This window comes from Trachemys scripta, chromosome 5 (genome assembly GCF_013100865.1).
Source record: "Trachemys scripta elegans isolate TJP31775 chromosome 5, CAS_Tse_1.0, whole genome shotgun sequence".
Classification (NCBI taxonomy): domain Eukaryota; kingdom Metazoa; phylum Chordata; order Testudines; family Emydidae; genus Trachemys; species Trachemys scripta.
The window spans coordinates 9,527,743-9,590,647 of NC_048302.1; the positions used below are offsets into that span (position 1 = coordinate 9,527,743).

At 42.3% G+C, this 62,905-nt stretch overlaps 1 protein-coding gene across 3 annotated transcripts; it reads right to left on the reverse strand.

Moving 5' to 3' along the window:
- Positions 1–5,596: 5,596 nt before the first annotated feature.
- Positions 5,597–60,459, reverse strand: USO1 (USO1 vesicle transport factor; the record flags this gene model as incomplete). 3 transcript variants are annotated; one of them, XR_004645814.1, is given in 24 exon segments in its annotated part: positions 5,597–6,036; positions 7,537–7,752; positions 8,982–11,967; positions 13,021–13,104; positions 17,617–17,780; positions 21,680–21,818; positions 22,206–22,327; positions 23,189–23,370; positions 23,950–24,068; positions 25,348–25,458; positions 32,471–32,491; positions 33,546–33,757; positions 36,116–36,270; positions 38,780–38,868; positions 40,146–40,286; positions 42,624–42,802; positions 45,591–45,711; positions 46,341–46,396; positions 46,554–46,656; positions 47,167–47,267; positions 54,370–54,381; positions 57,083–57,162; positions 60,166–60,230; positions 60,373–60,459. XR_004645814.1 is itself a non-coding variant. In XM_034771201.1 (23 exon segments), coding segments are annotated over 23 exon segments (2,796 nt in total), but the record flags the coding sequence as incomplete, so codon positions are not given.
- Between the last annotated feature and the right edge of the window lie 2,446 nt (positions 60,460–62,905).

Sequence of the window (62,905 nt, forward strand, 5' to 3'; positions counted from 1 at the left end):
GCATCACAATGCAGCCAGAATACATGTGGGACTCTGGCCTGGAGATTTAGAACAGGAGACTTATTTGGAGCAGGGGGCGGGGGGGAACCCTTTTTGTATCAGGGGCCACAAGCACTGAGGAGCTCAAATCACTTAAGTCCCATTTTCAAAAGTCTTTTAGGAGCTGATGCCATTCATGTAACTCTGAAGTGGCAGTGGTCTAGAGAGGAATGGGAGGTCCTGAATTATAATCCCTGCTTGACCACTAGGTCCTCTTGGGCAAATCACTGCACCTCTCCCTTCTCCATCTGGGAACTGGGGCTAAACCCCCTCCCTCCGAAAGCTCTCGGCAGAATTAGCTAACCTCTGTAATGGGCGACGGAGTGCTACTTGCTAGTCACTGAAGGCCTAACCCCAGCAGGAATTTGGGTGTATGTGAAATGCAGGAGAAGGCCTGGCTAGCTCCTTCTTGTACTGTACTGCATTGACATAGGAGCATTTTGCAGTACCTTGTTTATACTTTTCTTCATGGGGCTGTTGGCTGGTCTGATGCTGCCACCCACAGACATATCCTGGTAATGGAGTGTGGCCAGCACTCTGAATCACATTAAGGAGTGATCAAAAGTTCTTCCCAGCTCATGGATGTTTGGTGGCTCCCAATGAGATGAATTTGGTGGGTCCCTCCCTCCCCTAGACTGTTAGTGTTCTGGAGCTCTTTGTCTCACTGTGTGTTTGTACAGTGCCTAGCCCCATAGAGTCTTGGTCTCACCTTGGGTGTCCATCCCTCAGCAGGGTCCAAAATTATCTCACTGCTCATGAACTTTCCCCGTCTTGTGCTCTCCCTTGGTCCTATAGAGCGTTGTGTGGGCAAACTTCCCTCAGTTCCTTCTCCACTGCCTTTGGCCTGAGACAGAACCTTAGCAGAGTCAGAGTTCAACGTTCCTTATCTATATCTTTCTTTGTTTCTCCATTAATAGCGTAGGTCATAAAGTTTCCATTAGGGTTAATACTCCCATTCTTTTCTAAATAGAGCTGGAAGGGACCCCAAAAGGTCATTGAGTCCAGCCCCCTGCCTTCACTAACAGGACCAAATACTGATTTTTACCCCAGATCCTTAAGTGGCCCCCTCAAGGATTGAACTCACAACCCAGGGATTAGCAGGCCACTGCTCAAACCACTGAGCTATCCCTCCCCCACAGCATATACTGCAATCTCAGTATTGTTTGTGAAATGGAATTCTTGTTTCCCAGCCAGCCCTACAGGGGACCTGGTTCTTCCCCCCGACGCAGCTTTTGCTAACCTAGCTTTGCAAGCCTTGTGCTTGTGACTGGGAGCTCGGGGCTGCCATGCTCTGGCAGCATACGCAGCCTTCCTCACCAAGGAGTTCCTAGTGTAGCTCAGATGCTGGGATCACTAAAGTCTCAAGCCATTATTAGCCCAGCTCGGCTCTGTGCCCTACAGCCGTCCATAGGAGAACCCTGAACACTTTATTAGCCACCACAAGCAGCATCCCTGGCGGTTATTTGATTATCCAGCAGGTATTTTGATGAGGTCGGGGAGGAAAGGAGAATCAACTTTACAACAGGACTTCGTGAATAGGCAGATGTATGATCACGTGAATTAAATATGTGCTGTTCTCACCCTATGGTTGCTGTGCTGACATAGATTCAGTTCCATAGCAAAACACAAACCGTTCCAAACTGGGGTGTGTGTGATTGACTACAGCGTGCTCAATATGCAGACCAGAATCCTCCTCTTCCTCCACTTCTCTGGTTCAGACATAGTGCTTTACTAGACAGCCGTGGGGTGGTGACGTGGGAGGCTGTGAGAGGAGACAGGAACTCTGCTTTTCCATCATTAATCATGAGCTAGTAAAATGTGACAGTAATCCATTAACGTGGGCTGGTTTAACCTTGTTGTTTCACAGGGCAAAGACACTTGGCGAACACAATTATTAAGGTCTCAGACCAACTGTATTCAGAAGAGAACCTGGTCTCCCATCTCTGCCGGGGGCTATATGTTGAGGTAGGAATGCGATGGTTATGGTGGGTGCCTGTAAGAGTAAATAGGGTGAAACAGCTGTGTGTGTTTCTGTAGTCTACTCTTAGCCACTAATAGTACATAGGCACACTTTGGCCTGAAGCCGCTGTGTTGTGAAGACATACTGAGAGCTCCCAGTCACTGAAGCCAACCAGAGATGTGCAGGAACACACCCAAGTTTTGTTTAGTGCTCACCTCTCGCTGCATATACAAATGAATTCTTCACTTTCTCCTCAAAGCGAGAGTCTTTCACATCCTGCCTCCGGGGCCTGCAGTTAGAGCGTTTGTGGGCTCTCCTTAATGCAAGATCAGCAGATACTCATTGACCTTTGGCGAGTATCTTTCTAAGCAAGCTTCAGCCAACCCTCCCTTAGCAAAGATTAAGCAATGCTTTGTTTTTATTATGCCAACTCTGTCTTATTATTTGAGCTATACCGCTGCTGCCTGTAACTACAGCTTGGGGTTGACCCAGCTCTAGCATCATTAACTAGTGAAGCTGGAATTCTAATACCAATGTTGCTACATAAAAGCTGCCATAGAAAAGCCTAGTTTCCGTGATTTGGCTGGGAAAAGCAAGATCTCATCAATATGGAGCAGACTTAGGCAGGGAAGGCACATGTCCTCCAATCATAGAAATGATATGTGCCTTCTGTGGCTAACTCCATTCCACATGGATGATGATCTCTTGCTTTTCTCAGCTGTGGGGGTGGGAAAATGGAGCAGAAGGATAGAGGTGATGTGAAGGGGCTGGCGGGGTGACACGCCCACCCAGATTTCTGCCTTCCATTTAGCCCAGAGGTTTGCAAACTGTATTTCGTGCCCCTCTAATTTGAAAACCTCTGGGCTACATGGAAGGCAGGATTCTGTGAGGGCGCACCTGTGCGTGCTCGCCCTGGATGCTAAACTGCCTAGTTACGGCTCTGCTGCTGACCAATGTGGGCTCATCAACTCGCCAACACTGTTAGAAAACAAGATATGCTGGTCATTCAGTGCTGATCCGTGTCCAGATATTGTAAATGGGAGACAAGTCAGGAGTAAAAGCTGATCACTGAGGCCTGATCAATTTAGTCAACCACGCAGATGGCAAATAATTGTGGAGTGACTGCTGATGTTTCAGCGCTCATCCGTTTGCAGAGACGGTAAATTGGAATGGAAGTCAGGAATGACAGTTGACCATTGAGGGCTGATCAATTTGCCAACAGTGTTGATGCAAAGAACTGAGACTCACAGCGACCACGTAGCGACGATCAGGTTGCTGAGATCGTGAATGGGAAACAATGATCAGTGGTCGTTCTGGTCCAAATTTGGTTACAATGCCAAAGTACTTGGTACCAAGTCTCTAGATAGTTCAGTCAGTGCCGCTTTAGAGGACTTAGATCACTGTCCACCGCTCCTTTCCCCCGATGGTGCCGATCTTCCCAAGCCTGTGCCCTTCGGCTCTTTAGGTTTACTGGTGGTACTGGTATCTGAGGATCCCGCAGTCTTGGGGGTATCTAGTCGAGGGCGGTGGGTACTGAGGTGGTTGACCTTGTAGGGGACCTCTTTTTCTTGGTTGATTCCCTACTCAGGGGACTTGTAGTCTGTTTTGAGAGGAATCCAAAGTGGGGGGAGGGATAGCTCAGTGGTTTGAGCATTGGCCTGCTAAAACCAAGGTTGAGAGTTCAATCCTTGAGGGGGCCATTTAAGGCTTTGGGGCAAAATCAGTACTTGGGTCCTGCTAGTGAAGGTAGGGGGCTAGACTCAATGACCTTTCGAGGTCCCTTCCAGTTCTAGGAGATAGGATATCTCCATTTATTTTTCCTCTTTGAAGTCACCAGAGAGTGCTGAGCCAAGGACATTGATGGAATCAGCCTCATCAGGGACTGTTATATAGGGGGAGGGGTCCTGAGGGCTGGTTTAAGTGAACTTTTCATCATGAGGAGTTGTAATTTTAGTTCAGTTTTTCCTAGCCCTTGATTTTAGTTTGAGGCAAAAAGTGCATTTTTGAGACACGTGACTCTTTGAGGCAGCGAATGCAGCAGGAAGGTCCATCGCTGACTGGAATGGCTTCTCGGCCAGAGACGCAACTTTTAAACCTGGGGGAGACAGGCATACCTTTTTTGGAGGGCGGGGTTCACTTCCTGAGAGGGAAGAAACAAAGAACTAAAGACAGGGAGTTAGCAAACTGTCAATGGCTGCTCAGTCTCCATACTGTCTTGCACTCCAATATATATGGCACTCAGAACAATGTCAGGACGACTTCTTGAATATGTGCTTGTCCCTTGACTGAGAGAGGCCTGGTTATTTTGCACCACTTAAAGGCAAACCAAGCTGGCTAGTTAAAGTGACAGACCCTCCAAGATATGGTACAGTTCCATTTGTTTTAGTTAAGGATGTGATAGGGTATTATATATTCTGGGTCAATAGGCTGAAGAATTCATAGTGCACCCAAGTGTACTTTAAAATGACTACTCAAACATGCATAAAGCTTCACACAACCTGAAAACCTTTCACAGAAACTCTCCTTTTTGTCAATACGGCCCAGGACTCCACTCTGCCATGGCCTTTGATCCTTACTCCTCTTCCCCAGACTTCAATGAGTTAGAGTATAAAGGGATTGCAGGAGCAAACTCTCTTCCTAACTCCTTATTTTAGGATAGTTTCAACTCAACCCATACATGAACTGTTACCCAGGAGGTCGTAAATACATACAAGAGAATTTTAAAATGTTTATAATATAACCAGCCAACCATCTGCATTCACTTGTCTAAATCTTACTTGTTTGGCTTATGATATACTGCCCTGGGCTATGAAAGCATCTTAGGAGAATCCAAGAGAAACTTCATTCTTACAAACTGCTAAACAGCTCAAAAAACTGAACCTTCACCATCCTCAAGTTAGCTTGATGAGCTACGAAACCAGTACCTTGGAGAGCACCCTTTTAATCTATCCAGCCAGACACGTGTTTTTAAGCCACTCTGCTTCAAATGAGCAGTAAAATACACAATTAAAAACAAGACAAGAGAATGAAGTGAATGAATACTAAATGGACATATCTATTTTTATTACCAAAACATGAAATTTATGCATTGTGTATTAATTTTGCTCGTTTAAAATCTATTCTCTTATCTACTCTGCATAAGAGCCAATAAATTACATAAATCAGTTGTATTTTCATTTCTTTACTCAAGAATACAACGGAATCATTTATGATGATCTGGTAGCACATTTAATCTTTTGGATGAGTGGTGGTTGGTTGTTTTTTTAAAAATATTGAGAAGTTCGGCTTAGAAATGCTACCATATTGCTGCAAGTTTCTATGCAATTCCCTCCTCATTGTTAGCATAATGGTGCAGTTTCCTTGGGTTTCTTCGCTGAGGTACAGACTGTGGTGTAGCCATTTCAGGCGTCAAGGCACACAACACTGTTCAGTTCCATTTGTTTTAGTACACTTGAACCGGAAGCTACTGGGTGTGTACAATCCCCAACTCACCCGCTCCCCCTCCCCCCTCCAACATAGCCACTTATTTTAAAGGAACCTATGAGTTCTGATTAGCTCCATGCTGAATGTAGAAGCAATGATTCCATTCAACAGATGTTAAACCAAATACATATGTATTTAATCACCTTAGAGTTCCAAAGAAACATTAAAATGATAGACAAATGCACAGAACTTCTGTAAACGACAATGAACTAAGGCAGTAGCATTGTCACCCTCATGCTTTAACCAGTGTCTAAAGCGGCTTCTAAACGGTTAGAAGTTGGGATACTTTTGTTTAACTTAACAGTGATTTTTGTTTCACCTATGATGGTTTCCAAACACTTCACTTCAGAAAACCAGAACATTATTTCCCCATTTGCTTCCGTAAGTGGATGTTTTACGTTGTAGGTCAACAGCATTAGTTTAATTTTGTATTACAATGCAACCTCTAATTTTCTCACGGTGACACTAAAGCACTATTAGTCTTCCTCTTCCCCATCCTCTTCTTCATCTTCATCAGCTTGGTCTCCAGATTCAATATCATCCTCATCTTCCACCTGAAATAAAAATCAGGGATTTCTTTTGAGACAAGCAACATTTGAGAGAAGTGTGAGCCAGAGATCAAACCAATTTCAAAGTAATGAAAAACAAGCCTAAAGCAAACCTAAAATTACCATACAAATTGCATTTATATCAATATTTCAACTTCTAGGCACCAACCATCATGGATCACCACACTGCTCCCGACATCAAAGCTAAGATATCAACTCCAGAGATCAGCGGGTTTTATTTGACTCCATCCTGGGAAGAGGAAAACTGTTGTCTGGAGTGAAAGCCAGAGATCTGGACACAGAACTTCTCAGAGTTGTCACTTATTTCCTGTGCCCTGGGGTAAGTCTTCCTCCATGCAGTGGGCTGAGTGGGGCCAGCGGCAGGGACCCCAGCTGGTGGGGGGCCGCCGGATGGAACCCCAGACATGCAACAGGCTGAGCGGCTCATCCCCACTGCCGGCCCAGGGTTCCGTCCGCCGGCCCAGGGGTTCCGTCTATTCAGGCCGGCAGCGGGCTGAGCAGGGCCGGCAGCCGGGAGTCCGGCTGGCAGGGGGCCAGCGGCCAGAACCCTACACCGGCAGCTGGCTGAGCGGGGCCAGAACCCCAGACTGGCGGCCGGCTGAGCGAGCTGACGGTCTGGAGTTCTTGCTGCCGGCTCCTGCCAGCCGGGGTCCTGGCCGTTGGCCCTGCTCAGCCCACTGCCAGCCTAGGATTCCGTTCACCCAGTCAGGCAGCAGGCTGAGCGGGGCCGGCAGCCGGGACCCCGGCTGGCAGAAGCGTGCCAGTAAAAATCAATACCGACCCGTTATAGAACATGCTTGTGAGGAGAAGACAAAAAGATGGGCCTTGCAATGTCTCCAGATGGGTAACAAAATCCAGGCTCTGGAGGACCAAGAAGAGCGCGAGTTTCAAAGCTGAGAGTGTCCCTGTTTATAACTGTGGCGATGTGACAAGCAATCAGGTCCGAAGCCACTGGGCTACGTATGTTAAAACCAACTCATTAAATTCCACATGTAAGATCGCTGGAAGCCAGTGCCAAATGCAGGGCACTTCTACTCCACTTAATAAGCAGGCTGCAGCTTTCTGAGCTGTAGCTTTTTAATGGTCCCAGGGTGGTAGCTCTATGGAGAATGCAATACAGCCAGCAAACCTCAAGGTGAAACAGGCAGGCAGGGTTGTGGCAAGGTCCCTGCATGGAGAGATGGTCACATGTTCATTGTACCAAGTGCATATGGGAGGCATAAACACCTACTTTTGGCCCAGTTGATACCCAGTTTAGCCCACGATCTAACTGCATCCCTAAGCTGTGCACCTGCTTTACTTATGGCAAATAGGGGATACGTCTGTAAGTTCAGCCAACTCTTCTGTCTGCTTCCACAACCACTAGCCTATACAATGTGGACACTGGGAGCGACTGTAGGCAAAGGGAGTAGCTATTGGGCCCTCGGTAACAGCTCACTCCAAGCCCTGGATGTTGTAACTTACTTCACTGAACACTTATCTTACCGGTTGCCCAAGTTCCTTGAGCTTGTTCTTTAGTGCAAATATTTTCTGATCCTGATCGGCGAGAAGTACCAGGAGGTCGTCCTGTTCTTTTTTCGATTCTGCCACTTCTTGTTGGAGTTTGCTCTTCTCATCTTGCAAGACGGCAGCTGTACTGTTGCTTGAGTCCAGATGCTGCTTTAGCAATGCTTTTTCCTCAGAAAGCGCTTTAACTTCACTCTGGCAACAGTCACAAAAATAGGAAAGTCACTAACATCCCACGCAGTCAGTTCATTCAAGTCACTCAAGCGACCATTCGTGACAGCTCAACATTCCTGCCTCTACTTGCCTGGAGCTTCAATTCTACAACCCCCACACTTGCGGTGTCTGTCCCTTGTTAGCGGTCAGGTCATGTGTAGGGGTTTATGAATCTGCTACTGCCTTCAAGCTAAGAGCTGGTCCTTTAGCTAAAGCAGCAGGAGCCCACGTTTTCAGGTCCAGAGAGTGGAGATTAAATAATACTTTGTTTTAAGAAGGCTGCTTGGGTCACAGAACTCACCACTGGTCACAACTCCCAAAAGGAAGAACTGCAGATAGCTGAACCAAGTTGGACCTGCCGCGTTAATCACGGTTGGTACACAACGTACCATGGCCCAGTACCCAGTCTGAGCGGGAGAATTGCAGGATTCCACCCCAACGAGGTAAAGACACGAGGCTTCATACCTGGGGGGTGGGGGTGGTGAACTCTGGAGACTAGAGAAAGGGGTCAAAGGTGCATCTAGCGTTTACGAGTCACACTCAAGTCCTGGCTGCAATCTCCAAGGCAATCCAGGCAGGACTGCTATTACAACTACAACCCCGGCCGTTTAACACAGCTTACAGGTGACCTGGACGACACTTTCAAGTTTGGTTTTGCTTTATGATATTTAAAGAAGACTTGACAGGTACGCACGCACCATTTTATTCTAGAAAGTTCAGGAGCACCAAGCCCCATCTACCCCAATTTTTCTGATTGCCTCAGAAGAAACATTTTAAGCAGACAAGGTTAGTGCTCAAACATTAGAGGCCCAAGAGCGTTAAATCTTCAATAAACGCTTGCTCTCCGCCCATCACTGAAGTTTAAAACTCCCGTTTTCTTAACATGTATTTAACATCAACTAAAAATGCCTTTCCTATCCTCAATTGTTTAACTTTCATTTTGACTCTTGAGATCACTTCTCAAGCTCTCCAGACCAAATCTGTCAGGGCAGACAAGAGCCGGATTTCTAATGTTAAAACTCAACAGGAAAAAAATTAAGATTTTTTGATATAGTAAAAGAAAGTCAATTCCCAAAAACTCGAAGCACCCCCAAAAGTCTTCCCCACCCTTGCAGGTCACTTTTAATACTGAAGCACTTCACGAAATTGTGACCATAACTGAAAACTGTGTATGCAGGTATTTCAGGTTTTGTGTTTCACCAATGACCAACCTTCAATTCTTTTATCTCTTGCAACAATCTGCCCTCCAATTCACTGTTCTTTGTTGCTATTACAGCAACGCTGTCGCCCAGAGCAGGAACTGAAGCTGTAGTCTGTGGAATAGATATTCAATACCAGGAACAGTTAGTGTTTCAATCATACACACAGTGGTCAATGTAATTTTCACTCATCCAATTGTAGACTTCTTCCCACCATATAGCCAACGTGCCGGAACTGTGTGTGCTCAGACAAAATCAAAGACAGGTCCTGCTCTGAGGGGCTCTATACACTGTCAGACAATGGACAGCTCACAAATGGAAACTTGCATATGATAGCACTTAAAACAGCAACAGGTTTCTGTACAGCCACGATAAGGGCTTCTGAGATGCAGGCTGGTTGGCATTCCATAAGCACATCCCACAGAGCAGACAGGCCAGGCAGCCATTTTGTTTCTGGCACCAGGCGCTAGCCAGGGCGCTAGGAAGAGCAGGCATTGTTGACAGGAGTTTTTCAGTTCTGAGCTTTTCCCATATGTATGTCTCTCTTGGGAGGAGAGAAAAGAAAAGCTGTTACTGGGGGAAACAAAGGATAACAACACCTAATCACTCAATGATTCCCTGTTCTGTTAATTCCCTCTGGGGCATCAGGCATTGACCACTGTCAGAAGACAGGATACTGGGCTAGACAGACCATTGCTCTGACCCAGTATGGCCGTTCTTATGTTCTTAAAACTCCTGTATGGTGCTGATGCTGTCAGGTCAGATGTGTACAGGGAGAGCTGTAATGGGCAGTACACTGCCACGGTCACCACTGTGCAGAATGAACAAATGTTGAGTGAGATGAACTAGAGCAGCTGGGATTTTGGTTGCTGAGGAGACGGTTTAAAATTCCCAAACATCCAGCTTCTCTCCCAACAAATTTAAATAAGCCCCAGTTTGGTTACTCCCATAAATGACTCTTCTATTACTCCTTACAATGGCAGAAGTAACAGACACTAGTAAGGCGAAGAACTGCCTGAAAGCAGATTCTTCCTTGAGGAAGCCAACTATCACAAGCCACCTCCAGACCCGATTACTGCAGAAGCATAAGAAAGCCGTTTAAGTGGACACCTATGTTGTGCCCAGGTACTGGATATCATATGATGCAGTTCCTTTAGTTGTAAATTGTCTGGTTAATGCTTCCCTTACAGTAACTGTATAAGCTTTGCCATGAAACTACAGACAATGATAGATTCTTGTATATCAGTGTGATCTCTAAACTCAGGGTCTAAAATTCATCTCTTAAAGTTCTAAGTAACTACATGGTTAATACAACAGCAGGGCAGGCAAAGTGGGAACAGTGGCCCCAATCTGTAAAACCTCCCAACTCTCCTGGAGTTTTGGCAGTTTCACATGTAGAAGATTTGCTGGTGAAGCCCTATATGATGACCAAGCCAATGTAATTACTTTTTCCAAAGCCAACGAATTGCCAGTTAAATGTAAGTATTACACTGTTGTGCCTGCTAGTCTTTTTAAATCTCATTCATAATTACATGTCCACTTTTCTTACACATTTTAAATAATTATTGCCCACTCAATTGTGTAACAAGATTACATCCATTAAACCACACTTAAGTGTCGTATGGTACAGGCAACAGATTCAGGAATAAACACACTGATGACACTTTTTCTGACCTTGTTATGTACAGTATGAGTTTAAAATATTACACCACTTTCCCCTGGCTTCTTAAATGATACAAGTGTGCAATGGTGTAACACATGCACTGGTTCTGTGAAAGCATATTCCTCCAGCTCTTATTAGGTATCAACTGATAACTGACTGGTATTTATCTCATCAGTATATTGACTGAAATGAGAGGAAAATACGGACTCAGCATTTCACTGAAGTTCGTGGAGTTACATCAAGGTAGTGTAAAGAAATATATAATGAATTGTGTCAGATAAATGTATATTAAATAATGTTAGAGAAGTGTGTGTGTGTATTTGCGTGTGTGTATAATCAACAGTCTTAAGAACATGTAAAAGGGAACTTTTCTGCTTTCTGCACGTGTCTTGTTGACACAGCTTTCAAAGGTTGTAAAAAAATCAGAAAGTTGGTTTGTGTCTTATCTACAGTGGATTCTTGGACTGTGTAGATAACAGGGCAAAGCAAACCCGACAAATGTGTGATTTACCAGCCACATGCAAACCTCCCTAGGAAAACCGATTAGAGAGGATGGATATTGACTGAGCAGAACTAGCCAACCCGTAACTCCAAGGCCACAAGAAGCAGATACGTAAGAGTGAGACAGCTGTTGTCAGAAATGAGGGAATACAGGAAAGCAAGGAAAAGACAGCTGGACTGAGTAAGGAGGAAGATAGTGACGGCTAAAAACAGACAGATAAGGAGGTACCAATTAAGAGTTTTAGCAAGAGAAGTAAAAATCTATCAGTTTAAAAGGATTTTGGGTTACTGTGTGAGACATATATTTAGAACAGAATGTTGATAGATATTTAATAATCTGCACCTATGTGATGTTAAGAGACAAGAAATAAAGGAAGTGTGTTTAACAAAAGGGGTTTGACAACTGAGGATTTACACCAGATCAGACCAGTATGGATATGATGCCAGAAACAGTCTACCTGTGCCCCAGGAGTGGGCAGTTCATCATTACACTATTCTACTCTATCTGCTTTACTGATGCTTTAGGCTTGATGAAGGTGGTGCTATATTGTCCTAAAACTCAATATTAAACCTTTAAAATATTTCAGCTTAGTACTTGTGCTTTTCCCCAGCAGTAGGGCTTGGTTCTGAACAGGCCCTTATTGTTATGAATGACGACAAAGTGAAAAGAGTGAAAAACATTTTTCTACAGTTTAATCAATAGGGCCGGGATCAGGAAAGGCTGCAAGAGTCCTACTGAATTACCATTTGTTGTAGCAGCTCCTGTTTCTCAGACTGAAGTTTAGAGATGTCCGAAGACTGTGACTGTATCTGGATCCTCAAGGCTTCTAGTTCCTGTGTCAAAAACACCCAACAGAATACAGCTGCTTTGAACAGTGACGGTTAAGTAAGGACAAAAGTTCAATTTCTCTTCGGAAGTAAAAGCTACAAATTATGTACCACGTTATTTCAAGCTGGTTATGTGAGGAGTGAGAAGTGTAGGTGGTGGAACTAGGGGTGCTGCTGCACCCCCTGGCTTGAAGTGGTTTCCATCATATGCACAGTTTGGTTCAATGGCTCTCACCACCCTCACTATACAAATTGTTCCAGCACCCCTCGTGAGAGGCATATTTGTCCACCAATACCACTCCTCTAGGCGTGCTGACAGAGTCCTCAAGAGTACCACCCCAGCACCAGTAATAACCTCATGGAATTTTTAAGTAGCCAAATGTTTGTATGGAGTGCAAAACTTCTTAGTCATCTATTTGAGACTTGTTACATTTTTTTTAAGCTTATCAGAACACATCTTCATAACTCTCCCGGCTGCTGGCAATTCTACAGGCATCTTAATTTACGTTGCAGAAACCTTCCAATGCAAGTCACCTTAGATAAAGCATTTCTCAATCCAAGACTTGTACCTATTAATGTGCTTTCTAATGGGATAAAATTAATAGTGGGATACTTTTAGGCATCGCAGATTTCTTCATTCGGTCATTTCCTAATATAGGTGCTCTTTTCCCCGGTGGAAAGGGCTCAGAACACTCTATATTTATAATGCATATCGGGATTTAAGTGATGTTTTCTGTTATGCAACTGCAAATAGGCAGTCAGGCATCTTCAGAATTTCTGTGCAAGTTTCTCCAATGCCTTAATTCACCTCAACACAAGTTATTCTGATTCTTTTCAGGATTTATGGTCTCGATGCTCTAGGATTACTAAGAGCAGCTCATAAAGTCACACACTTCAGAACCAATCTTACCAGTCAATGGAAACTTAGCTTACAACCATCTCCCCATCCTCTGTTACTACTAGCCATAACAGGCAGCCTTGCCCAATGGATGACCGCACACAATTACTCCCAAGTTACAAACAAAGGAAGTTTGAACTGTCAAAGCATCAAGAACTCACCCTATGTAGTTCATTAGCATGCTCCAATCCAGCAGTTATCTGTGAGGATTGCTCAGTTGTTCCTGTTTCTGACTGCAAAGACTTCTGCAACACGAGAAAAAGCAACCATGAAACTAGATTTATTAAGTGTTATCTCACAGCTAAAAGGGTTCCTCACGTGTATCTAGAGGAATTCTTTGAGACAGATCTCACACTTTCACACCCACGGTGGATACAGTGACAGCACAGCCTGCATCTGTGGAAACCTCTAGTAAGTAGTACCCATCATAAGGCCCTCTGCCCCTCACTGATCCACACACAGTGTGAAAGCATACCAACCTCCTCCTTTCCTTCCGCAGCCGCCTCCCCAAAGCCCAGCTGGATGACTGGCACTCGGAGGAGAGAGAGAGTGGGTAGGATGTGCAATGTGCATCTCAAATGTGGTTACCACCAAGTGACATGCATTAGTTCTTTGAGTGGTCTCTGCACATGCCCACTCATGGACTTGGGCAAGCAGTGTCCTCTAAGGAAGGTGGATCACGACTACTAGAAATACCACTCTGCTACCCTGGCTGCCTACAGTGACTTAAGAGCGCGAGTTCTAACCTCAGGGCAGACTGTTAGGAAGCCAGGCACAAACCCTAAATTGGTTGTGTGTTCTATACTTCGATCTCACCGACCAGTTATCACGGGTGAACTCCTCAGGCTCTCAATCAGCCTTAACATGGAGTCACACGGCATTTATAATACATTCTTCACTCCCCTCCTCAAACCCACCCCTATATCATTCCCTAGGATGTCCTCCTGCTCCACCACTGCCTCTGGAGCAATGACAGTGGCATTCATTTACCGCCCATTTGGGCCAATTTAGTTCTATATGGCCGGGAGCCCCACCCGCAGCGATGGCAGATCACTGGCCTTTCCTTTTCAGAAAGGGTTTTAAGCCCTAGGCTCCCTTGGCTTTTTTCCTTTTTAATTCAAAGTTGCAGTTAGGTTTATTTCCAATCCCCTCTACCCGCTTAACCTGGGTGAGACGGGGATTTCCCTTCCCCTGCGATTTGCACCCTCCCATGGTCCGTTGATTCAACAGATTAGCAGTTTCTGCAGCCTCTAAGACTGTGGGTTTTTTTTTTAGTCACATGCTGCCTTTACCTCATCTGTAATACCCCTAACCACTGTTCCTGGGCTGTCAGATCAAACCGTTTTCCATAATCACCTTCAACCCGCACCCCGTTATCCATTTTCTCAGAAATGACATTTTATGTACAGATTCAACATAATATTATCAAACATTCTGAGGTTTCTGTACTTTATTCCATTGGTCTCTGGGATAATCTGAAATCTTTAAAATACATTTTCTTTAAATGTCTTGTACACCTTAGCATCTCCCTCCTCCATATTGGTCAAACCTGGTCTCAGATTCCTGGCGCAGACAAGTTCCCAAATGAATTTTACAAAAAGCTCTCTGAAACTTTAACACCTAGCTTACTGAATATGTTCAATGAGGCCAAGAAAAAGCAGACTCTCCCACCTACTCTAGGAAAAGATGTGATTTCAGTTATTCCTAAACCTGGGAAAGACCTTGGACTAAGTAGTAATTACAGGCCAATTTCTTTAATCAATTGTGACGCTAAGATTTTAGCTAAAGCTCTTGCTGTGCGACTGGAAAAAGGTTCTCACACACATTGTGAATTTATTACACAAACAAATCAGATAAGTGTTCTTTATGGCTCAGATAATTTGCGTCAACTAATGGATATTATTTCCGCTTTGAGAGATTCTAAAGAACCCTTTGCTGTCATTTCTTTAGATGCCGAAAGGGCCTTTGACCACATAGCCTGGGACTATCTTTTTCAGGTGTTAGCAAAATTTTTATTTGATAAACAATGTATGGCGCGCATTAAGCTTTTATACACTAATCCAGCTTCCGGGGTAGTTACCAATGGTATTGTTTCTGTCCCTTTTCCATTACCCACTGGTATGCAGCAGGGCTGCCCCTTTCTCCTCTTCTGTTTGATTTACCTCTAGAACCTTTAGCCATCGCTATCCGAGCAAATCAGCATATTCATGGTAGCAAGGTGGGCCAAACAGAGCACAAAAAGTATCCTCTACGCGGATGATGCTCTTGTGTTTGTAGCTAAGCCCAAGGTCAGCATTCCTAACCTTCTATCCACTATTATTAATTTTGGACTCCTCTCAGGACAATTAGTTGGGGGTAAATCAGAAATCTTAGACATTAACAAACACGCCCACAAAGGTCTTTTATCAGACTGGGATTTTTAATGGCATTCTTAAATGAAATATTTAGATATCCCTAAGATAAATATAGAACCAATTATTGCCCAAAGGGCTAACAAATTGTGGAGATGGAGTTTGTTAACCCTCAGTTTGTGGGGTAAAATTAATACACAGAAAATGAACATCCTTCCCAGAATTTTGTATGTCCTGAGGGGGGTCTCTAGTTCTAGTCCTCAAACTTATTTTAAGAAATTCAATAATATTTTCAGAACATTCCTCTGGGGCGTAGGTAAGAAACCTAGACTGGCCCTGAAGAAATTACAGCTCCCCCTATTTCTGGGACGATTCCGTTTTCCCAGCGTGGAAATGATCATATTTCCTTTTTGTTAAACCAGGCACCTTTGTGGCTATTAGGCCCTATACAGACCCTATCTTGGATTCAGATTGAATGAGAACTGGTAAACCACCTCCCCCTTTCAGGCATTGTAGGATCAAATTATTGTAGATTTGATGGCTACAGAGCTCCCCCAATAACGGTTGTGAGGCAAGCTTGGTCAACCTTGGCTAGAAAGTTCTGCTTCCATTCATTCTTCTATGCAGAGGCTGTCCTATGGAGAATTCGTATCCTTAAAACCAGCGGCAAAACCTTGATGAGGAGGGATTGGATGGACAGAGGAATTATGCCCATGTCGCAGCTCATGGAAACTGATAAATTTAAACCATTTGTAGATTTTTAGCAAGAATTTTGCTTGCCCTGCTCTGGAGCACGGAAATATCTCCAGTTAAAAGAATTTACTTACAAATGCATCTGGCCCAAAGGCACTGGGAGCTCCAGAACCTTTAAATCCAGGAAGTTTCCTCCAAAATAATTACTCGGCCAGTGGTAGCCTTTTACCATTTTCTGGCCCCCCAAAACTGCCAAAGATTGATAATTTGAGAGTTGCTTGGAATAGAAATTTGGATATACAACTACCTCCAACCCAATGGAATACAATTAGATCTGTGATAAGGTGTCCCGGGGTACAACCTGGAACTGTGGGACCGCTGTGCCCATATCATATCATAAGGGTAGGTGAGTATCATACCGCGCATCACAATCATATCACAGTGGTGAACACGGGGATCCCAAGGTGCTATTCTGAGATATAGAGTATTACAATCTAATGTTAAAAAACAACTATAGACCTGAGACTACATCTTATTCACCAAAAGACACTTTTTTGAATATATTGGTCCCCACATAGGCTAATGGTAACAGGCCTTATCAATGCTGACCGCTGTTGGAAATGTAGCACCAAGGGAAGTACATTAGCTCGTATGTTTTGGGAGTGCCTCGTATCAAGAGTTTCTGGTATCAGGTGGATCAAAGGACCAATTTGATATTGGATACTAAACGGGAGCCCTTCTGCTTAAGTTTAATTCTTGGATATATTCCTGATACCTGGAGATTACCTGGAAGGACCAGAGGAGGGATTTATCCAGGTGAGTTTGGCTGGAATACACCTAACAACACTGGAAGGGTGATCTTGCCACTGTCAGACTGGGTGGGAGGTTTCCAGGACAACTCGAGAGACTGTTCATTCTCTGCACTAGCTGATGGAATTAGAGGTGGATTGTCTCTCTGGATCCACAATAGCATTTGTACTAATGAGATTATCACCAGGTGCGTCTTCCCCCTCCTTCAGAACTGGGGCACAAGTGGGCTGGAGGGGAGGGGTTTGGTTTCTTTTGAGACTTTCGAGAGTCCGAATCCCTGCTGTCCTTATGAGATCAGGGAGACAGCCAACACTGCCCTGCCAACCAGGGCAGCATGTCACACGCAGGCCAGTAGCCAGAATGGTATCTACATTAGCACAAATAGTGGCAAATTTTATGCGGCTGGATCTGCTCCATATAAGACCACATGTCACCTAGTCTCCATGTAACCAGTTCATACTTTTCTTAGAACGGTTAGGTCCTCCTTATCTGTGTAACCAGTTTAGTGGGTCCTCCACTCCTTCCATCCAGCCCTCTGTCCAGAAGGATGCCCACATTCTGTTGGTACCACACTGCCTGCATGTCCTTGGGGCATTATCTCCACTGTTGAATTAGTACAGAGTAACTGGCTAGATTTTTCCCTTGAGTGCACGGATACAAACCATTTGGCAGTGTGGTAGGTTTGGATACACAAACTCTCACCCCCAGTTTGAGGCAGGAAAGCTCTGTGCAGACAACTCAAGCCATGTTGGCTGTAATCAGAGGTTAACTGGTTATAACAAACCATTGTCTTTCTAGTGTTGACAGGGCTGTAGCGAAGAATTGCTAGCCTCATGAAGGTAATATTTTTAAGTAGCTCTGCAACTGTGAGCTGAAAGCCCTTCCGAAGCAGTCACTTCTTACCATGTTTTCAATCACAGAATCCTTTTCTCTCAGCTGTCCCTGTAACACTTCATGCTTATTTTTCAATTCTTCTATCTCCTGTCGCAATTTGCTGATTTCTTCCGGCTGAATGCCATTCATCTGAAGCATATCGCTGTGGGAACTGTGATGCTGATTGTCCTTTCCTAATGGCCAGATATTTGAAAATTAGTATTAAACTTAAGAATAGCACAGTTTTTGTTTACACATTTACTACATTCACACAAGGTATATTCTACAGGCATTTGCTTTCCCCCATAAAGAAACGGAATTACTAATTATTCAAGATTAAAAGATTATATTCTACTGTGTTCAAAAATCTACCCCCAAACATGTGTATGAACTTCAGAAACGCCATTCCTTAAAAAAAAAAAAAAGCAAGGGTGGTTCTTTCTGCTCATTTAAGTCAACCAATGAAAGAGTGAAGAGTCCAAGTGTAGGACAATAGGTGTAGGTCTACATTTCACCACAAACATCCCAAAGCAGAAAACTATATTCCAGTTCACTCTGTGTTAGGACCTAAACACACAAATTTTAACATTTATTTATATTTCGACAGACATAAGGAATGTGTTATCCTAGGCTCAAGATGCCGTGCCAGGTAACAACACTCACATGAAGAATATGAGCATAAAATTAAACTGCCCCATACATACCTCCAATCCCTTCACAGACCCCCGAGCCTCAGCCTAAATACATGGGACTTGCAGCCTGTCCTTAAGGTTAACAGATATGGGGTATTTTGGATCAATGGAGGGAGAGGCTCTCAGACAGCAGAGGGGCGCTCAGACAGCGTCCATGAGTAGTTCCCTTATAGGCCAAGGAAAACGGCAATGCAGGACCTTGGAACACTGACATGGGCCCTGCGTGGTCTCATCCTTTGCCCTCTTGGTGTGGTGGTGGTAGGGCAGCAGCACACAGCTCCCTTCTCTCCTCAGGTGCGACAGTGGGATCAGGGAAGAGGTCCGCCACTTACCCCCGTAGCTGGAGTTTATCTGCATGTGGCCCAAGCCCACTGCCCTCGATTCTCTGCTGGGATGGCACAGGCAGGGCCTTTATTGTCCCATTAAGACGCATGGGGCAGTTCATACCTTTCAGGGCTGCTGTTTCAAGAGCCGACAGACGCAGGCACACATGGCTGTATGCTCCACGCTCTGCCCACAGTCTTAAGCTTTTCTTCACAACAGTTACTGCTACAAACTTACGTTAATGACGAACGCTTCAGACTCTGATGTGCTCACATAACCACAGGGGCTGGATCCCGAGGCACAGGCCTATTGTGTCTGCCTTACCCTGCATTGCCAAGGAAACTAGCACGTGTGTCTACACTGATCAGAGCTGCAGCACTATGACAGGGAAGAGCTTGAGACCTGCCAGCCCGAGAGTCTGCCACTGTGCAGTCTCGTAGGCCAAAGCCAACACCATAAACTGAAGCTAGACATCCACAGCAACCAATGTAGATTCTGGAGCACTGGTATCATATACTCAGGGCTAACTGTACACAGCAGGTAACCTTTTCTTAAGTGACTTAGGAGCCCAGGTCCCATTGAAAGTCAGTGGTATTTAGGTGCTTACATCACATTGATGAATTTTATAAGCTTCATCTGTATAGAATACATTAGGTCATTCATGGAGCAAATTTTCATTGTGCAACCCAATGATAGAAATGTTTCATCCTGAAACATCTCTAAAATCACAAGTGTGTATTCACAGAAATGTAGGGCTGGAAGGACCTCGAGAGGTCATCTAGTCCAGACCCAAATGCTGAGGCAGGACCAAGAATACCTAGTCCATCCCTGACAGACATTTGTCCAACCTGTTCTTATAAAACTCCAAAGATGGGATTTCACCACCTCCCTTGGAAGCCTATTCCCGAGCTTAACTACTTTTACAGTTAGAAAGTGTTTCCTAATAGCTAAATTAAATCTGCCTCACTGCAGATTAAGCAGAATACTACTTGTCCTACCTTCAGGGGACATGGACGACAATTAATCACCATGATCTTAACAGGCCTCAACATATATGAACACTGTTGACAAGTCCCCCCTTCAGTCTTCTTTTCCCAAGACTAAACATGACCTATTTGTTTATCCTTTCCTCATAGGTCAGATTTTCTGGACCTTTCATAATTTTTCTTGCTCTCCTCTAGACTCTCTCCTGCTTGTCCACATCCTTCTTAAAGTGTGTCCAGTTTTGGACGCCACAATACTCTAGGCAGAGGTGTCACCAGTGCCAAGTATAGGGGAACAATTACCGCCCGGGTCTTACATGTGACACTCCTGTTAATACACCCAAGAATGATATTAGCCTTGTTCGTTGCTATCTCATTCAATTTGTGACCCCCCCCGTCCCCGAGAACCTTTTCTGCAGTACTGCTGCCTAGCCAAATAGTCCCCATTTTGTTGTGCATTTGATTTTTCCTCCCTAAGTGAAGTACTTTGCACTTGTGTTCATTTAATTTCATCTTGTTGCTTTCAGACCAATTATCTAATTTGTCAAGATCACTTTGAATTCTAATCCCGTCCTACAAAGTGCTTGCAATCCCATACAGTTCTGTCACCCTTGTTAATATCTATTGTGTTGAAGCAAAATAGGCATTAAACATCCCAGCCTTCTTGAAGTCATCCATTAGTATTTCTCCTTCCCCATTAAGTAGTGGACCTACACTTTTCTTCATCTTTCTCTTGCTCCTAATGTATTTACAGAACCTCTTCTCAATGACTTATGTTCCTTGCTAGGTGTAACTCATTTTGTGCCTTAGCCTCTGATTTTGTCCCTACCTGCTTGCACTATGCTTTTGTACTCATCCTTACCAATTTTTCCACATTTCCACTTTCTAGAATTCTGATGAAGCCATTAGGCCAGTCTCTAGTAAGAAAAGGTTTGCTGTAGCACTGCAACACCCTCATTTCCCTAACCCATAACCCACTGTCACCCAAAATGGGCTAAGATTTAATACCAGACTGTGGTAACGAGGCCTATAACTAATTTTTTTAACACACAAAATCATTAGAACTCTTTTATACCTCATAACGAACAAGTAAATCTTGCTATGCTTGACGTGGCAAGCAGACAGAATCCATATAGCAGTACAGTATCTTGCTAGTTTGTTAAACTGGGTTAGCTGCTTTGGGTCTCCCTACAGTCATGAGTAAGATTTTACTGTACACAATGCCCCGTTTTTTGCTTTTGTACAGCAGTGACGGCAGAATCCATGCATTGTTGGGCAATTTGGCTGCAAAATGCAACCTTTTGTGTTCTCCAAAAAGTTTCTAGCCTCTGATTGCCAAGGCTGGCTTCCAAACGTGAACCAATGTGGTGTTTTCTTCCTGCAACTCCAAACATCCAGAACGACAGCTCTGACAAGTATGAACTACCCCATTCATTTCAAAGGGACATCATCTGTGAAACCTAAGGACACCTGAAACCGGTGGCACTTCACTGCTGATCATTAAGTAGGAGCCTCCAGTTACTGTAATTTTTCTGAAACCGCATCCAACAGGAATGATAAAGGAGCAGTAAAGCAGCTAGCCGCTGACTCCTCCACCTTTGTTTGACGTGTTCAGACAGTCCAGTGCGGAGAACCAGAGAAGTCACAATTCAATGAACGGCAGGGCGGATCTGAACCTGCTGAGTTCTCACCTCTCAAGCTGCTCTACCTCTTCCCAGACCACTGCAGCTAAAACTGCCAGTTTCCCTTTTTCTAACGCACTTAACAGTTGTCCATACAAAATATTCCATCACCAATAACTGAAAGTTTGGAGGCAGTCTAAAAAAAATGTATACGTCGATATTTTTATCTAATGTAACAAATTTGATACTGGTAGAAATACTGTTCTAGTTGCATTCTTTTTGAAGGCAATGAAGTAAGTTCTGTTTTTTCATTTGTGTGAATTCTAGTGTGCTGCAGAATTTAGGGCAACACGCTGCTGAAACTGGAAAGGATTGGTTTCTGCAGAATTTAGATGGCTTGCCATGGACTACGCAGAGAATTGGACGTATGCTATGAAGCAATGATAGAGTTCAGTGTTTTTGCGAAGTATACCTAGCTGTACTTTAAGGAGATTATACTGGTCCTTGTGCTGCTGGATTTGAGACATTTGCTGCGTAACTGCTGTCTGAAGCTGTTCGTTCTGAGATTTTAAAGTATTAACTTTCTGCTTTAACTCTTCGAGCTGCTGATCCTGTGAAAGAAAAAAAAATTGGAATTCTGCTTAATTACTTGTAGAAAACGAATCAATGGGGAGACATGTTGCAAAGCAATAAAATCAGTGCATTAGAGTCAAGATATTTACTCAACCGACAAAAGATATTTTTCACGTGCAGTGCCTGTATCTTGTGGACTGCTTATCTGCGCAGGTCAGTTTCCAAATTTATTATAGGCAAGGCTGGTAGCTCTGCTTATTATTAAGGTGCCGGACACTTCCCCAAGTTATCTGAGCTGGGAAGCCTCTTCCATGTTTTGTAATATCTGGTTTGGAATTCCATTCCAGCATCCCCAAAAGCCAGTTAATATGATTTCCCCCCAACAGTACATGTGACTGTAGATGTCTGCTACAGCTTGTATTTACCTGCTCTCTAATGACTTTTTTATAGTGGGTCACAATGTTGTCATGCTGTTCCAACGTCTTCTTCACCTCCTCTTCCTGTTTGTCTTCTTCACTGGACTTGTAAATAGCTTTAGTTATGATACCTGTCAAAAAAATAGTGCATTTGTTATTCAGAGCACAGCTCATGCATTCATATTCTCACAGCCTCCTCAGCTTAGATAATCGTGTTGCGCCAGAGAGAATCTATCTGGTTTTTAAACAAGTTATTAGTCACCCATGCTGATTTAAATCACTAGATGTCAAACTAGTTCTTAGAAGCTGACTTCAGGAGGTTGCATCAACAACGGGGAAAAGTTTATCCATTAAAGTTTCAACAGCCTCACTTTTCCATTAAGGACCCATAAAGTTCACCATTCACATTTTTTAAGGCTCTCCAACCTGGCTATTTCTAGTGTAAAAAATAACATTCATGATCACATCTTTTAGAAGTTCTTTAATCATTACAGAAGGGGCACACATCCAGTTCCTTTTCCCTTCATCTATAAGGAAGCTGGAGAAATGATGCACTGTAATCAGAAGTAGAGCTTGTGAAGCGAATTCTTGTATACTATAATTTTTATTTTTGGTTGCCACCTTCTCGTGCATCATCTTCGAGTACAGACCTGATGGCCTATATAAGCACAAGTTCAAAAATTTTCCATTACCAATAGTCTGATCAACAACAACATGCACAAACAGCCAACTGGCTTACCCATGTGAAGAAGCCTGATTAAGTACAAAACCTAACACTGCACGAGGAGCAGTCAGATAAAACATCTGAACTGCAAGCCATGGCGTATTGTAACCCATATCCGTGATTACAGTACAATCCTTCATACCACTTAGAGAATTTTAGGTTTCATTGTACAACCTTTAAAAATCTAAATTCAGAATGGGTTGTAATTCAATCACGGCAATCTGAAGTGTACAGCAAGTGACATTACCAAAAGAGTAATATATCTCACCCTCCAATTCCTTTACCAGTTTAGTAAATTCGTGATCAAACATCATGTGGTCTGCGCTAGAAAAACTAGGCTGAGGTTTCTGAGCAGCTTTGGAATACAGTTCATGTTTGCTAATGAAACCTAGTTTCTCGATGAAGTTCTCCTTGCCAATCCTCTTCTCGATCAGCTGTTTTAGTTTCTCTCTAAAAGAAAAAGATGTAGTTAATATGGCACATCAGGCAAGACTGTGCCTAGAGAAGGAAAACAAAAAAACCCCCAAAAAACGGAGAGCAGTGAAACATCACCCTTTTTACTTCCCCTCCAAAGGGTACTTTTGTTGGTCAGGAAATTATCTGTAACAATTCCTTTTCCCCAGCCAAACAAACAGACTTTTCTTGGCACTACAAAGTTGATTGTTCCCAGTCTGCCACGATCAGCTGTTCACATGTCACAGGTGAAAGGAGACATGAAGAAGGTACTAACTGTATTTCTTGGTAAGAATGGCTCAGCTGCTATGCACTGTGTAAGGGGCTGTATCAATGACTTTTCCCAGCTGATTAGCATGGAGAAACCATCTCACATTTTCTAGCCACATGTATTCCCTCCTGTAAGGAATAAATTAAAAGCAAGGGGCTAGAGGGGTTGTTAAAGTAAGAATATCAATAATATAGGTTGTGTTGTCTTTCATTTAGAAACTTCTTCCTAGTTTAGGGACAGCTAATAACCTGCACACAAACTTTCACCTCCCCTAAAGTCTTCAGTTAGTCCTACACCATACGTACTTCCTACAATTTTCGAGGGAATTGTCATTGTAATAAATGCAAATGCCCAGCAAAAGCGCACACAGGCCTTGAACTAACTGCTCCTCTTCTCCAAGGTTTTCGGCTATCTGCCCAGTGAGCTGGAACATTTGCTAAGGAAGTTTAAACATTTCATGAGCAGAATATACAAAACGTACCTTTCCCTTCCAACACGTAATCTCAGCCTAAACTTATTACATCTTAATTAAACATGTAAAACCAATTTCTTTACCCATTAAAACCGTAAGCTTAATTAGTAATATCAGTATGCTACAGCAAATGAAACTGCTCATACATTTAGTTTGTTTTCAGGGATTTGTACAATGTGTATATATATTGCTATTCAAGATAACTCAATGTAATATTTAAAAGGGTTCTCTTTACCCAAACCCAGTTCTCTTCCATATGTTAATCGTGAAAGTTTTTTGAAGGCACTGTCTACCACTAGCCAGTATATGATGCTTAACTGTCAACTGGATTAAGTTCCTCTTCAGAGAAGTATATTTATCATTGATCAGAGGGGTAGCCGTGTTAGTCTGGATCTGTAAAAAGCAACAGAGAAACAGAGAGTCCTGTGGCACCTTTAAGACTAACAGATGTATTGGGGCATAAGCTTTCGTGGGTGAGTGCCCACTGCGTCTGACAAAGTGGGTATTCACCCATGAAAGCTTATATTCCAATACATCTGTTAGTCTTAAAGGTGCCACAAGACTCTCTATTGCTTTTTATATTTATCATTACAATTCACTGAGATTAAGACATCCCATTTCTGTGAGATTACACATGTGAGATTCTTCATACTGAAACTCCATGAGTTTATCTGCAGCGACACACACTATAGGCATATCCACACTGAAATCAAGGTGTGCTAGCAGCTTGCATAGGCATACCCACAAACAGCTAAAAACAGCATTGAGGACACAGAGGCACGGATCCCAGCACCATCTAGAAATGCAAATATGTACCCAGGGTCCTGGGCAGGCTTGTATAGTGCACACTGAAGTCTGTGCCTCCCCTTCTTCATTGCTATTTTTGGCATACTAGCCAAGTCAAAGCTAATGTGGGTGTTCCTACCCAAGCTGCAATCACACCAATTGCAATGCACGTGTACTCGAAATTTGCAAAACTGCCCAAAAGCTTCTCCAAGCAACAGTTAGCTGTGCTCAGAGGAAATATAAGACGTCTTTTCAAATTCACAGATTTGATTATGCTTTGGTGAGTGTCTACATGTTAACATAAAAGGGACACTACCCCTTTAAGCCCCACACCTACTATCCTTAAATATTCTGCAGCATTCCTGCAAGTTTATCTGCATTTTTAATATTAAAAATATTTTTTTTCTATTTAAACTCCTGTATTCTGTAAACATTTCAAGGATACAAATGGAATATTGGCCGAGTTGTGGAGAAAGTGTGTGACAGCAATTGGACAATCGCTTAACCAGGTACAAAGCAGCATTAATAATCCAACTCTTGTCTGCACTTTGCTGCCCTGAAATGGAAAAGCTGGCATTAATTTCTTCATATACAGCATTCAATGAAGTGCTTTAGAGGCTGTATTTACTTCAGAACCCACCCACTTTCAACTTTAAGGATAAAAAAAGGAAGTCAAGGCTTCCAAAAATACACATTTACTAGCTATACTTAACATAGCTTTAGTGCTTTGATGGAAAGGATTCACAAAAGTCTAGCAGTCTTCAATGCATGTCAAACCAAGACAGATGTAAGGTGTGACTCAACACAAATTAGCATTGGAACAAAATCATGACAAGTTAGTTTGCCTTTATAATTAATGCTGGGACAACAATATTGTTAAGTGGCAAAAAATACATGCAGAACCTTCTGGGGGAAATGCTGCATAAAGTGCTCAGTTACCACAAATCAGCTGCAAACTTTTAAAGTGCCCCAGCACTAAGGCTAGGTCTACACTTGTGGGGGGGGGGAGAGGGGTCGACCTAAGATACGCAACTTCAGCTACGTGAATAGCGTAGCTGAAGTTGCGTATTTTAGGTCGACTTACCTGGCTGTGAGGAGGGCGGCGAGTTGACCGCTGCCGCTCCGCTGTCGACTCCGCTTCCGTCTCTTACCGCGGTGGATTTCTGGAGTCGACGGCAGAGCGATCAGGGATCGATTTTATTGCGTCTTCACTAGACGCGATAAGTCGATCCCCAATAGACTGACTGCTACCCGCCGATCCGGCAGTTAGTGAAGACGTGCCCTAATACGCGGTCTTCATTTGCTGCAAATATAATGTATACCCACTACTGATGTGTTGTGCCACCGGTTAAGATTTTATTTTAAGGTGAAAACGGATTGCTACAGGGCAGTTTTTTTGGTGATACAGTAATACACAAGGTAAACCAGAATATTCTAAATGCAGCCATCTTGTCTTTCAATTTAGTATGCTGGAAAATTAGTTTTCTTCTGAATAGCTTACCAAAAGGTTATTCAAATTAATACACAAGAAATGTGTGAAATAATACTATTCAAGATTTTGTTAAGTAATTTTAAGTGTTTTAAATCCACACAATTAGGCCAGGAGGTACCACTGACAATGGTTTTGAGCTGTTCATTATGTACATTTTGGTCCTTTAAAGCAGATCTTTTGTTTATTTAACTTAAGATTTATCTAGTATTAAGCCTCAGTTTGCATCAACTAGCTGATCCACACATTTTCTAGGCCTATAAAATATAACCGTTTACAGAATTCTCTGGTGTCTACCCCTAGACTGGCTAATTCTCCAGGCCCCTGAAAACGAAAATGCCATGGGAAGTGGCATTAAGCCATGCATGCACCTCTATATGAAAATCAAACGTCCGACACAGCAACCAAGCAAAAGTTCTCCAGCTCCCACAAAAAAGCTTCAAATAAGCATGTAGTACATCAAAGAAAATAACAAAGGGTTAAAAGCCAGAATCTGGAGAGCAAACTGGGGCATATACAAGGGCTTTGATCTACCTAAGAGAGTAAAAGGAGAACATACTCTGGAGGGGATGGTCACAAGAGATTCAAGGCAGTGGAGAAAAGAGTGACATTTGGCCAACCCCAAAGGAGTCCTTCAGCTGCATTTCTACTTTTTAATTCTGTGTTTTAGCCACTTGCTTGACTTTCACTTCACTCCATCCTCCACTCTGATGTTCACTGTGCTTAAATACTGGAGACCGTGTTGCTTTGAGCCCTAAATGAGCACTACAAAAACCAGAAGACCTTAAAGTAAGTCTTTATCTGCCTTTAAGAATCGGAGCAGTCAGAAAGAAGGTGGGAGGGCAGGCTCCCAGCTCCTGCGTCTGCCGCCAGCACCAACGTGGGTCACTAAAGGGGATCTCAAAGTTACCACAGAAAGAAAACTAAGATCAGAATGTGCTGGATACAAGAGCTTTGGCGGGTTGAAGAGCTGCTGGGTGGAGATACCACCACTGAGGGGAACAGCCTCCTCAGGACTAGAAGGTAAAATATCCCATTGCAATTGTAAGGCAGGCTATACACCACGTCATCTGTAAAACCCCACAACAGTCTGCTGCACATTGCCTCTTCACAGCCTTTGTCATCTCCCTCCTCCTTTACTGTGAGCTTTGGGCAAAGAATCAAATCGCCATTACTAGCCTAGCTGGCATTCATGTGTCTCGTTACCCCTTTTCCATGATTTGTATGTACTATACTATGTCAGCTTTCCATTTTGGGTATTCACTCGATAGTCTCAGAACTGCCGAACTGTTTCACTTGTGCCAAACGCTTTTTTGATGGGGAGGGGCAGAAGTTTTGCCCTAATCTTTCCAAAACGCTGCTGCAAACTCCTACTCTTCTTCCACTGCTCAGGCCTTATCATTCTCCTTCACTGGCTTCCACTTGCATCCTATGTATCATGTTCTACTTTTTGGTCCTCATTTCCAAGCCCCTACATAACTACTCCTGCCTCTTTCAGCTCTCATGTCTTCCTACTTCTTCCTCCACTGCTGTTGCTCAAGTCTTTCGCTTGATAGCTCATTCTGTATTCCCACCCCCACTCATCTTTGTGCCCCGCCCTCACACTTAACCAGCTCCTATCCCATATAGGCCAGACCTCCTTAAAAAAAGATCCCTTCTTCCATAAAGCCTTTCAATGAGAACCACAAGTTGTTTAGTAGATGTTCACTAACAAGAAAAACGACGTAATAGCATCCAGAATCGGCACACAGAAAGCTCTGTTCTCCAGAGAAAAGTGGCCTCTGAGTCGTATGGCCCTTCTGAACCCTCAATGGGAGGGGATGACTCATGTCATGTATACTAAACCTCATATTTAGCGGACCTTGAGACAGAAGAGTCATGAATGCACATGAAAGGTATATGCTAATGTTTTCTAAGAACATGTTTATCCCTAGTTGAACTCCAGACTCCTGTGCCCTGAGTCTGGACCCACTGCAACTACTCAATCAGTGCTATTTCCAGATTACTGTGGACAAGAAAAGTCACACGAGCCAGCCAGAAGCTGGTAAATTTTATAAAGGTGTGCAAGTCTACATAAATATTCCTGCTAGAAAAATGGCAGTTCCATGAGTAGAGCCCTCTGGAAAGACACTGATCCTAGCTACATAGGTTATAAGCAAGGCTTCTGATTTCAGGTTTTAACTGATGACCACTGGAAAAAAACCACAGGGAATGGCTACTCAATTCGTGTTGACTTCACCCCTTTCCCAAGGCAGTTTGTTTATATAGGTGACGTCCCTGATCCTTGGCTCATATCTAAGTGCTTGTCTGTATGGAGCAGTATTGCAGACTACAAGGGTGTTAGGAAGGTTTAGAACTCACATGCTGCACATTAAGTGCTCCATACAGACCCTGCTGGGGCACAATGAAGGTTTCCTAGCACACTTTAACACTGGCTGAAACAGTACAACCTGTATGCACAAAGAGTACGCCTCAGAAGACCCACCCAGTTTTGGACATCTACATAAAACTCAAAAATTGCTCAAAATAATCCCCCCGCAAATGAAATTAATCAAGCCACCAAAACGAAGCCCCAGTGATAAGATCGTTGGGGCAGAGATTGTTTTTATTTTGTGTTTGTACAGCTCCTAACACAATGGGGTCCCGGCCCATGACAAGAGCTTAGGCACTAACGTAATACAAAGAATAAAGAACAGCTTACTGCCATCTGTGAAAAGACTAACTCAAAACTTATATCTGACTGGACTTTTACAAGTAGAAATGCTTTTTTCTTTTTAAATGAATTGGCTAGTCGCACCGATTCAAAGGTGTTACCTCCATCTCCAAGGTTAGGAAAGACCCCAGATTGACAGGCACTAAAAACACTCCGAATGGCGACCCGGCTTGGAGTATGTTTGCATGTTTCATTTTTTCCTGTATAGTTTTTACAAATATGCAATTCATTCCATTTTTCTAAGCAAGTACTATCTTGTGCAATCCAGAGTCTAAACCCACCATGGGCTCTGCAAATAGCCACGCTTCATACGTTTGGAGCCAACACCCTGGAACATTCCCACAGTGCAAGTGGGCAGGCTCTTGGAACACGGCTACATCATAGCATGAGCTGCACAGCAATTACAGGGTTAACAGGACTGTATTTTCCCCAGTTACACAGCTGAGCTAAAGTTTCATTACACAAAAACACATTAAAAGAACCACTAAGGCCTAGTCTACACTGGGGGGGCTCGACCTAAGATTCGCAACTTCAGCTACAAGAACAGCGTAGCTCAAGTCGACGTATCTTAAGTCGACTTACCTCGCATCCTCATGGCGCGGGGTCGACTGCCGCCGCTCCCCTGTCGACTCCGCTTCTGCCTCTCGCCACGGTGAAGTACAGGAGTCGATGGCAGAGCGATCGGGGATCGATTTATTGCGTTTACACTAGATGCGATAAATCGATCCCCGATAGAGCGATCACTACCCACCAATCCGGTGAGTAGTGTAGACGTACCCTTAGGTTCATAGATTAGTAGATGCCAAGGCTAAGAGCGGCCACCGTGATCTAGTCTGACAGGCCATAGAACATCCCCAAAATAACTTCTAGAGCTATCTTTTAGAAAAACATCCAATCATGATATTAAAACGTTGCAAAGTCAAGCACCCAAGTCAGGAAATGCCAGAATGAAGGAAGGCCAGGCCACCTTAATTCAGCCTTCTTATGCATATGCATTATGATGCAGACTTATTACATGGTCCTACACTGGTATTTTCCACAGGACCCAGGTCTCATTCAGTGACTGGGTAGTTATCCAATATTTCCTTTTATTGTCCACAGTTGATGTTTGACCTCATACCTTATTTACCACACACCATCCAAACCCTGCACGGATTTCAAAGTTACACACCTTCCACTTTTCCAACAAACGAGGCAGGAGTCCTACTACACAACCCTGACTCATCCCCTGAACGAGGCAGAAGTCCTGTGGGGAAAAACAGTACGTGCTCATGTAATAAGACTATCAGAACGCACTGGTGCACTCGTGCGTATGCTTAAGAGGTCTTCCTCAATTCTGGCATTTCCTAACCTGAACGCTTGACTCTGCAAACTTAATATTCTCGTACAATAGTTAGGATGCAATTTAATACATTTATAAAAGACCTGAGGAAATATAGATTCCTACTGATGCCCAACTTGGTCACCAGCGGAGTTCAAACCTTTAGATCAGCACCGCACAGACCTCTACCACTTGAGCCACAGAGTACCTGGTACCAAAAAGAGGCTGGTCTCCCCTGCGGACCAGTCACTTGCTGACAGAGGAGGAAAGTGGAGACTGTGGACGCTTGGGTTCAATTCTAGGTCCTGAAGAGGAGAGTTCTCTAATGGTTATAAACCCTTCTGCCCCCTGTGCCCTTAGCTTGTCTGTGCCCTTTGGTTCCTATCCAGCCCACCTCTCTTGACTCCTGCCCACCTTCCCCGGCAAAGGCCTTCCCAATGCTCCCTCTGCCGCTATTCACGCCCCCCTCTACTCCTTCCAACTCTCTGGCCACTGCAACCCCCTCTCCTCTATGCTGTTTCTCATCCTCCTCCCTGCTGCCTAGGTGCCAACAGGTGGAGCACTGAGAGCACAGGAGAGTTTCCCTGCTATGTTCCTGTGCCTAGTACCACAGTGGCCTGCAGTAGCAATTGCAGGGGATGTCCTGGCCAGCCCCGGCACCCCTAAACTGGAGCCTGCCCAGGGCAGATAGACTCTCCAGAGAATTTAGCTGCCACACTAACAAATCTGAGCATGTGTAAACAGACTTCTCAGAGGCTCAATTTGGACAATTTCCCCAGACATGGCAAAAGGCTCATCTGACCCCAGGGCAACCCCCTTGCCAAGTTTCAAGACCTTGCTCCAGAGCATGGAGCTACTACAGCTTCTGGGGGGGAAGGCGGGGGAATGGTTACATGGTTTAAAACCCCAAACCAAAGCATTGGCGAGGCAAAACATATTCTTCCTTACTCATTCTGGGAAGCTGCTGAAACATTTAGCTGAAAGTTTCAAAAACAAAACATTTCAGCGTAACAGTTTATTTGGCGTTATAAAGCAACAGTGAACACTTTTAGCACGGGAACGTCTGGCAACCTTAACAACAGGCAGGGCCACCATCTCTGTCGGTGCCAAGAACACAAGCAGACAATACACAGCGGCCACGCTCAGGAAACACGTCGCTATAGGTGATGCCTACCTCAGTAGTGCACTAACGGCGAGTGACTATGGTCTGGTCTACAAGTAAAACTTAGGCTGACACAGCTAGGGCACTTGGGGGTGTGAAAAATCCACCCCCCAGCACCGCAGCTATGCCAGCCTTGCCTCTGGTGTAAACACAGCTGGGTCACCAGAAGAATGCTACTATCAGTTTAGCTGCTCTCGCTCAGGGAGGTGATGGAAAAACCCCTCTGTCACTGTAGGCTGTGTAATATGGACACGGCTTCTGTCTGGCGATAAGCTCCAAATCAGATACCTACAGCTAAGTGCTAGCTTCAGAATTGCTTAGTAAAAAACCCATCCTTAATTACAAATTAAGACAATTGGGGATAAAATTCTGCAAAAGAAATTATCACTGGAAATGTGTAATACGGATTGACTGGAACACAGATAGAGGACACTTGTTGCATTAGCAATTAAGGGCCAAAACAGTATATATCTGCTACAGGTCATGCCCACCTCTTTCTGCTGGGCAGAATGAAGAGTGTTTATAACAGTTCTAAATACTGATTTAAATTTTACTTTTGAGTGAAACTGATTCACACTATGAGGAAGTGTGAACAAAATTTAGTACATTTCAGAGCAGCTGGTGACTGCAATGCTCCATTGGAAAGAAAGCACCCATGGCACCCAAGATCCTCATCCCACAGTTCCCAGGAACACCGTGCCAGAATCCCATGGACACACACAGAGAGAGCTTGTTATGCTAGACATAAAAATTGATTGCAACACAGCACCGTAAGTGGAAACACTTAAAAAAAAAGCAGTTAAAAAAAAATCAGCAAAACCCAAGACAGAAAAGGCCCTGCTTGTGACAAGAAAATGCCTAAGTTATGCCAAGAAATACATACCCGTCTGTCGATCTTATCACCCTGTAAATCATATATTAAAAAATTCACACATATTACTTATGAGTTTTTTGTAGAGAACTTTAGAAAGCTCAAATTTTTCTTTTAAGATCCTAGCAAAATGCAAAACCAAAAATTTAGTGGCTATTTTATTGAAACTATTATGTTGAAATGCATCTCAGTTCAAGGAGTGAGTAAAACAATTTTGAGATTCCAATTCTGGCTATTTTGAGAGAGATGCACGTTTAAAAATAGTGAACTCAACATCTACAAAACCTAAGTTTCTTGTAATCAACTAGCATAATTTCAGACACAAGATCCAAACAATAAAAAAGAAACACTTGAAAAGTTGACGAGTGATGCTTGAATCATGCTTTGGCTTCAAACTACATACTGTACAGTGACTATAACTTTTGAGAGTGGCAACATAATACAAAAGGGTTACCATCAACTTAAATTTTAGTCTTTTAAGAAAGTGAACAAACAATAGTTTCAGGTGATACATCTGCCTTTAAGTCCCCCTGTCTATCAGTAGTTTTATCATCGTTTTCCTTTCCAAATGAAATAACTGTTTCCCTCCACACTGCTGAATGAAAGACCCCCAACAGGTGAAACTGGGCATTTGACAGCACTCTGTCTTGTCTACTTAAATGGAAATAAGTAATATCCTTCAGTTACAGTAATCTTTGGTGTTTCCTGTAACAATTGTAGGCAAATCATTTCCAGATTGTTTTAGTTGGTACACTTTCAATATGTGACTTGCACTCAAAATAATGATGAAATAGGAACAGACTAAAACAATGCCATTTCAAATCTAAGGTGTTTGACTCGTGACAATGGACAAAGCAGTTTCAGATGGCACTTTATGATGGCGGATCTGCTACACTTCCATTTTTACTACAAAGGCACTCCATGCTGTAGTGTTCAGTAACAACTAGCACTAGATCTACTATTGAATCTCGCTTGCACTTAAACTGAGAAAATTAGCATTTTTCTTTGAGCCACTAATAGCAAGGGAACATTTTTCTTCTTAAGCAAACAGAACTGTGGCAATGATACAGTACATTTGACACTCTACCTGTGAAAGAATGTTGGTGCATTGTTGCAGCAAAGACACTGGAGGGTTACCAATACTTGTTGCAAGCTGAACTCTTAGCAGTTGCTCTTTCAGAGTTGCGTTATCTTGTAAAGCATGGGCCAGGGCCACGGCGGCACACCAGTTTGAGAGAGAGTCCGTGGAAAAGAGTCCGCCACAGAGCAGCTGGCCAGCCGACACAGAATTACCTGTAGCTACAATAATGGCAAACAAATGCTGTGGCACAAAAGCAAGCCATGATCAAGACTCGTAAAGTAGTTATGATACAGTAGCACAGAGAGCCCCCAACCAGGATGGGGACCTCAATGTGCTAGGTGCTGTCTCCATCTCAGAGAGGTTACAATTTAAGCTCTACATTCATCCTGAAGACATCTTAAGTTCTATAAAACTTTAGGAATAAAAATATGGCACCTACATAGTCGTCTAGGGGTAGCGCAGTGGAAGATGACTGCCTTTCTCATGCGGCAAAAAGAGAGAGGGTGTCTCATGCCATTGTCAAGCACTCCCAACTAGGCCCTCACCACATCTACAGTCTCAGAGGAGCCCTTGGAAAGATTCAACTTTCAGAGAGAACAACCTGTCTGCTAGTTGGGAGTTCTACACCTCCATTAACAACAAATCCGATCGTAAGGCCAGACTTGATGAAGCCCTGGCTGGGATGATTTAGTTGGGGACTGGTCCTGTTTTGAGCAGGGGGTTGGACTAGATGACCTCCTGAGGTCTCTTCCAACCCTGATATTCTATGATTCTATGTAACATTATGACAGGTTTCAGAGAGGTAGCCGTATTAGTCTGTATCCACAAAAAGAACAGGAGTACTTGTGGCACCTTAGAGACTAACAAATTTATTTGAACATAAGCTTTCGTGGGCTACAGCCCACCACGAAAGCTTATGCTCAAATAAATTTGTTAGTCTCTAAGGTGCCACAAGTACTCCTGTTCTTTATGTAACATTAGACATTTGGAATGTTCTCTCAAATCCTAAACAGCCACACACAGGCGGACAATAGGATGGCCCATCACATTTTTCTATGGTAGGTAGTGTGATCCAGTGAATGGGCCCGGGAATGGAGAGACATGGGTTCTAGTCACAGTTCTACCACTACCGACCTGCAGTCACTCTGCGCAAGTCATTTAACCTCCCAGCATCTGATTCCTCCTGAGTAAATGGGATGGCACTTTTGGAAGGAGCTCTGAACTCCACAGATGAAAAGTACTGACTAAGTAATAAAGTAGGATGACAGATGGAGCTTGCCAGAAAAGCTTTTAAAAATCTTACTGAGTAAAGAATTAACAAGAATGTACTCCCTGAAAGTTTGAATGAGCCTCAATACCCTGACAAGGTTAACAGCCTGAGTTTTGACAGGCAGATAATTAATAAAGGAGTTGGATCAGTTACTTTTAAGTATCCAGCCCAAAATGGATAAGAAAGACATTGTGTGTGTTAACATGGTAAAGCCTTTGTGATTTTTAATGCCTCAAAATACTGGAGTGAATCCATCAAGCACAGTTTGTTTTCACACGTGCATATTCATGTGGTACTAGCCCACGAGAGTTATGGCAGACAAAGGCCTCAAAGTCCAGCTTGTACAACTGGAAGACTGTAGAAAGCTTCTTGGTTTAACTGTAAAACAAATGGAAATTTGACTTTGATCCCCTCGTGTTGTAAGCTGCTTATACTTGGCCCAATATCTATAAATGGGAAGTTATAGAGTGCAGCAGGAGGTGTGAAAGACAGACTCTGTTTTAGAGGGAGGGTTGGATCAGAAAAACACCGTGGCATTAACAAGCAATGTGTTAGACTTCCTTCCCATCATTTTACTAGTAGGTTATATCCCTTTCCTTGGAGGACACCTGCCTTATTCTCTGAGACACACTTAGCAAATTTTGGATGTTTGCTAAATAATGAAAAGAAACGGGGCATGGTCATAATGACTTTTTTCAAGAGTGAATGTCATTTCACATGTCATACTAGGGAATGCAGCTCCAATTTTGCTACTTGATGGCTAAGATTTTGTATCTTATTAAAATACTAGTCTGGTTCTCAGCCTCCTTGGAATTTAACTTGTCAGGAAACATTTTCCCACATATACATCCCTCTACCTACTTGTAAAGTACAAGGCTGAAAGTTATTGCTCAGACTAGAAAGTGAATGTATAAATTATATGCCAAAGAACAAAAAAATTAATGTTTTAGTACAAATTAGCATAGATTCTAATAAATAGAAACAATCCCTCCATGTCAACTCCAAGCACAGTCCTCCAATTTGGTATCAGTCCTTATCCTGCTAGAGCATAAATAATTTTAACCAAATTTTACAGCCTGAATTCTTGTACCTTTAACACCTGAATGTTATGCATTGTCAGTTAAGTTCAAATAGATTTCAAGTCAAAAAATTCTCTCAAATAAAAACACTGTTCACAAGGTGATTTTTACATCTCTTGTTCTTGGCACTTCACTAAAAGGTATGTAATATTTTAGAGGAAACCTTGATGATGCATCCAAATGGATGCTAAAGTGGGATTTGTTTTTGAAATGTTCAAGCCGCATACCATCTATGGTTGACGGGAGAAGTGTTGAAACGATTTCCCCTTGTCCTTTTTGGTTTTTGTATAAGAAACACTGGAAACAGTAAAGGACAGCACAGCGCAGTACAAATGGTTGCCTTTCATTCACCATGGACATCAGAAGTACTACGATTGCAGACCTGTTTTGAAAGAAAAAGAGAGCCAATAAAATAAAAAAGTCACAAAATAAATACAGTTGCTGTTACCGTACAGGGTAGGCTCAGGACTGCGGTAGCAGGAATACTGAAAGCTTAGATGTAGGTGCATCAACTGTAGTGAAACCTCTGTTAGGTCTTGTCTAGACTAACAAAAATCAGACTTAAAATACAGATAAACTCTGCTTTGGTACAGGACAACAACTGATCATGATACAGGACCACAGCCTGAATGCTTTTAGTGGCATGTTTGTATGGAAATGTGTATTAGCGGTCTATAATCCATATTTTATTTTTAAACAAAATCCAATTTAACAAGTACCACTGGAATATACACTTGAGGGGCTGATTTTCTCTAGATATAGAAAATCTCTTAAAAGGATGGCCTAAGAAACAAAAGCAATGTCAAGCTTTTAGTATGAAAAGTAAAATCTATATTTTTAAAACTATGTTGTGGGGGTAATTGGTGCAAAGAACATTGTTGCACTCAATGTTATGATTGAGGTAAGCCGACGTGTACCATCAGATGTATTTTTACAACTGAAATGGAAGGTTCTGCATCTAAGAAGCTGCAGGAGACCGACCTGCTAGGTCAGTTAGGAGAGAAAGTTTTGCGCATGTTAAGAGAACGTCACAGCCACTCTTTCAGGTGCTGCTTCTACTTCAATATAACTTGCCCAAGGAACTCAGGTATTATCAGCTTTAGTTCTAAGTAAGGTTTACCATATATTTGGATATTTATCTTTAGGGGTAACTGGATTTTCAGGTTTAACCCTAAAATATTCTCTCTCAATATAGTACATTTTGTTCCTTATGTTTATCATGGAGCAAGACCGAAGAGGCCTGTTGGATCATCCACTCCATCTCCTTGCCAATACATGACTGTTTCTTACAGGACTTTTCTATAGTGTTTAGTCCTGTCTAGTATCGAAAGCTTGAACAATGAGTCTTTTCCACTGCCTAACAGATCTTGCTATAAGGAAATTCTTCTCATCCATTACTCTGACTACTTGTACCTTCAGGTACAACACTGGATTCCTCTCCCTCCTTGGTGTTTCCATCATTCAAATAATTGGTAGACTTATTTTTCCCCTTCCTAATCACTTAGTCAAGTTATTCATATTATTCCATTTTCATGTTTTACTTGAGATCAGTCTGTTCTGCTCTGATAGCTTGTTATTGTTCTCCAACATGTCAACGTCTTTACAGTAGGATGTGTTGACAGCTGAATACAATACTCATGTGCAGTCACATCAGAGCTGGATAGAAAATCTTACTTCTCGACTCTAGGTCATGAAGCCTTGCCACAGGTAGCCCATAACGGTACTGGATTTAAAAACCTGCTGTATCATGTTGCAAAATCAGGTCCAGTTTACTGCTGTTGCTCATCTCGGGTTTTGCAGCACTACGGTTTTACAAGTTCTCCTCTCATTGAGCATGTGCAGTGCAGACTAGAGAAATTTCTTCTAAATATATTAGCTTTCCTCCTCCAGCCCACCTGAATCAGGGTCATTTTCTGTCTATTTTTCCAGTGTCTGCACTGCAATTAAAAACTGGTGGCTGGCCCGGATCAGCTGATTCAGGCTCGCAGGGCTCTAAGGGTCTGTTTCATTGTGGAGTAGACATTCAGGCTCTGGCTGGAGCCCGAGCTCCAGGATCCTGCACGGGGGGGATAGGCCCCAGAGCGTGGGCTCCAGTCAGATCCTGAACATCTACACCAGTGGTTCTCAAAGCTGGTCCGCCGCTTGTTCAGGGAAAGCCCCTGGCGGGCCGGGCCGGTTTGTTTACCTGCCGCGTCTGCAGGTTCAGCCAATCACGGCTCCCACTGGCCGCAGTTCGCCACTCCAGGCCAATGGGGGCTGCAGGAAGCGGCGCGGGCCGAGGGACGTGCTGGCCGCCTTTCCCACAGCCCCCATTGGCCTGGAGCAGTGAACCATGGCCAGTGGGAGCCGCGATCGGCCAAACCTGCGGACGCGGCAGGTAAACAAACCGGCCCAGCTCGCCAGGGGCTTTCCCTGAACAGGCGGCGGACTGGCTTTGAGAACCACTGGTCTAGACAATTAAACTGACCCATAGTCCAAGCCCTGTGGGCCTGAATCAGCTAACATGAGCCAGTTGTGGGTTTTTAATTGCAGCACTGATGTACCCTGAGTAGCTTATTTATTCTCTCTCCTTTCATTGGAGTTGACTGTTCCTCAGTTTGCAGAGATTTCATTAATGTACTGTTACTTTTCTAGATCATGAAGGAAGGTGTTAAGTGAGACCACTTCAAAAGCCATTCTGTGTGGAAGCCGTCTAGACATCTTCATACTTCAACTAATGCACGTTTGATAATCCTTCCACTGCAAAGCTTTAATTTGGTATGACCTACTGTAGCTTTAAATTATTAAATAAAAGACTCCCTTTCTGACTGATGAAAGATTCTAAATGGAAGCTTTTCCCCATGCCAACATATCTGTGCTTGGTAAATGGTTAAGCATTTTTCTTCCACTACCTTGGTGGATTTGAAGGTGCATTTACAGAAGCAAAGTAGTCTTGGTTTATTTGGCATCCTCGAATGACTTCTGACACAGTGTTGATGGTCTAAAGGAGAGTAAGACAAGACACAAAGGTGACATGGAAATCAAGATACCAAAACAGCAATAAACTAATTCCTACAGCAGTCAGAATATTTAGGGAATACATTGACACAGATATCAACTTTTAAACATAGTATTTGTAAATATTGGGGCAGACCAGTATATTCACGATTTAGAAGTCCTTATTTAGATGAGATAGTGCTTTCAACGCAAGGAAGCCAGATGTCCTGTGGTTTTAATGCTATTAGTCATTTGGGAGAGTGGACCCTGAATGTATCTCAGAAAGGTATAAATTATAGAGGGAAGTTGCAAATTAGGATGCAAGGTACAAGGTGGCTGACCTGCCCCTCCATTTATTGAAGGACAACATGTAACAGAAGAAAAGTAACTTCAGGAAGTATCACGTGGCACACAGCATTTTCCGTAGCCTATGTTACTTGGAGTCATCTTATGAGGTTACCACAGAAAACTAAGCTAAAACCAGGTTTATGTTGGAGGTAAAATCAGGTAAATTAGGAAGAGGTAAATGGTGTGACTGAAGTGATTTACTCAGCTATATCTTTTTGGAAAGGTAGCCAACACTAAAATGGAGGCAACCCCCAAATGAAATAAGCTAAAAAGGTTGTTATATACCCTCATCAGAGGTGAGGCTAGATTGAAACATCTTTTGGACACCTAGCGTTAGAAATGCAACTGCTATGACAAACATTTCAAGCCCATTTGCCAAGGCTGCTAATGTTGGAGGTGGGACAATCACTGGGATCCACCTGACCTAGTTAGTGTCCTCAGGTAAGGGATTAATTGCCCTCACCTTAACTTGGTAAAGGACTTCCCAGAAGCTAGACAAATACATCCATTATTGCAGCTGTGCAAACTCATGCTAGCTTGTTCACACTGGCACTGAAGGTCAGGAAAAAGACCAGGGACTGAACTGACTCTGGAATTACCTAACCCCACAAAAAGCAGTGAGCAACTCAAATTACCGTCCAGTAAACGTAGAACATATACGCACATTCACACACACACTTCAAGCTGAGATTTAAGAAGCAAAGCAAGTTTTACATCCGATTGTTTTCCAGAGCTATAGCTGTAAGGAGCCACCCTAAGCATATATCATTGCTTGGGGAAGAGAAACTGAAATCTCGCCGACTTCCAAAACTGACAGTTAAGGAATATTAAATTCATCTAATATGATTTCACTGTATGGCTAGAGAGTCTCATATACGACTGCTTTCCTATTCCTTGGCTACCTCCTCTCTCTGCTTCCTCGCCCTCCCTTACCTCGGTCAGAATGTCGGCAGGAACACCCGTTGCCATCAGGATCGTGCAGAGCTGCTGTAATAACCCACAATGAAACATGGTTTTTTGACAACTGCTGGTGGCACCAGGTGGGTTTGTGGGGGACACCAACACCCGCACAAGCTGTAAAGAAGAGAAATGCACGTTGGTCTAGGGAGGGAGGGAGGGAACGCTGGCGTTAAAACGCTGATTTCATGCGCTTCACGTGGTGAACAAGTAAAAATTACTGTACAAAACTGTCAATACCCAAGTAGCATTTGAAGGCCAGTGACACTGCAGAGAAAATTTAAATTGGAATCTAGCCAGGACACGCAAGTCAACTCTACTCTTCAGAAAAAATGCAACTTTTAATTCCCACAAATGGCCAGGATCTTTTTTGTGTCTTAAAGCTGCCGTTGGATTAGAAGTTAAAGTAAAACTCAACACCTGAGGATTTCTTCAAGATTCCGAAATGTCTGAGCCCACTGCTTGTGCTGAAACTATGTCAGGAATTTAAGCTACATATCCAAATTGAATAACCGTGCTACTTGTGCACACAGTTCTGTCATAAATTGAATCTAGCTACTTTTCACAAGAGGGCAGCATTCCTTCAGAATGAATTCTCTCGTTTCACTGTTCTTAAAACAGTTGTCATTAGTTACAGCACAGAAAAAAATCTTAATAGGCACCTTGTGAATACAGAAGTGCCAATTATGCAATTACCCCAGTTATGAATTCACTGCGATAGCAAATTCCATACACTTTACAAAGACATCATAAACGCACAAGAGGTATACTTGCAAGAGCGTCAAACAATTGAGTCCTTGCCCAAAGCACTGTTGTCACTTGTTTCATGCATTAATTTTAAAATAAGTATAATGCTAAACATTAACACATTTTAAAAAGTCATTTATTAAAGAGTTTTTCAAAATATTTTAAAGAGCATTTCTGAGCTGAAAAGTGACTAAAAAAGACAACATTCATACCTCATTACATAGTGCTAACATACATGGCTGGAATTAATTGATTTTTTACTTAACAATGGTAGACCAAAATTTTTTTTCATAGCACGACACCAACTACTGTTATGGTTTAATAGTTTCTTGAATACAAGAGACGCATAGTGTGCGTGTGTAGGTGGAAATGCAGCAGTTAAAATGAATTAAAAAAACGAAGCCTACCATTATTCTTCTAATCGTTTTTAAGGAGACCTTTCGTGTTCATTTATTTTTCCTATATACTTTTCAGAACTTTTGTATTAGGAGTATTTGACTTTGCTCAAATTCCAGTTGTGGATAGTTTGGATAGTTGATATCTAACATATTGATAGTTACAACTCCAAAAAAGGTTCCGGGATGTTTATGTAGTGTACTTTACACCCCTGCCATCTTACAATTCCCTTTGCTGAGGATGGACTAGTAAACATGCATATGGCATTCAGGAATATTCTGAATAGAGAGACTGCGTATTCACACTGGCATGCTGAACACATCCGGCAATCCAGTATCACAGTAATGATGCTACTCCCAATATTTGGCTTCCACAGGCTGCCAAACCTGTGCGCTGTACATTTTCCCTTGCCGTGAAGTTTAACGATGTCTTTACTCCTGCACAATTCAAACCAAACACTGGAGATTCCACTCTTACCTACTTTGAACCAGGAGTTTATTTGTAAAGTAGTGGTAACGCTTCCAAACTCTACAGACAAAATGTAACTCTGCCCATTTGAGATGCTGCTTGCAGCAGACAGTGCAAAATGTTTCAATTGTGATCACGTATAATCTGCTGAAATAAGTGATCTTGGACACCCTCTGCTGACCATGGGGCTAGATTTACGATTAAAACACACAATCTTAAATTAGGAAATGCCCATACAGAGTAATTAATCATGCAACTTTGAAGTATGCTTAACGCAGTTTTATGCATATATGTCATACGAAAGGCAGAATGAAGACAGCCTGAAATCAGAGCTGAGTGATTGTATAGCATCTTGTGAGCTTTTGATGACACAAGATCAAAACTCTCTTCTGTGATCTTGGAGAAAAACTCCAAAAACTTGAAAAAAGAGTTAAAATTCCTGTGTGACTCTCTCATCAACTCCCACGTGAAAAAGAAAATTACTGTTAATTGAATTATTAAAAATACTTGGACATTTTCAGTTTACTCTGGGGATTTGACAGAACTCTATGCACAATTTTACTGTCTGATCTTACACACTGCAACAGGGGAGAGAAAGAAAGTTATCAAACCATAAAAGCTGTCAGGAGTGCTCTGAGTATGCTAGTTGAAGATACGTTTATTCTGGGGTTTGGGTTTTTTTCAACTGACTAGATTTAGTCTCTGGCTTCAGACACTTTCCAAAGGAAAAAACCCCACAAACAAACAGCTGGCCACGGAAGCAGAAAAATAATGATTTAGAAAGCAGAAGAAAGTATGCAAATTCCTAGCATTGTTCCACCAGTAAATCACAAGTTGTTTTACCTGTAACATTAGATGAAGATTAGTTACTTTCTGTGCCGACCAACCAGAGTTGTCATCTCCAACTTCAAACCAAGGTTTCATACGCTGAATGTATGAACCTTCTTTAAAGAAATTCTGATTGGAATTATTGTTCTTTAACAAATTTTGTAACAGGAGAAGACAGTCTTCCACTACTATTCCTGGAAAGACAAGAGGTAAGGCAAGGATTAACTGAGAAAGTGAAAGATATTCCATCTCCAGAGGTCTAACACCTTTCAGGTATAACAGAACAGAATAATACTTTCTGACAATTCTTGGAAGCCCAATATTCTAATGGGGACAAATTATGGTTCTTCCATAACTCTCAAATGAAACTTATTTGTTTAGAGAATGTGACTGCATATAATACAAAGGTTTCTTGTGACAATGAAAATTCAGTCGTTTGGGGGCTTTTTTTAATGGCTTGAAGTAAGTATGTGTCTCTATTCCAGGAACAGGCTTCATCAGTCTCCTTTTCTACTGCAACAGTGAAGAAAAATAAAGACAATCCTAAATAACACTAGTGTGATGTCAGTGACCCAAGGTAAGGGTCTTACTGTAGTAATTCTTACTGGGTAATCCGTAACTTTATTCAGACTCAAACAACATTCTCTCCTCTCATTCCAAAGTTATTTCTAATGTAAACTTCTGAAAGGGAGAAGAAATTCTTAGATCTAAGCAGCGAGATAATCCAATTTCAATTGTGAACTGTATGGAGCTGGAATTGCATCTCCCTCTACATTACGCACTGCACTGAGGACACTAACAACAAGCAATAATGCCCAAAATCTATGCACAGAGAAAAGGGGTATAATTAAAGCATTACACTGGGCAACGTGGCCCAAGAATCTGAATGAGAGGAGCAGAATGACTGGTGACAACACCCTCCTATTTCTGTGCTGGCATCAAACCTGGTTTGCTGATACAGAGGCTTAAAGGTTAATTCCCTCAGCTTGTGAAAACAAGAGGCATGGGTGTGTAGCATTAAGGCATGGCGCAACATAGATCAGCTGTTTAGGGGGGGGAAGCTGTCAGCCGTGCACAGTGAAGATAAACCTGAAGTGGAGAAATAGGAGGGAAGAGAGCGGAGAGCTTAGCGCTTCTGAAAACAAGTGCCCTCTTTGCAATTTGCTTGTTCACTTTTCCTTTCCTCAGAGCTTTAGAAATACTTCTCATGACATCATGATCTGCTTAACAATATCCTTTGAGTCTAAACATTTTTGACCTTTCCGTCATAACACTTGCCATTGCTAAGCTGCCTATGAGCAATGGCCTGTCAACTTCCCTCATGCCTCATCCCTGGGGGAGGGATAGCTCAGTGGTTTGAGCATTGGCCTGCTAAACCCAGGGTTGAGAGTTCAATCCTTGCAGAGGCCACTTAGGGATCTGGGGCATGCTCTCCTGAGGTCCCTTCCAACCCTGATATTCCATGGTTCCCTGGGTTTTTTACCATCACAGAGCTTACATGATCAGTGCTACAACATTCTCAGTCTCTTTTCACTGTATCTTGTCTATGACAACGAGTTTGAATATGCAGCGTGTTCAGCCTCACGTTTTAAGTTGAAGACACAAGGAAAATGGACAGCACCTCTTATGCTAGCTGTCTGGGATGACATTTGCCCTCCACCTCCAATGCCACAGGCTGTTTAAATCCAGAATGGCCATTTTTAGAAAAAAGGGTAGGAGGCAGTAGCCTGTTATTCTGTGTATTTAACAGAGATATGAAAAACGGTGACTTACACTGCGGTAACCATGGTTCCCCGTGATGTCAGTGTGGATCCCACTGTAGGCATGCATGCCCATGCATCTTATGTATGCAAGGTCTGATTTTTGTTTAATAGTTGTATCTCTGGGGGCCACACATGCACCCTTTGTCTCTTCATGCTGCCACGTGGAATTGAAAAACATGGAACAGCTGCAACCTTCCCCCACTTACCTCACAATTCAAAGTCTGTGGTAGCGGAGGACTCAGGAAAGGGGTGATGGAGGGTGGGTCGTGAAATATGCAACTACAGCATATCGAAAACCCCCAGTTACTGTAGGGGAAGTGACTGTTCAAGCAGCGTCCCCTCACGCTGGGGGGAATGAGGAGTTTCAGCTGCATCCGTCAAATAATGATTGTAAAACTGCTTTCCTGAGTATAGCATCCAACCTAGCCACTCAGTCCAAGACACCGTACAATAGCGGGTTACGCCACATTGCTGCCTTGCAGTTTTCTGAAACTGGCACATTCCCGAAGCAGGCGGAGGAGGTTGTTTGCGCTGCACTAGACTGAACTTTCACGTTCAGTGGAAGAGGTACTCCACTGTGTTACTCACTTCAATATTCTCTGTGAAGCGCTCACTGGACCTTTAGAATGTCAATGTGTGACTACAAACATTGCTCCTGTCCATGTCATAAAGGGAAGTCCTGTGTAATTTCCTCTCTCCCAGAGCTGTGTTGGCTTCGGGAAGAAGACAGGCAGGTTAATTGACTAGTTTAGATGACTCTGGGTGACATCTGAGCACCACCGTGTCCCTATGGACTGTCTTATAAGGAGGTTCAGCCATGAGAAGCTTACTCACCCTCCTGGCTGTCCATTCTTCTACACATGCACACTCACAGTGGGATCCCCGCAGACACATTCAAAGAAGAAATTAAGTTTGCAAATCTCTAATGGAAGTCCTCAAATCAGAATCCAAGATGATCCTAGAAGTTGTATACTTGCTCATCCCACCACTCTTACTATGATCCTACTCTGTGTACTTGGTCCTTTAACCCATCCACACAGCACTGGTAACACCTGAAAGCCACTAACTGTGACCATCTGCTGTTCACTCTGGTGTTTCTATATTAAACAGAAAAATCCTTGAGATTCTACTCGGATTGACACAAGCATTGCAACAGTCCTGGCATTTTCTCTCCATCGCCACACCTTGTGAGTAAAGCAACATTCAGTTCAGACCATACCTCCATCGCTGTTCCCTTCATCTGTTACGATATCCAGCAGTCTCTCAAAGGCATTTTCAAAAGCGACTATTTTCTGAATGGCGGCGTTGCTTTTTGTCAGCTGCTGCAGTAACAAGACTCCCTTCAGGAAGAAGATAAATATAGTGACTAGACAAAGCTTTACTAGAAGAGGAGCGTTAGCTTTAAAGAAGTGCCCCTCCTCGACAGTTCTAATACATTAGCAGTGGAAAACCTTGGTGGCAATTACTGGATACAATTGTACATAATGCATGTGGCAACTTGCATCAAACCCCGTGTGAAGCAGTGTGTTATGCCGCAAACTTAGCTCTAAATGGGAATATAAAAAACTGCCAAAAGAAAGAATTAAGACAGGAAGTGGCTATAAAAATCATATACAGAGCTGCACTCCTCAGTAATGGGGGAGGGGTGGTTTTGGCCATCTCTAGATATACTGCCTCCCATAGCTACGCTCTTGCATACGCTCACGGTGCTTTGTAGTTCTACGAGCTACTGATGCAAATACCATCCGGCACAAGAACTGAATCTGCCTCAGGGACAGGCCAACCCATTCCTTCCTGCCCACCCTTTCATGCCTCTCCAGAGCGCACCGACTCTGGAGCAGCGGGGCTAAAGGGAGGTTGAGTGCAGCATTACAGAAACAATGCAATGGAGAACTTCTAGTTATGAAGAAGATGAACAACTCTAAACGTACGTACAAGCATGATCACAATCCCTTTGTTCGGTACTTACGTCATTCCGTATCACCTCCCGAGAGTCTGCGAGTAAATCCATGAGCCTCGAGACACCTGAAAAAGCAAACAACCACATGACGTGAATTACCACAAGGAGTTTACTAGAATCCCATTTTGGAAGTCCCTTCAAAAGTAGTTACAATGCTCTGTTAGAAGTGCCCCTTTGGACTGACATTTCCAGTGTAAGTTAGCCAGGGACCAAACTACTTACCCATGGGACTGACAAGAATTATCTGCTGCACCTGGGGTCCTTGCTGCTTTAACAATGACGTAAGAAGTTTCACTCCAGGCCAGCGAACCTGGAAGTCAAATTCCTGCAGGGATATAGAGAATGACATTAAACAATGAATCCAGGAGCATTTCACACTCTTGCAAATGACCTACACAGTGACTTTAAAAACAGGACAGCTATATGACTGGGTGCCAAATGGCCCTAATGTAGATGGGCATTCATCACTGTGAGCAGGTCCCTTTCCCTGCTCTGTAACAGCGAACATGCTGTAAATTCAATTCTCACCCCATGCTGGTTTTTTGCTTTAACTGTAACATAACTACCACTAGCTTCAGCTCCACCCTTCTCTCCCCAGGGTTCCTCTAACCATTTATAGTCCTGTTCTGCTTCTAAAAGGCAGCACTTTCACCTATCCTATTGTGAGATGTTGCTTTCTTCGTTCTGGAAGAGTGATTTCATGCCCATATTCACCAAAGTTTTTCTTAAACTGCCTCAAGTTTAATTTGTACTACACCAGAGATACACAACCATGAAGAATCAAACACCCACTTTAATGTTTCTTCAGTATTCAAAGTACCACATCACTACTCACCTCTAGAAAGGTCAACAGGAGAGTGACATTTTCTTGCTGTTTAATGAAGATTTCTGTAAACTGCCTTCCCAGATCATCAACCTGTTTTTGTGGATTTTCTTCTGTAATGTTCAAGAAGAATTTGTTACACTGTAACATTAAAATAACTGTAGAACTTCTTCTAACAGGTTGCAGTAAACACACAGCCTATATAAGATACTTATGAGTCAAGGTCCAAAGAATCCTTATTGCCATATTAAATAATAAATGTATCTCCGCCCCCCCAGTAATTATTGCTGGAATCTGTGTGCCACAAACAATATTTACATTGGTTTAAACATGAGAGAGAATCTGAGTGTTTTCTATCCCAAAGTCAGAACAGTAAATGATGAGCTAATTCATTTTAATAATGGAAAACCACAAATTCACTCAGTAGAAGTCTGATTCAGCTTTCATGGAAGATGATGGTGTCTTGCCATTGACTTTAATGGGAATCAGATCAGGTCCCAGATAAATACTTCATAAAATCTAGACTATTTTTAACTGGACTGTTTACAAGAAATTCTATTTTCATCAGTCACGTCTGCTCAGAGCCACATTTCTCATCTACAGGACCACACACTCAAAATGCAAGCAAGCTCCCAAGTGATCAAACAGCTCTTCAGAGCAGAGAACACCTGCCTTTTCAAATGAAGGACAGGAAGCAGCCTTGGGGATTTAGTGTTTGCATGCAGTCGAAGTGAAGCGTACAGCTGAACAAGTGTGCCACAAAGATCATTCAATACCTTCTCCAAAGACAAAGTAGATTTACTGCTCCCTCCTTCAAGGCTTTTAGTTTAGGAGTAAAACCGTCTAAAGTTGGAGGTTCAAGTACTTACTTACTCTTGAAAAAGGATTTATTTATTTTTTGGTTCAGCGATGAAAAAAAACTCAGACGGACCCAAAAAAAAGGGACTTTCATTTTAAGATGTACTGATGGCAAAATAACCGCTCAGATCTTGATTTGGACTAATTCCAAAAAGGCAATTCACAGTCATCCTGTTATCTAGCCTTTGGACTAGAATTATTTAAGTTCTACACAAGTAAATCAGTCTTATATATGTTATTTAAGATGTTCATGTTGGACAGACTGGAGAAGTAGCAATGGTGGCACCAAGAGTGTTGAAACAGCATGCCAGATATCATGAATACTGTTGTATCCTGTGTATATTTTCCCATACTGGGCAACGTCAATTATCACCCAGATATGATGGAAAAGCAACAACTAAGTTTAGATAAGACTTCGGATAATCAAGGGCTATTAAGTATAAGAATCGATCACGAAGCGATGGGAGTCTGTGGTACAACCGTCTTTCAGTTAACGGAGGTTGTATTTAGTTAGATTCGGATATGGTCTCTGATAAGCCTTTCAGTTGCAGATCGCTGGTTCAATCCAATTCCAGTCAGTAGCAGCAGATATTCGTTACAATACAATAATGTTTGATGACGTAAGTGAAATGACTTTGTCTCCACACAATCTATGGACAGGGGCCTACCTCACAGAAACCCGTCAAAATAAACTTCCTTGTTGCTCGCCTAAGATACAGAAGAACTGAATGTGCATGAACTAAAATTGTCACAGTTACAATGGTGTCCTGCACATCAAGCACAATGAGGGAATTTGACAATGGTAACATGCACCATATTTTTCAATGTTGTATAATTACTAAATGAGAAAAAGTATCAGGGGGTAGCCATGTTAGTCTGTATCCACAAAAACAACAAGAAGTCTGGTGGCACCTTAAAGACTAGCAGATTTATTTGGGCATAAGCTTTTGTGGGTAAAAAACCTCATGCATCTGAAGAAGTGAGGTTTTTTCCCCACGAAAGCTTATGCCCAAAAAAATCTGTTAGTCTTTAAGGCGCCACCGGATTCCTTGTTGTTTAAATGAGAATACTATTCAAAGACATTAGATCTCATGATAATCTACTGAGTTACACTGGATTCAGCTAATCCTTGACATGCTATTAGAAAAACAATCCTGCCAAATGTGTGCTAACCCTCATAATACTCCCTCCTTCCTGCTCCATGTAATGGTTCCACATGCACTATGCAGGTCATACCACATTCACCATGTGGAAAGCCCCACTGCAGACAGTGCACAGGGCAGGGAGGGCCATGCTATAGACACAACACGCAGTTTTACAAAGTTTCACTATTACCTCCTGAGCTGTGGATTGGATGCTCTGTGGCAGATGCACTACGACAGTGGATATGTAGGCATTACAACAAGCAGAAGCTGGAAAGTCAGGGTCTGATCTGGCAAAATGCTACGACAGTGCTTTATGGGAGCATTCAGTGCACTACTCTGAGTAGCTGAACTCTCTAAAGGTTACCTTCAGAAACAAGACCTGTATTTTTCTATAGCAAGACTATCTTAATGAAACAGCCAGCAATTAGCAGTATGTAATCTAGGAATACCAGTGATCCTCCCTTTATTAGATTTTAGAAGAAAGCGCTGTTTTGTATCTGATGCTGAATGAATACATTCTGCACATACTCATTGATAGGCTAATTATGCTATCACAGACTCTTAAAAATATATTAAATGAAAGCGTAGTTCCCTAAGTTGCATTCACTCTACTTGTCCCAAAAAAAAGGTACAATGGGAAGAGAGTGCCAGGGGAGAAATCATTGTGTTAGTCTTCTTACAGCCTGTGAGAAAAACTTAACACTTCTCCAACCTGGATATAGTAACTGAACTTGACTCCAAGTTACATAACATGATCTACTAAGAAACCCATTCCAATAACTGAAAAGAACGTCTCACCTCCTGTGTACATATCTAATGTAGTAATTGGAAAAGTTACCTTTGGCATTAATGGTTGTTAGACTGCATCATCCACATAAAAACCAAAGAAATAAGCAGTTAAGTGTTTCACTGCAATAATCAGTTCCCCATCTAGCTTCAGCTACCTCCCTTCCCGCAGGCCATGTATCGCCACCTTGATCCCGAACAATTAACAGGAACCCTTGAGCTAAGAGCACAGGTGTTGGTTACATGTTTTGGCACTTAACATCTGGCTTGACATGGCTTTCATAAATAGATCAAAAGCAGGTCTCTGTTATTTTGTACTGGTGTGTAACTGCAGCATTGTGTCAGACTGCTAATGGTGACGGCAGAGTGACTTACATTCTCCTAAACATTTCTAACAAACACGTGAATGGGTGATTCAGGTTAGCGATCTTTCCATGCTTAGGTGTGTGTAAGGGTAGGTCCACACTATCCACCTGATTCAGCGGGTAGAGATCGATCTTCTGGGATCGATTTATCGTATGTCATCTGGACGCGATAAATCGATCCCAGAAGCGCTCCCCCATCGACTGCGGAACTCCTGCTCGCCGAGAGGAGGAAGCGCTGCCGACGGGGGAGCTTGCCTGCGCCGCGTGGACCCGCAGTAAGTAAACTTAGTTCTATCTAGGAAACGTCGACTTCAGCTACGCTATTCTCGTAGCTGAAGTTGCGTTTCCTAGATCGATCCCCCGCCCCAGTGTGGACCAGCCCTTAGTTACAGAACTGAAGTCTGCACATTGTGGGCACGTATTGGTTTATTTTGTTTATGGTAAGAGTGAAGACTTATTTTTCCATTATGTCCCAAGTGGCGGATGAGGCTGAGAAACAGAACTGCTGAGTGGAGGGTAGATAAGGTGATGACTACCCTAGCTGGTCATTTCATTACTTTTTACAGCATCTGGTGGTAGATGATGCATTCTAACAACCGTAACAGAGTCTGAGCTAGAAATTCCCCCACGTAGTCACAGCAGATCAACCCTCAGCTACTCACCTGCATAGCTATCAATGTTGCCTAGCTATTATCCCCTTTACGTCACCAGACATCCACTGTCTCTCCTCCACTCACACTTCCCCATCTACCACCAGCCCCACAGAGCTCTTCCTGTTCATAGAGCCCTGATCCCCAATACCAACTCTCCTCCTACACCTTATGTCTATCCTCCAGTGTACAGTTCCCGCTCCCCCATTCCCATGACGTGCTCCCTCCAGCGCCCCCATCCATCTCTATTTTAAACACCAATACATATCAATGCTAAGAGCACAATGTGGCAGAACCGGGAGCATGTTAGGGTGCGGGTGAAGGAAATGTGAGAAAGTAGGGGCATGGGGTTGATGAAGGGGAATTCAGGCTGTGCATGAGGTGGATGAAGGAGACACTTCACTTAGAGAAGTGGCACTCTGGTGAACAGGTGATTCAGAGCAAAGCCCCTTTACCCTCTCCCAGATTTTTAGAGTAAACCCAATATCCCACCCATCCCCACATTCCTACATCCCCTTTGGTTTCCCATGAAGCTGACTCATGGTTCATCAAATAACCAAGGGACGAGCTAGCAGATGGGTGATCAGGTATGGAGGCTGGGGTGGGCGGAGAAATGGCAACATTTTAGTTGGGCAGATTGGGATGTATGCAGAGGACCTGTGGCCGAGGAGGAAGGAGCGAAAGAAGGGTGAGTGGAGGGAGAGCCTAGTGTCCAGTTGAAGGGCTCATCTGCTCAATGAAGCTGCAACACTTAGGGAACCTTTCAAGCACCAATCTCAGCGCAGCCAAAAGGCACTAACCACATGCCTCCTCTCCTGGATACAAGCCTCTGTCCTTCCCTGCTCATCTGAAGCCTGCTGCTAAAATGTCCTTCCCCTAAAGCCTCACTCAGCCTCTTATGCTCTCCCAAGCCACACCCATTCTCTGTGCTGCCCATTCCTACATGACCTCAGAGCCACATCTCCCCTGACGGCACCCCCCCATGCTCCCCGCTGCCCTACCTACTTCCCAAGTGACTCTGCAGAGCACAGCAGGACTGCTCTAGTTAACAGAAGCAGCTAACACACAGTAGTTCTGTCACCACCTAACCTTTGTATAACTCAGCTGTTATCCTGAATACGAAGACATTTGTAAGTGTTTAATTTTAACATGTTGAAAGTGGCTCACACCCAAGAAGTCATCAATTAGCTCAAGAAGAGTTTGTGGATTATTGGTGTTAAACTAGAGGAACTCAAAGTAACGTGCGGAACACAGGGCAATACTGTGAGAGAAGCAGTTGTATACGCTTCATCTGCAAACATTATCAAAGATTTTACGAAGCATTACACAGAACACCCTCTACAGAGCTACTGAATTATTCGGCCAAATTTGGCTGATCAGTCGAGGTCAATTATTTGCAAAACAAAATTATTTTAGTTCTGCTTTAATTGCAAGTCTGCATACAGACTTAACTAAGGAGTTGCTACTGCTGCCTCCATAATTTAGAGACCTGTAACAGGGGGACAAACTGCCCATGACCTTGAGTTTTGGCACACAATCTAGACAGTGGTAGAACAAGGGAAAGATGTTTACCTTTGATCTTTTCTTCAAAGGGCACAAAAGTCAGCATTTGTTCAACCACTGCAGTGCCCTTTAGAGTCTAACTCTTAATTTGCTAGGTTTTTCCATTATTAATTGTCGGTAACAGAAATGACCAATTAAAATTTTTATCATAGGTTGCCAATCATAATACTCAAATATATACACAAGTTAAATGTATTTCTTCCAATGAAGCAGTCATTTTGGTGCCATTGATTTGAAAAAAGTAGGGTCATCTAAGGTTAACTGTTCTGTTTGAGATTTTAGTCTAGGAAGTTGTTAACTCTTTCCTTCCCTTCTGATAACCATGAAAAATAATGTGTGTACACGACTTTACAAAAACCTGGAAAAGTAGATTTTATAGCTGAACCCGGGCGAACCTGATACAATATTCTCATAGACCACAAGGAGCAAGACTTTACAACTTGCAGTTCACCCACAGCTTTCAGAAAAAAACCAAGTTCCGTTACTAGCAGACTCACATTAACACATGCCCTTGTTCCTCCATTAAGTTCTAGTATCTTAATGCTCAAGAGAGTTCTGGATGGTAAACCCAACATTCATTTCCTTTTATCAGTGTGCTGAGGGGGGTCTATTTACTCCAATAGTTTTGTTCCCATTCAATATGTCCTAGACCAGTGGTTCTCAAACTTCTGTACTGGTGACCCCTTTCAAATAGCAAGCCTCTAAGTGTGACTCCCCGCCCCATAAATTAAAACCACTTTTTTATATATTTAACATCATTATAAACGGTGGAGACAAAGCGGGGTTTGGGGTGGAGACTGACTGCTCACGACCCCCCCATGTAATAACCTTGTGACCCCCTGAAGGGTTCTGACCCCCAGTTTGAAAACCTCTGTCCTAGACTTTCATATGCGGGGGCCAAACAAAATATAAGTCACCAGAAAAATCAAAAGACCATTTAATGGTAAAGGAAATATGGAAAAGGAAAATCAGAAAAATTAAACTGAAAGTTAGAATGGAAGGAAAAGCTGAAGAGGGCATGAGGAAAAAGAAAGAGGTAATACATCAAAAGGATACTACTTCAACTTTGATTTCCCTCACACTGGTCAATTACATTATTGCAGATGCTCTAGACTGGCTATTGTTATGTGAAGTCATACTTCAGTTCTGCGAGTGGAGGGGAAGAGGGATCTCTGTTTATGATTAGTTTTAGATGTTTCAGTAACAAATACCGCTTTTCAAATGACCAGTCTTAGTTGATTTGTTAAAACACACTAAATGCATCCCAGAACTGTGACAGATTAACAGATGAGGAACAAGTAAGTGTGTAAGTGGGCAACTAGATCCACGAAAGGAAAGTAATAATGCCATATTCTTTATGTGTATTACTTAAAAGGGACACTGTGAAGGCTGGAAGGATCAAAGCTTCATTTTTGTTCTGTATAACAGTTTCTCTTAAGTCCTTCAATGCGTCTTCTAGACACAAGAACTCTATGAGTCCATACTTGCTCGGCAAAATCTTGTGCTGAGCCCTGATATCCACTTTCATTAAATAGTTAACCGAGAAGTATTTAGACTGTTGGAATGCCAATAAGCCCACTTAGAATCATGGGACAGAATAACATGCCCACAAACTGATAAGTACCTGAGCATAATGGGAACACACACACATTTCAGGTACAAAAACAAATTTAAGAAATTGAGTTTCAAAACTGAGAGAAGAAAGATTATGAAAAAAATTTAGTAAGGATTATAAAAAATATCTTACAGTGTCCTTTTTAACAGTGAAGAGAGTGAAGGTGAAAAATAACTTGTGATTAGCAACTATGACTAATAAAAGCAGCATGCTATATAAATTGAGGTTTTTACCTTCCAAATCGTCTGTAAAGGTAGACAAAAAAGGAAAAAAAAAAAAAAAAAGAAGAGAAAGGTTCACAAGTAAAACAGCTTTCCATGTAGCACGGCAGAACAGCAGAATTAATAATGGATTTCAAAGGCAGCCATCTTGGAATTCTGCCACCATTATTACTTTAGTTGTCACGGAAGTGGCAGAACAAGACAACCCTGGACTCCTGCAGTACTTCTGATCACACACACGTGATACTAGGCCAGTAATTCTTTGTTTTTAATGGCCGTTTGAGCACAATGTTCTTATGTCAGAACCTTCCTTCTTTGAGGGGTCTTCTATCAAGGCCATTGCCAAAAAACTCCATGCACCCGTGCTGCCTATTCATTCAGTAACTCCAAAATTACAGCAGTAGATTTTACTAGAGGTGCCTGTGCCTTCGATAAAGGAGACTGCACGAGAAGAGGCAACTGAATGAACTTGCGGGAATAGGAATAAGAAAACGAGGGAAACAAGAAGGTGGGAATTTGAAGATTCCCATATATTGTATTAGTTTCTGTGAGCATTTCAGGCTGCAAGTCTCATTCAGCAATGCAAGGGAAGGCACAACAATTCTAGAAACGTGCTCAAGCACATTTCCATTTCTGCCCATATCTTGACATTACAGTAAGTTATATGTATTGGTCAATCTACATACCTTCCAGCGAGACCTCTCTTCCGGTCTACATTGCTCAAACTTTTGGAGAACTTGTGTAAGGAATTGTTCTACCCCAAAACTCAACGTAGTTGGCAGTATCCGCTTTTCAAGTACAAAATTGAAAAAAAAATCCAGCAACACAGTAGCAGTGCTACATAGAATTGAAATCAACAACCAGGTGGTGAGTGTCCTCTGGTTACCTGCAATGCTCTTGGGCTCTATGATGGATGCAATATAGGATGAACCCATGGATATTTAGCATGCCATGAATTTTGGAAAATGCATTTATATCTAAGTTTCTCATTTTCCTAAGTCTACTCTGTTGCATATGTTTTGTCCATGCGCTGACCCGGCCTTCAGACCTTCTTTTGTTGATTCAGGGTGATGTGTTTTCTTTAAAATCCCCCAAAGTCAATAAAGTGGTTTGATGTGCTTGACACTTTTATTTTTAAAACTAACAGTGAGTATGTATGTGGGTCTGTTGGTTAGATTGTTTAAACTAATAAGCTAGGCCTGGTTTTCTAATGAAAGCAGAAGCAGCTACATGTGCAATTGCAAAAGGCTGTAACAAAACAAAGGAGAAATGCAGTCTCCTGGAAAAGTCAATTCAAGTTGTGTTTTGCAGCAGCAAAATTGTAGTTTGTTTTATTACGCCGCCCATTCTGGCTTTATTAGTTACACTAAAATTGCTGCCTGTCTTTCTGGCAGAGGTAGCTGCCTATGAATTACTTGATTGTAGCCAGGAAGTCCAGACCCAATCACTCCATTCCTCAGCTGCCAAAACTGGTTATTAGAGCACTACAGAAGTCTTACTGATTAAGGCTCACCCTCAGGCATGCGGAGAAGTGCAGGCCAATATGAGCTAGGCCTGTCTCCCTCCTGTCTGATCGCTCATTGCTATTGTGCCCAATGCCCCTCACTTTGCCCAACAACCTGAAAAACTTGCGATCTTCACTTGACTGGAGAGCTGTTTTACCCCATTCTAAGCAGCAGGGATTTCCCCAGCTGTTACTGGTTAATAGTAAAAGGGAGCAAATTCCAATATACAGTCTTTAACGTGAAGTACACTTTTCCCCAAATCCTAATTATGATTCAAAGTAGATTCTCTTTAAAGATTTTATGTTTATATTAGGCTATTTAAGAATCATTTTTAGCAGTAATCATTTTGCAAGATTGTCAGTTTTATCAACAGCTCAAGAAAAGGCCTTCAAAGGCCTCCAATGATCAACCAAATAGTCTCGTTCTAAATGTGCCTAGGTGTGATTTTATCATTTAACACACAACTGGGAACCCACATCATAATGCCTAATCCTCCTATTTAATCCATTTGTTACCGTTTTCTTCTTATAAGCTGTTATAACAATGAGCAGCTAAAAATATCAAGTTTCAAGACCAAATGTATTATGCCTCTGATCAGATGTGGAAATACTGGGGTGGGAGGGGAAGAGGTGTTTGTTGGGTTGTATTATTCTTATTATTTCCATCCTAAATTGACAGTCATTGCATGGCTGGCAATCAAAATATTTTCACACTCATGCACAGCCACCTTTAGCTTTTAAGGAATTCATGTTTTCTAAGAAACAGTCATTGATAAGTGAGCAAAAAAAAGAAGTCTATCATTTGATCAGGGCCACTCATCTCAGTTTTAGCTTTAAGTACCAGATATTGACTAATCTGCAAACACAATTTAAGTCTAGTGTCAGATAATCCTTCTGTGGAACATTGTTGTATTTTAGTATGAAACTACAGACAAAATCCCCACAGAAACAGATACATATTCCAAATATGTACTTACAGAAATAAATGGGCTAAAGGATTTCATATTACTACAATGCAAGTTACTGTTGACCAATATTCCTTGCATTCAGACAAATGACCGTAGTGGTACTATCGTAAGAAAGGACCCATTAAAGGAACAGTGTTTAGTAAACTGCATACCATTACATTTTTATCATTTGAACGTAAATCATTATAGAGTAAACATGAAAATTGCATTTAACTGCCGGGGGTGACTACAATTGTTACTACTGCAGGCTTACCTTGTTCCTCCTCTTCTAGATCATTCGATACTATATTGAAGAGAGTGTCCAAAGCGTAGCCAATTATTTCGGAATCTGAACTGTGAACAGAAGTAACACTTTTCTTTAATGACTTATTTCCACTTTTTTCGCTTTATATTATTTCCTTCCTAGTGCAGACAGACATATTAGCAAACAACCGTAGTACATGGAAAGGCTATGTTGTCACAGGGTTTTTTTTACATTGGAACACTTTGCAGATGTGGAACTGTGTAATCACTGTAGAGTTCAAAATCTTCTTCCCTATGTATGAAATAGACATACAATTGGGTGTCATTCCCCTTGGGTGTAATCACTTCAGAAATTAAGAGCCAGTTCAAAAATGCTCAGCAACGTAACTACCACCATGCCTTTCATTTCAGAAGCCATTCCATCTCTTCTGAGTATCTCCAAAAACTTCATTTCAAGATCAACTATACAAGTTGATCAGCATGAACTATCATTTGTTTGCTCTTTTTTCACTGCAGTTGTACTGAACCTGGATCACGTATCTAGACTAATTCCTTTAGCACATCAGTTAACAAAGACATCTCTTAAGAAATCAAGGTACTTCATGGAGATTTCAAGATCTTAAGAGTTTTTCACTTTAAGATTTTGTACTTAATGCTGTAAACAAATTTAGATTTAAAATAAAGGGACATCTTTCCAAGGCTGTAGATAATACAACACCATAAAGTTCCAGAAGCAGAAGTAATTTCACCAGGAACTTCGCTAGCCAGACTCTTTCCCCCACTTCAAAGTTATGAGACACTAATCCTCAGCCCTCTCCAAAACCCCATCAAACATCTGTCACTTTTGCAGTGTGCCTTGAAAGGCACCAAGTTCAGGCTATTTCAGACCTAAGTGGGGAGCAATGGGCGACCAGTACAGATCCCAGAGCAATGCTGTCACATGCTACCAGCAAGATGCCCTTCTCAACAAGCTTCAGTCTCTGAATGGTTTTATTAAGGTGCAGACCAATGTAGGGAGCATTGCAATAGTTTAATCTTGAGGAAACAAAATCATGGTTAACAGTAGCCAGGGACACATAAGAAAGGAAAGGCAGCAACATCCTAACCAGACACAGATGGTAAAAAGATCACTGAGTTACTGCTGTAATAGAATTGCCAAACAGTAGCGACAGGGTTTTAAATAACCCCTCTATTTATGGATCAAGTAATGAATGGTGGACATACTCTCCAGTTGCTTCTCCCAACCCACCGTCACCACCTCAGTCTTATCTGGATTAATCCTCATCAGCTCGCTTTCGCCCATGCCCTAATCTCAACTAGACATTGGCTGAGGTATTGAACTGCACTGTCCAAGTCAAATGAAATAGACATACAATTGGGTGTCAGCAGCTTACTGAAAACACTACATTTCCATGCTCTTCACTAATCCTTAAAATCCTTCACTAATCCTTTCTCCACAGATTGGAGAAAAGGGGTGACTGAATGGCACTCTGTAGTATCCCACATTTCAGACTTCTTCAGGAAGAGGAGCAAATTTAAATGATCTACTTAAGTAAAACTAAAGAAATTTTAAAAATCCAGTTTACTTTTCACCATTTATGGTTTACATTCTGTACTGCGTTCAGCTTCCAGAGTAAAAACAGAATAGCCAGTTCTGTTTTATTTGCAGCCAGTTGCCAATCAGCTTCACTTTCAGATTCTCAGATACGTGGGAGACCTTATATTGAGTGGTACAGCGGTGCCACTGTAAGATCCGTAGTTTAGACATAGCCTATAAGGAGACCATGGGAAGAGTGGAACAATATGTTTACTTGAAACACAGAAGAGGAACATTTCTGGGCTGGGATAAAGAAGTCTAGAAGCTGGAAGAAGCAACTCAGATCAGAGAAAAAGAAGATTGTACTTGGACAGGAGAAGTGCAGAAGAAATGCAACTCATCCAGTAACACATGACGATACAAACCAAGATGGCTTATTTTTCTACTAGGATCAACGTATGAAGCTACATACACCACTCACATAGCACTGTCTAGGTGGGAATAAAGTCAAGTGTCAAAGTGTGCTCAAGTGGAAAGATGCCTATGCACTGTAAATGATCACCTAGTTTACAAATCCCTCTTTTTCTTGGTTCTAATGTGAGAAGATGCTCTCCTGCCCACCACCCTCCTTACTTCTACGTGGGAATCCAAGCTCCTCGTGTGGGCAACGTACAAGCTGGATTATTTTATATTATATTATAAAATATTATACAACCCTTGTGATTATTTCTTACCCTAGCTCTGTGTGGAGATGCAGGGGGGTAGAAGACTACATTATTATATGCATCCAAGTGGAAGGGAAAGAGCAGCACATGATGGTGATGCCACGGTAGTGGATGAAACTACAAAGAGGAAGTTACTACACACAGTGCTGCCAAATGCTATAAGTAGATCAACTGGCGAGGCAGCTGTATATAAATAATTTATGTTTTTCCTTCTGACACATGAACAATTTCAGATGAATATCTTTTTTTCCCTTGACAGCAGCACTTTCAACACCAATAAGCCTTAATCTGTAGAAATGAACGCTGTTCCCTATAAAAAACATTGTACCAACCCACCAAATTATGTACACCAGTAAATAAGACTGACTGGTTCCATATTTAGTCCTCCTAATTACAAATTGTTAAATAATATCTTAACTTCCTTTTGCCCTAACACATTTGTTAATATTTATATACGTGATTCTTTAGTCTATTAATAGCATGACTTCTGATTTGTCAGTCGTCCAGACATGACTAACTTTACATATTTTAAAATTAGCAAGTTTCTGCTGTATTTACACACACTTCTGTATCGCCATTACTTTATCGCTATTATAATTTGCCATCCCTAAATTTCCTTGTTTCCTACTTCCTTATTTTATGTACATGTTTGTAAGCAGGTCCTGTAAGCAAAATTTAATCTGCCAGGAGAATTACTAATAAAATTTAGCATTCTGTACACATTAATTACAGGTCTGGTTTAGTTTTATTAAATATTATTTCAGGATGTAGAAAACTATTTGAGAAAACTGCCACTTAAGAGTTCATTTTTAGAAGTTAGAATGTGCTTACCGGTCTGTCTGGAGAACATTGATAAGATGTTCCATAGCCTGGAACCCCACCTCCAGGCGATATTTCTGTCCAGAAAGTAAAACATTAAAAGTAGTATTAAAAATGTTATTAGTAATATTGTGCAAACTGCAGACAACACTTTTAAACGGAATACCACAAAAGGCACTGTATACGTTCATGGCATAATAGAAAAAATACAACACACACCTTTGATAATGATTTGAGAGCACGTACAGCATCCCTTCGATCATCTAATAAAGTAGATGAAGCTACACGGTCACAGAGTTTCTGAATCTAAAACAAACAACAGATAGTTGCATCAAGCGAGATCCAGTAACAGTAATTCTATAGCAAATTCAAGATCCACCACAGCCAGCATCTCAGAAAACTAGCATGGGACAACTGACTATTTCCCTATTTCTTCTGTTCAGGTGGTAAATTAATTCACTGCGGAACAGAACACTTGGAAAACAGAATATAATGATTGAGATATAAAAAATCTAGACTGAGACATGGGTGAACTCAAAGTTCACCAAGGACCAAAGAACCAGTAGAGATTCCTAAGAGAACATTTAATTTTAGAAATTCTGCTGAACATGCCAGTTCTTTCTACCCCCCTGCACCTTTTAGAGAGAACAGCTTGTTTACTGTTCATCTGTATGTGAAGATTCAGTTAAAATTACTAACTCCCACCCATAGTGATCAGCATTTGGCCTTCCCTAAAGCCACACTCTGCACACAGTTTCTGATGTTCTGGATCTCAGCGCGCACATGCAGAGGCGTAGCCACAAGGTGATCTTTAGTTACAGAATACAGAAAGTTCTCCTTGGACTGTTGGCCTTGTCTGCGCAGTGACTTTTTGCACCAATGCAAATACAGTGTACAGAGCAAAGATTTTCACTACTGCAATCATATTAGTGTAGGCACACTTGTACAAAAAGCAACAAGCATAACCATGACCAACACAACTCTTGAAGTAAAGTTATTCCTATTGTATAAACACACTGGAGAGCTTAATTCTCCTTCAGTTAGACCTCTTGACACATGCAACTTTAGAGAAAGCCTCTTTGGTTATTTAACTCAAGAAGGAGCAGGACAATGGTAACCTCATCCCGTCCAGTGACATTATTGTTGGTACCTTTTAGTATCTAAAAACCGTCCTCCTTTTCAATCACACACTACATTACTTATCCCGAAATTACACTTTTTCCAGTTACATATGAACTAACCCTACCTTCACAGGACTTGTGCTCTGAGCATCCCTTAGGACTCTAAAGTTACTTGACCAAACTATATACAGCTTTAATATATAAAGAACAGGATTTATTAGGTTAGTGTTGTCCTCATACAGATCCAGAATGCATGTACCTGGCCATGTAGCCACAGAACCCTTGTAAGCAGTACTGGCTACAAGAGAGTACACAGACTTGACCCTCCTGCCCCGCATTCTATCCTGTAGCCACCCTTAATTCCCCCATTTAAACTCACTCTCTCGGAGCCACAGGATTGAAGCTACACAGAAGAGGGAAGGTCAGCAGGGCTTTGTGGAGAACAAGCATTACTGTGGTTCGTAAGCTCTTCCCTCTTGTATTTGTTTGCTTCACAAAGCCCCACTTTGACATTCCCCAGTAAGCGGGCTGAGGAACACTCCTAGCTGGATACTGATGGCAGCACTACTTCCCCAGAATCCAAGTCTCATCTCAATGCAATATCCAGAGAATAGCAATTCACGAAGGTGCCAATGAACGCCCTACATTGATTATACAGACCACTGATAAGCACCTGTGTGAAATACATGCCTCTAAAGCTGCCACTTTTGGCTGACCAGGTTCTTACACATTCAGAGACAGACTTTGGCTAGAGGAGGTTGAGTGTGAAGCCCTTTTCACAGTCATGGCAGACCAACATAGCAGCCATGTAAGCCTCAAATGCACAAAGGACAACTTTGTAGTCATTGAAAGTAAAGAACAAGATACCAGATCAAAACTTTTGTGCTGGATGGACCTTCGGAATTTAAACGGAATGTATATAATACATCTCTAATCTAAGTTGGTAAGGACTCAACTTCAGTAAAGTTAAAAAAAGGTACTTCTAAACTGTATGAAGACTGTCCAAACAGGGGCGTCACTATACTGGTTCAAATCCGTGACTAGACAAAGCCTCCCTGTGACGTTATGAGTGTAATATAAAATCTCACTGAAAGATGACAGGGCCAGAAAGAGTTAATTAACTCAGACTAACCTGACCCATGGGTGAACCTTAAGGACTGATAGGAAGATAAGTAAATAAATAGAGCTTTGAAATGCAAGTCTTTAATTCAAAGATTAAAAAAGGAATATTAACATTTGTAATGATACTTGAGTGAAATAGTATTATTGTCTATATGTCTCTTTGAAGGTTGTGATAACCTGTATCTGAACTGTTTAATGGATGAATTACCCTGTGCTAATAGCCAGGATGTTTGGAAGACAAGTTAAGCCTATTGTTTTCTCAGGCTGAAAAGGCTGCTGGAAATGTATAAGAACCCTGGGACACGATCCTACTTCATCTCAGATCTGATTTGGGTTTCAAGAGGGGGAAACCTTAAGCCACAAGTACTGAGATCCCCAGTCACTGACTGGAGTCACCCTGAATATGGACATTGGACTATAACCTATGGACTATTTCTAAAAGGACTTTTGGCAACTACAAGCTCACCTCTGCTATGCATCTGAACCTCAAGAATTGAATTCAAGTCTGT